The 63759-nt window shown below is 41.6% G+C and overlaps 1 protein-coding gene across 1 annotated transcript; it reads left to right on the top strand.

Annotated features, from left to right (window-relative positions):
* Nucleotides 1-5696: 5696 nt before the first annotated feature.
* On the top strand, nucleotides 5697-39683 carry LOC134302679 (CMP-N-acetylneuraminate-beta-galactosamide-alpha-2,3-sialyltransferase 1-like). The gene is made up of 6 exons (XM_062988199.1): nucleotides 5697-5966; nucleotides 21883-22076; nucleotides 29271-29453; nucleotides 30210-30255; nucleotides 30428-30547; nucleotides 38663-39683. Exons 1-6 carry the CDS (start codon nucleotides 5697-5699, stop codon nucleotides 38879-38881), a joined length of 1032 nt encoding a protein of 343 aa, XP_062844269.1. The 3' UTR covers nucleotides 38882-39683.
* The last annotated feature ends 24076 nt before the right edge of the window (nucleotides 39684-63759 follow it).

Here is a 63759-nt window from a genome sequence, read left to right as displayed (position 1 = left end):
AAAAAATATATATATATTGCATTGTGTCTAGGGGTGGGTTTATAAAATCTATTTTTCGATTTTAATCGATCTTTATTTGAACGATCTGATATCGATTCATATAAATGCGAGATCGATTTTTTAAATACGCCCCTTTTTACGGTGCACACGGAAATCTATTACTATTGTTACCCCCTTTAATTTCGCGTGACCAGCCACTGTTTTTTCATGCAACGAGATCTGACCTGCACATCAGTTTAGCATGGCAGATGCTCAAGTTATGACCACTACACAACTTTTTGCACTGATTTTCGCTCGGCTCTGGATTCGGGAGGAACTCGGTGTTCGCTCTGCGATCAAAACTCGACTCTCAATCAATGTGAGAAACAGCGAGGGGAAACACAGGGGAGAGGTTGGAAACAGGTGGTGGAGCGCAATATAGTTTCTATCAGAATACATCAGCACACGCGAGATCGTTCTCTACAAAACAAAATATTTATTAACCTCCAACTCACTACAGAACGATCCATGCTGCTCGTGTTGCCAAATCCACTCAGATTCATTTATTTCATCAGCGCACAAACTTTGATCGCTCGCTACTTGTTGATGTGCATGTTTGGACGTGGTATCATTAAACCTTTCATCACTTCTCACGTGTGTTTTCGTGACAAAACGTAGTTTTGGAGAGCAGAGAAGCTCGCCTGTGATTCCCCCTGGTGATGGATGGTGTAGTGTAAAACTCCCCATCGCCGATCAGTCGTGTAGTGTGAACATTACAGTGACCACGTGTTAATCAGAGTGTCGTGTAGTGTAAACTTGGCATAAGCTGTACAACAGCCAGGTGTATGTTTACATTACATTTACAATGTTGTAGCATGTCAGACAAGTGAAATAATAATAAAAAATGAATGTTACTGTTTTCTGTTTTGGATTAATTATTTATGTAAACAAAATACACAAATATTTTTAATAATAAATGTTCTTTGTACAATTATCACATTCGTTCTCTGAACATCTGTACATATTTAAACAAAACCTGTTAATGTAACTCAAATATGCCTAAATGTGTTGAATCGAAATTGAATCGAAGATCGAAGATCGAATCGAATCGGGACCTTGTGAATCGGAATCGAATCGATCCAGGAAATTAGTGGCGATACCCAGCCCTAATTGTGTCTATAAAGATCCATAAAGACGTGGTTTGGCGATAGTGATGGGAATTATGGCTCTTTGAAGGGAGCCGGATCTTTTGGCTCCGTTCCTTTTAAAGAGCCGTTCCGAAAAATGGCTCTTCGTTCTTTTTTTTCAGGCAGCAAGAGGCGCTACTTGGTAACTATAAGACACCCCGATATTAATATCAATGATGAACAATCATGCAAATTTTGCTACCTTGCCTTAAACATAGGCCTAATTCAAACAACACTTACATGAGAAAAAACCAGTGGTGGACTGTGAGGGCCAGCAAGGCCTTCTCTGCTGGCCTAAACACTGTCAGAATCACTTATGACTTATGTTTTAATATATTTTTCCATGAACATTTATTAATTGATTCCAAATAGTTTTCTTTCTTTCATAGATTTTCTCTTGGTTGCGCTGCTTCCAGCCGTGTATATTTATACTAGAGCTATTATCCAATCATATTTCAGTCATCATGTGTTGCCAGGGTCAAAGAAATCTGCCTTAAGGACTTCAAAATCAGTAGTGCGGGCGCCTCTAGCCTAAAATAAACGGCAATGAAATTGATACTTTAACCAATCAGATTTTGAGTTGGCGTTGCCAAGGCCATCTAGCAGGCGTGCAATTACGTTGGCGTTTTAAGTCCTCTGATTGGATGGTTAAAGAACATAAAGTGTCAGATTTAACCAACTTTATCTGTAGTGACTTGCACACGCGAAAATATATTTCTCTTGATTTAAGCTGTTTGATAAACCTACAATGGCTGAAGGGGGAGAAGAAATTGATTTGGTCCCAGATTTACTTACAGGCACATTTTCAGGATGGACTTTTCAAGGAAAGCTGGACATTATTAAGAAAGGACGGGCAACCCCGAAGTTATCATGCCTGTCACAACAGGGAAAAGGATTCGTTCACCACTTTCAATTGAGTAATTACGAGCGGTAATTGTCATTTTATGATGTTATTATTGATGCGTTTTGGTGTGTGTCGCAGCTGTGGCTGCAGTGGAAGGACACTTGTTGAATCGTGCTACGTGGGTTTGTTGCTTTAGTAATGGCATTATTCTGGCTACTTGAGTTCTCTGTAAGGTAACGACTCATTATACTACATTTCTGCATAATATTGATGGTTTCTATAGCCATAACGATGTTATTAAGAAGTGGATTTATTCAGGCAATACGCCACTGAAGGTCTAGGTGTGAAATACACGGCTCGCCACTGGAAAAAAACATGTATTTCAAAAGTATACAAATTGACAACAAGTATATTTTAATAACAATAGTTAAAAATAGTTTTAATTGCAATTGCAATTTAAATTTAATTGCAAACAACTAAAGTTTGTATCATCTGTTGTATAACTTGTAGCCAAAATGGGCTTATATAGTTGTGAAGGAATTCAACCTGACTGAACACATTTGCACATTTGTGATGAATTTAAACAGCAAACCAAATGTCAGGCCTTACATGTATTGACTGAATGAACAGAAATATTACAGAAAGCCTTTGTAAGTGGACGTTGCTGGACATTGTTATAGCCATGGGATTGGAGGGGGGGGGGGGGTCCACATACTTTCAGCTATAATGTGCATCAGTCATCATGTTTTATTTCTTTCTTATGTTATTATGACGCTGTCGACATTTCACTTAAATTGGAATCTACAGTATATACAGTGTAGAGAAAAAGTATTTGCCCCCTTCAATTTCTAATTTCTCTATTGTTTTTTTTTTTTTTTTTTTTTTTTACCATATTTGTCACTTATTTGCTCTAAATCTTTTAATCTTTATTATGAGAGTCCTCATATCTGATTTGGCTGCATTTTTACACCTGATGCGTTTTCCGAAAGCAACTCTTCATTTAATCGACACTAAGGGCTACTGTTACACTATACAGTGTATCACAAAAGTGAGTACACCCCTCACATTTCTGCAGATATTTAAGTATATCTTTTCATGGGACAACACTGACAAAATGACACTTTGACACAATGAAAAGTAGTCTGTGTGCAGCTTATATAAAAGTGTAAATTTACTCTTCCCTCAAAATAACTCAATATACAGCCATTAATGTCTAAACCACCGGCAACAAAAGTGAGTACACCCCTAAGAGACTACACCCCTAAATGTCCAAATTGAGCACTGCTTGTCATTTTCCCTCCAAAATGTCATGTGATTTGTTAGTGTTACTAGGTCTCAGGTGTGCATAGGGAGCAGGTGTGTTCAATTTAGTAGTACAGCTCTCACACTCTCTCATACTGGTCACTGAAAGTTCCAACATGGCACCTCATGGCAAAGAACTCTCTGAGGATCTTAAAAGACGAATTGTTGCGCTACATGAAGATGGCCAAGGCTACAAGAAGATTGCCAACACCCTGAAACTGAGCTGCAGCACAGTGGCCAAGATCATCCAGCGTTTTAAAAGAGCAGGGTCCACTCAGAACAGACCTCGCGTTGGTCGTCCAAAGAAGCTGAGTGCACGTGCTCAGCGTCACATCCAACTGCTGTCTTTGAAAGATAGGCGCAGGAGTGCTGTCAGCATTGCTGCAGAGATTGAAAAGGTGGGGGGTCAGCCTGTCAGTGCTCAGACCATACGCCGCACACTACATCAAATTGGTCTGCATGGCTGTCACCCCAGAAGGAAGCCTCTTCTGAAGTCTCTACACAAGAAAGCCTGCAAACAGTTTGCTGAAGACATGTCAACAAAGGACATGGATTACTGGAACCATGTCCTATGGTCTGATGAGACCAAGATTAATTTGTTTGGTTCAGATGGTCTCAAGCATGTGTGGCGGCAATCAGGTGAGGAGTACAAAGATAAGTGCGTCATGCCTACAGTCAAGCATGGTGGTGGGAATGCCATGGTCTGGGGCTGCATGAGTGCAGCAGGTGTTGGGGAGTTACATTTCATTGAGGGACACATGAACTCCAATATGTACTGTGAAATACTGAAGCAGAGCATGATCCCCTCCCTCCGGAAACTGGGTCGCAGGGCAGTGTTCCAGCATGATAATGACCCCAAACACACCTCTAAGACGACCACTGCTTTATTGAAGAGGCTGAGGGTAAATGTGATGGACTGGTCAAGCATGTCTCCAGACCTAAACCCAATAGAACATCTTTGGGGCATCCTCAAGCGGAAGGTGGAGGAGCGCAAAGTCTCGAATATCCGCCAGCTCCGTGATGTCGTCATGGAGGAGTGGAAAAGCATTCCAGTGGCAACCTGTGAAGCTCTGGTAAACTCCATGCCCAGGAGAGTTAAGGCAGTTCTGGGAAATAATGGTGGCCACACAAAATATTGACACTTCAGGAACTTTCACTAAGGGGTGTACTCACTTTTGTTGCCGGTGGTTTAGACATTAATGGCTGTATATTGAGTTATTTTGAGGGAAGAATAAATTTACACTGTTATATAAGCTGCACACAGACTACTTTTCATTGTGTCAAAGTGTCATTTTGTCAGTGTTGTCCCATGAAAAGATATACTTAAATATCTGCAGAAATGTGAGGGGTGTACTCACTTTTGTGATACACTGTATGGACAAAAGTATTGGGACGCCCCTTCTAATTACTGAATTCTTGTGTTTCAGCCAGAACAGTCCCTTATAGGTATAATAAATCACCTATATATTGGAAATTCTATGCTTCCAACTTTGCAGCAACAGTTTAGGGAAGGTCCTTTTCTGTTCCAACATGAGCGAGCTCTATAAAGACACAAATTCCCACAGACATACTTCAAAGACTTGTAACCAGCTTCTCATGAAGAGCGGCCGTTGTTCTAGATGAAAAGGTCACACAGAGGTCACTTGTCTTTGAAATGGGATGTCCAACAAGCTCACGGTTATGTGTCCAAATACTTTTGGCCTTATAGTGGTTTGTGATGACGCAAGGCAGGAACACCCTGTACAGGGCGCAAATCTGTTGTAGTGCTTCAGACTTTAGCCACGCCCCCTTACCAGTCACGTCTGAGTAGATGCCTGGTCGACAGGTAGCCAGGTTTGAATCTCAGCGGTGGTAGGCTAGCGTAAGAGACCCAATCACAATAAAGTATACTAATAAATAATTCTATTTCTAGCTACGTTATTAGACGGGTACTCGGAGTGCCGCGGCCTCCTCCTGCGTCTATTCATTGCTAATAACAGCGTTTATCGCGTCTTGTTCTTCCTTTTATTGCGTTTTCTTGTTATTCCCACATCGTCCCACGACGTACATGAAAGCAAAATGACCTTTGAAGAAGACGTCAGACTGAATTCTCTCTCTGTTTGCTCTTAGGCGGACGATGACGACCCCTTCGCCGGCGCCGCAGTCGCCTCGTTAAGGCCACACGCGATCGGGGAGTGTCTGACCCTGGTGGAACGTCTTGCTCCAGATTAACCCTGACACGTAATTATTTCTAAGACTGAAGATCGACTGACGCGATCTCAATCACCCGCCCGGAGCGTCCACGTCTTCCAGACCTTCCGCTCGGACATTAAGTGGAATATTTGTGATCAGATACAGGACTAAACGATTGTTCTGAAGTGCTTGTTGGACGCTGAAGACCGAACATGGCCTGGTTAAGGTGTAAGAAGGTTCACACCCTGATCACGCTCTTCTGCCTCGTCACGCTCTTCTGCCTCATTATGTACCTCCTCAAGCACCCGTTTTTCCTCCGAGGTCCTTCTCTGAATGCCACGACTGCGCCGTGCGGGTGCCAGCGATGCATCCTGGACCAGAAGGGCGACTCGTGGTTCGGCGAGAGGTTCAACCAGTCCATCCACCCTCTGATGTCCAGGTCCAACAGCGAGCTCAGTAATGACACGTACCGCTGGTGGCTGGTGAGTACGCGTCCATTTATCCATCCATCACGAAGGTCCTTGTTTGGGTTCCCCAGTTTAGAACCTCATCATTAAAGTTTCTACAGGAACACTACGCCACTTTATAGGAAATATCAAGAACAACTGAGATAAAAAAAAATGTGTCTGTGGCTTTAGTACTCCACCAAACCACAGTGAGAGCCACTGTGTCCAAACTAATGAATTTAAGAACCTCATCACGTCGGAGTTTAGAACCTTATTATTAAAGTTTCTACAGGACCACTACTCCACTTTTTAGGAAAGTGTCAGAACAGCTGGGGCAAAAAAAAACAGAGTCTGTGGATTTAGGACTCCACCAAACCACAGTGAGAGCCATTGTCTCCAAACTAATGAATTTTAGAACCCCATCATTAAAGTTTCTACAGGAACACTACACCACTTTTCTAGGCAAGTTCCAGAACAGCTGGGGTAAAAAGAAAACAGTGTCTGTTGCTTTAGGACTCCACCAAACCACAGTGAGAGCCATTGTCTCCAAACTAAGGCATTTTAGAACCTCATCAGCTCAGTTTAGAACCTCATCAATAAAGTTTCTACAGGAACACTACGCCACTTTCTAGGAAAGTGTCAGAACAGCTGGGGTAAAAAAACAACAACTTTGTCTGTGGATTTAGGACTCCACCAAACCACAATGAGAGCCATTGTCTCCAAACTAATGAATTTTGTCCACACAGTGGACTGGAAGGGTGACTTCTCAGTGCGCTCTTGGTGCAGTTCCCAAGCCCAAATATAAATAAGTGAGTTGGGCGCTTGGGTGATGTCTTCAACTGGCCGGTCACCTATACACCTTCATCCACAGCCACTTACAGTACGGTTACAGTATACAGTCTGAGCTATTGGGGGTTAAGGGCCTTGGTCACGGGCCCAACAGCAGCAACCTGACAGTAGTGGGGCTTGAACCAGCAACCTTCTGATCACTGGTCCAGTATCTTAACCTCTAGGCTACAGCTTGCATTTTAATGATTGGATTGTTAGGTTTTGCACAATTTAGCTGTTTGCAGTTTAGCTGTTGCCATAATTTAGCTCTTAGCAATTTGTTGTTAGCATTATTTAGCTATCAGCAATTAATTTAGCTGTGAGCAATTTAGAAGAAAAAGATCATTTTCTGTTAGCATACCTTAGCTGTTAGCAGTTGCTGTTAGGATAATTTAACTGTTAGGAATTTAGCTGTTTGCAATTTAGCTGTTAGCATAATTTAGCTCTTAGCAAGTTGTTAGAATAATTTAGCTGTTAGCAATTTAGACGAAGAAAAAAATTGCTGTTAGCGTACCTTAGCTGTTAGCAATATCCTGTTAAGATAATTTAGCTCTTAGCAATTTAGATGTTAGCATAACTTAGCTGTTAGCGATTTAGCTGTTAGCATTAAATGGGATATGTGATCTGTATATGAACCCACATGAAGCAGTCGCTATTGCACATGTGCCAGAGGGTGTGTGTGATAGTCACGGCTCTCCTCGGTCAGGACTGGAGGTCAGCAGCAGTAGATAAAACCAAATGCAGTTGGGTAACTGGATATGACTAAATTGGGGAGGAAAATTTGAGGGAAAATCTCAGTATGAAAGGTCATCTGTCCAAGAGCTGAAGCTGAGGTGAGGGTGTTGTTGCTTGTTTACGTTGAATTTAGCGATATCTTTTGGTAAATGGTTTAATCATGTAGCGTTAGCCACGTTAGCCGTGTTAGCCGTGTTAGCTACATTAGCATTGTTGTTCTGAGACTGAAGGTGAGATTATTCTGCTTGCTTTCATGATTAAACATGGCCGGTGCGTCGACTCACTTCACAGCATCAGTTACGAGCTAAATCACCATCGGCCAGCGCTCTGATTACCCAGAATGCCCCGAGCACAGAGCGGTTTAATGAAAGCTGATGTGATTGAATTCACGCCAGAGAGAAAATAGAGAATAAATGAGACGCCGTCTCTCACCGTCCCTCACCATCCCTCGCCGTCCCTTACTGTCCCTCACCGTCCGTCGCCGTCTCTTGCCGTCCTTTGGGTGCAGTTAGCAATTTAGCTGTTAGCATCATTTAGCTCTTAGAAATTTAATGTCAGCATAATTTAATTCTTAGCAATTTACTGTCAGTTAAGATTTTAGCTGTTAGCTATTTGATGTAAGTATAATTTAGCTGTTAGCAATTTAGAAAAAAATGATAATTTGCTTTTAGCATAATTAAGCTGTTAGCATTATTTAGCTGTAGGCATACTTTAGCTGTTAGCAATTTAGAAGGAGAAGAAATTTAGCTGTGAGCATAATTCTATTCTTTTAGCAATTTGCTGGCAGCATAATTTAGGTGTTAGCAATTTGCTGTTGCTAATTTCAGGTTTGGAATCAGTTTGTGATGCAGTTTCTGTTTCACTTTTCCTCTCGTACTACACGACTGATCGGTGATAGGGGGTTTCACACTACACCATCTATCACCAACTGGAATCACAGACGAGCTTCTCTGCTCTCCCGAACTATGTCTTGTCTCGAAAACACACACGAGAAGTGACGAGGGGTTAAATGATACCACGTCCAAACATGCACGTCAACAAGTAGCGAGCGATCAAAGTTTGTGCGCTGATGTGCAGCGTAAAATCAAAGAGAAAAATAAATGAATCTGAGTGGATTTGGCTACGCGACCAGCATGGGGCATCTGTTCTATAGTGAGTTGGAAGGTTAATAAATATTTTTGCAATGCAGCGTGGGTATTATGTTTTGTAGAGAACGATAAGGTCAGAAATACTGTAAAGTGTGTGTGTGCTGGTGTATTCTGATATAAACTATATTACGCCCCACATTTTTACACTCCTCCCCTGCGTTTCCCCTCACACAGTATCTTGCGTTCTCATTGGCTGATCGACACAGCACACATTGGCAGTCGGCAGAGTCATATCCAGATATTTGACATGCTAAATATCTCTCTCCAGTCGGTGAGCCGCTCGGGTCGAGTTGTTGAGGAGTTCACACATAGCGATTGAGAGCAGAGTTTTGATCACCGAGCGAACGCCGAGTTGCTCCCGAGTCAGCAAATCTCGCGCTGACCAGCCGCCGAGCGAAAATCAGGGCAAAATTCGTGTAGTGTGAACTAGCTAGAAGAACTAGGCTCACAGCAAGAAGGTTCTGGGTTGGACTGGCAACCAGTCCATGGTGTTTCCTACTTTTTGCCCAGTAAATCAGACCCTTTATACTAGTCTAAATATTAGGGATGTAATGATACCCACGATGCGATTCGATTTTTTGGGAACGAAGCTAACCCACGCCCCCTCCGACACGTGGGCAGCATGCCGTATGCATTTTGTCACCTACACTTTGACGAGTGCAATGTGGATCAGCGCTGTGTACGGAGAGACACACCTTGAGAGCACTCTTTCTCATTTCTGTGCAGGTGCCATCAATCATCCAGCAGACGTCATAATTGCACCAGTCATGAGAGAGAGGCCCCATGCGGCTTAGTCCCGCCCATATGAACAACAGGTCAATCGTTGTTCATGTGACCGCTCAGCCTCAGCCGGCAGGCAGAGCTAGGATTAGATACTCTAGATCCCTGCTCCGCGTGTTTTACCGCTGCACCACCTGAGTGAAATTATGACAAAGTTTTCTTTTATTATTTACATTTTTAGCATTTAGCATTTATCCAAAGCGACTTACACAATGAGCTGAACACACTGAGCAATTGAGGGTTAAGGGCCTTGCTCAGGGACCCAACAGTGGCAACTTGGTGGTGGAGGGGCTTGAACCGTCAACCTTCTGTTTACTAGTCCAGTACCTTAACCACTGAGCTATCACTGCCCTATTTCTCTTTTTAAAAAAACACTGTATTTGTGCTTATCTTTTATTTATCTAAATAATGAATGTCCTTTTATTTTTGAGGTAGGTACAAACTATTCCAAACAATGCTGCACATTTCCCTTTTTGTGTAAAAAAAACTGAAATAAAATAAATCCCACATTAAATAAATAAATGAATAATACAAATAAAGAAAGTATCCTCACATAAATACATTTGGACGAAAAAATTCCGAACCCTGTAGTGACGTCAACCAGGCGAGGTGAATAGCACCAGCGCCCATGGATAACCGGGCGGCACGGTGGCTAAGTGTGTAGCACTGTCGCCTTACAGCAAGAGGGGCCTGGGTTCGATCCCCAGGTGGGGCGGTCCGGGTCCTTTCTGTGTGGAGTTTGCATGTTCTCCCTGTGTCCGCGTGGGTTTCCTCCGGGCGTTTCCGGTTTCCTCCCACAGTCCAAAGACGTGCAAGTGAGGTGAATTGGAGATACTAAATTGTCCATGACTGTGTTCGATATAACCTTGAGAAGTGATGAATCTTGTGTAATGAGTAACTACTGTTCCTGTCATGAATGTAACCAAAGTGTAAAACATGACGTTAAAATCCTAATAAACAAACAAATGTTAACCGATTCGAATCGTGGCACATGTGCACTGTTTTTTAACTGTCTTGTGGTGCATTGTTACATCCCTTCTAAATATTCTTACAGAGCTGTTTCTAAGGCTCTAGGACTCCAGCAAACCACAGTGAGAGCCATAATCTCCAAAAGAAAAGAAAAAAACGACGTTCCTCCAAAAGATCATTAAGGAAGATCACAAATTCTGAAAGTCATTAAAAATCAAAGAGGTCAGCGTTTATGATGTCACCACTGTAAAGAGACTGGACCATGAAGCTAATTAAGGAAAGACTCAATAAAGCACTTTGATTACCCTGAAGTAGACATTTTGGGGTCCAGTTACGTCTCCTGATGCTGCGAGAGCTTTATATAATGAGAACTTCATGGCAGATAATTGAGGTCATGTGATAAAGATGCTTGAGGGAACCGTGAATCCTGTTCATCACAACATCCTAAAGGCGCGGTCACATAAGAAGCGACAAAACCCCGAGACTCGGCTTGAGCGTCATCAAAGTGTGAATATGAGTCGAATCTGCGTTTGTGTGGAATAATCGTCAGATTCAGATTCAGTCTGAAAGCTCCACATGTATCTGTGTTTATCTGGATTTTCCTCAGTTTCACTTTTAAACTTGTTACAGCTCGAGCTTCTGAGAAATTGTGAGAATCAGCTTTTCATAGAAACACTAAACTTCTCTTAATTTTATATATATATATATATATATATATATATATATATATATATATATATATATATATTACATTGTTTATGCATTTTCTCCCTTTTTAGCGCATCCAGTTGCCCGATTGCGTCATGCCTCCTCTCCAATCGTTGTTCATGTGGCCGCTCAGCCTTAGCCGGCAGGCAGAGCTGAGATTCGATACGATGTGTTTGAGATCCCAGCTCTGGTTCCAGCGTGTGTTTTTACCGCTGCGCCACCTGAGCGGCCCTAAACTTCTCCTAATTATTACTGCTCATAAGTTCTCTCCTCTAATGAAATTCCTCACTAGATGTTTTAGTACAATAAGTCACATTAAGTTTTGTTTTCGTCGCTTTTACTGCGTCATATCAAACAGTTCGTCTCATTGGAGGCGCTTTGAAAGCGTCAGCAAACAGCAAACTGGGTCAACGTTCATTCAGCGGCTTAGGGGGGCGCAGAGGCAAGCTAAGCTGCACCGCCACACTCCATAGGAAACAACAGCACAGCTGGCGCAAAAGCAGTTTTGCCGCTTCTCGTGTGAATGCACCCTAAGTGTAAATATCTGGTTATCAGTGTTCTGTAGCTGAAACATAATAGGACAATTCTTATGCAAGTGGGTTTTTTGGGGGGTGGGGGTGGCCGCTAAATTGCCACTAAATATGGAACGGCAATCCATTGCAGGGTTGCAGCCACACCAACAGTTAAAGTTGATCACGTCTGTGTAGACGCTCAGCTGACTGGTAGCACCGCTGAGATTGGAACCCACTCTCACAAACAGAGACGTCAAGAAACTTTAACTCTTGACCTTAAACCTACTCCAGCATGAGCCAGGAGAGGTCGTTTAGCTCTTCACAAGCAGTGTAGATACAGTCAAACCCATTAAAACATAATAAATGGTTTAACGTGTAGCATTAGCCACGTTAGCCATGTTAGCTACATTAGCATTGTTGTTCTGAGACTGAAGGTGAAATAGTTCCGCTTGCTTTCATGATTAAACATGGCCGGTCCGTCGACTCACCTCACAGCATCAGTTAAGAGCTAAATCACCATCGACCGGCACTCTGATTACCCAGAATGCCCCAAGCACAGAGCAGTTTAATGAAAGCGGATGTGATTGAATTCACGCTGTAGAGAAAAAAAAGAGAATAAATGAGAGATCAGGAAAAACAAAAAAACGTGAAGGCGGAGGGGCCACGCCAACCCCTCCTATGTATAAACTCAGACCAGAAGAGATCTGATCAGGTCCAATCTATACGAAATGGCCAAAAGTATGTGGACACCAGACCACTGTTTACTATCAAACCAACATCACATACTATTTTATTTAGGCATTTTAGTATATAAGGCCAGTCCAGCACATGGAGAGTCACTCACTGTTCTCCACATTTCTCCACTTCCGTACAGGCGCAGTCAGGCTACTAACCAGGGCCCTTTTACAGCCTTGAAGACCCCGCCCACTTTTTTAGTCCTGTCTTTTCCCACCCAGCAGACTAGTGGTACTATCCAGCCACAAGTATATGGACACCTTAATCATCGTAGGCATTAATATGCTCCCATATCCCTTGCAGCTATAACAGTCTCTACTCCTCTCAAAACATTGGTGTGTGTTGTGGGAATTTGTGCCCAGTCAGTTAAAATAGCATTAGGGTCAGTCTGGAATGTTGTACAAGATAGTGAGTCTTGGCTCCCTGTCAGTGTTCCAGTTCATCCTCACTCACTCACTCACTGTCTTAACCGCGTATCCAATCAGGGTCGAGAGGAGTGGTGCTGGAGCCTATTCCAGCTTTTCAATGGGCGCAAGGCACACAGTAACACCCTGGACAGGGCGCCAGTCCATCGCAGGGCAGACACACATAAACACACACATACACCTTTAGGGCAATTTAGTGTCTTCAATTAACCTGACTGCATGTTTTTGGACTGTGGGAGGAAACCGGAGCTCCCGGAGGAAACCCACGCAGACACGGGGAGAACATGCAAACTCCACACAGAACGAACCCAGGACCTTCTTGCTGTGAGGCGACAGTGCTACCCACTTAGCCACCGTGCCGCCCCCAGTTCATCCTAAAATGGTTAATTGGGGTCGAGTTTAGGGCCACAGGAGTTTCTAGATACCAAATGTTAAACTGTGTGTTTATGGACACAACACAGTCATGTGACCAACAGGAAAGGTCCTTTTCTAAACTGTTGCCACAACTTGGATGAATGTATTTTGGTTTATAGAATCGATATTACATTTTGTAGAAATGAAGGTGTCCACATACATTTGACCAGAATCAAAAAAAGAAAGATCAAACGTTGCATTTGCTCGCTGTTGTTCTTTTCAGTCTCTAAGCTTCCTGTGTGTAAGCTAAATCACAATGGACCGGTGCCCTGATTACACACGATGCTCTTTTTTCTGTGCCACGACTCTACAAGATTTAGAAATTAAGCTGAGCGGACAGAAATAAAGACGCTGGTGTGATTGTGAAGGAAAGTCTGAAGATTACTTGTCGTGGTTGCGGTTGGGGGGAGGTTTGGGGTCTGATTTAAGGGCTGTGTTTCAATCAGAGTGAGTGACAGGGTTAAAAGAGAAACACATTTAGAACAGTTCCTAAGGAAATGCATTTCTGTCTCAGAATGAAAAAGCCTCGAGTGACTTCTTACTCCAAAAATGCACCCATCCATTTCTTATCTGCACCCCTCCACTCTTCATCTGCACCCATCCACTCATCCTTTCATCTGCACCCATCCACTCAACCTTTCATCTGCACATCCAGCAAAGAAGAGCACACGGGGGAAGGACTGAGTAGAAGATGTACGTCTGTAAGTGCAGATAAATGGATTTACAGACATATGGATGGATTTATCACATACTGGATGGGAGGGAGACATAAAGGGATTGATCTGTGGTGGGGTGGATGAGGATGGAGGGATGGAGGGAGAGAGGGATTGATGGATGGATGAATGGATAAAAGGATGGATGGACGGATGGATGGACTGATGGAAGGATGGACGGGTGGATGGATGTACCAAGTCATATCAGGCTGAATGGTTGGTTAAAAGAAAAGAAGAATTAATTAAGGGATAGATGATTAGTGCAATATGTGGGGAGATAGGAATGATGGATGGTTGGATGGATGTATTAATGGATGGATGGGTAAATAGAAGGATGGATGGGTGGATGGATAGATAATAGATGGATGGATGGATGAATGGATGGGTGGATAGATAATAGATGGAAGGATGGATGGATGGATGTATAGATAATAGATGGATAAATGGATGGATGGATAGATAATAGATGGATGGATGGATGGATGGATAGATAATAGATGGATAAATGGATGGATGGATAGATAATAGATGGATAAATGGATGGATGGATAGATAATAGATGGATAAATGGATGGGTGGATAGATAATAGATGGATAAATGGATGGGTGGATAGATAATAGATGGATGGATGGATGGATGGATAGATAATAGATGGATGGATGGATGGATGGATAGATAATAGATGGATGGATGGATAGATAATAGGTGGATGGATGGATAGATGAATAAATAATAGATGGAAGGATGGATGGATAGATAATAGATGGATAGATGGATGGATGGGTGGATAGATAATAGATGGATGGATGGATGGGTGGATAGATAATGGATGGAAGGATAGATGGATGGGTGGATAGATAATAGATAGATGGATGGGTGGATAGATAATAGATGGATGGGTGGATAGATAATGGATGGATGGATAGATAATAGATAGATGGATGGATGGGTGGATAAATAATGGATGGATGGAAGGATGGATGGATGGGTGGATAGATAATAGATGGATGGATGGGTGGATAGATAATAGATGGATGGATGGATGGATAGATAATAGATAGATGGATGGATGGGTGGATAGATAATGGATGGATGAATAGATAATGGATGGATGGATGATAGATAATGGATGGATGGATAGATAATAGATAGATGGATGGATGGATGGATGGTCAGATGGATGGATGGATGGTCAGATGGATGGATGGATGGATGGTCAGATGGATGAATAGATAATAGATAGATGGATGGATAGATGGATGCATGGATAGATAATAGATGGATGGATGTACCAAGTCATATCAGGCTGAATGGTTGGTTAAAAGAAAATAAGAATTCATTAAGGGATAGATGATTAGTGCAATATGTGAATAGATATGAATGATGGATAGATGGATGGATAAATGGATGGATGGATAAATGGATGGATGGATGGATAGATAATAGATGGATGGATGGATGGGTGGATAGATAATGGATGGAAGGATAGATAATAAATAGATGGATGGATGGGTGGATAGATAATGGATGGAAGGATGGATGGATGGATGGATGGGTGGATAGATAATAGATAGATGGGTGGATAGATAATGGATGGATGGATAGATAATAGATAGATGGATGGATGGGTGGATAAATAATGGATGGATGGAAGGATGGATGGATGGGTGGATAGATAATAGATGGATGGATGGGTGGATAGATAATGGATGGATGGATGGATAGATAATAGATAGATGGATGGATGGGTGGATAGATAATGGATGGATGGATAGATAATAGATAGATGGATGGATGGGTGGATGGATGAATAGATAATGGATGGATGGATGATAGATAATGGATGGATGGATAGATAATAGATAGATGGATGGATGGATGGATGGTCAGATGGATGGATGGATGGTCAGATGGATGGATGGATGGATGGATGGTCAGATGGATGAATAGATAATAGATAGATGGATGGATAGATGGATGCATGGATAGATAATAGATGGATGGATGTACCAAGTCATATCAGGCTGAATGGTTGGTTAAAAGAAAATAAGAATTCATTAAGGGATAGATGATTAGTGCAATATGTGGATAGATATGAATGATGGATAGATGGATGGATGGATAAATGGATGGATGGATAAATGGATAAATGGATGGATGGATGGATTAATGGAAGGAGACAGGGAGAGACAGATGGAGTAATATTTAGGTGGATGAATAGATGGATTGATGAAATGTGGGATGGATGATGGACTGATTCAATAATGGATGGATGCAGAGGGACACAGAGATAAGAATGAGTGGATTAACAATGTCCACATATGGATTATTTAATAAAGATGAAAGAGAATGAACACATCACACACTACAGATTCTGCTTTTTACTGTGTTTTACAAATCGTCCCAACTTTTTTTTGGAGATGAGGTTTTTAAATGAAACAAATGAAATGTACAGTTATCAGGTTAACTTGTAATACTGGGGTGACAGACACCGATCGTCCTCCCATGTTACACCAACCACAGCTACACGTCCTCCATCACCACACCCATTTTCCTCTCCTCAGCAGAACTCTCATCCCTCTTCTGCACATGCTCAAACCATCTCATCCTCCAAACGTCCTCCCTGCTCCGTCCCTCTAATCCCGTCCATCCTCGTCCCTCCTGAAGAGAATCCCAGCATGTTTGTTTCCGGCACATCACAGCCAACATACAACATATTAGTGTTCCTGATACTCTACACCCCCCACACTCCCCACTCCACCCTGCCTGCGCTATTTATGTTTATCCGCTGATGTAAACAAAACCAGCGTCTCTATCAGAACGTTTCCATGGTGTGGATTTTGATGAGCGACTCTAGAGATCGTTGTACGTGAGAAGATACGAAACCCGGAATCAAGGTGTAGAAACGAACTCTGACTTTTAATTAATCCCTGAGGGTTACACAGCTAACGGCTCAGGATTGAGCTTTGGGGAACTACTTCTACTGGCTCTTTATTCCGAACGTTTCTCCCCTTCCCTTCACATTCAGTTCTTGATGGAAAACAAAGATTTAGGGATGTTTGTCCCGTCCACTTAGAAATAAGGTTTGATTCAGGATTGATCCCAGCTGTGTTTCAATCAGAGAAACAGGATTTCAGCCTTTTCTGTTTTTCATCCTATGCCGAAAATGTCTCCCCCTCCCACCCCTTCCACATGAACCTTTCATCCTTTCATCTGCCGGTCCATCACCTCCGTCCCACATCAGTCAGACGGCAGAGAAAAACATCAGATTTCAATCTTTGCTACACCGAAGGGACTCGGTAGATCGGAAGGACGGGAATAGAATCAATTAGATGTCGAGCTGATGGAATTTAGCAGATCTGATTAGCATAAAGGGTGGCAAGAAGGTCCTGGGTTCGATTCCCAGGTGGAAGTTTGTGTCTGTGTGGGTTTCCTCTGGGAGCTCTGGTTTCCTCCCACAGTACAAAGACGTGCAGTCAGGAGTGCGTGGGTGTTTGGTTGCCCTATGATGGACTGGTGTTTCCTGCCTTTCGTCCAGTGAAACTGCACCCACCACGACCCTGAATAGGATAAAGCGCTGGTAAAACAGACAGTGAATGAATGAATGAATAATCAGCATTAAGATCTGAGTGACTTCTGGCCAGACAGTTGGGTTGAAATACAGAGGAACCTTGAGAGAGAAGTGTACCAAGACCGGTAGTTCAGTAATTGTCCACTAGCGGGCGCACGTCTCTCTGTTTACATGAGTGATAGGCTTTATTTTGTCGGGAGTCTCACTTTGTTCTCGCCTTTTCTCTGTGTTTTATGATACATTTTTGCAAGTTTTAGTGCTTAGTAGAGATGTAACGATACACTCTACCCACGATGCAATACAATTCATGATACTGGGATCACGATATGATTTTTTTTAATAAAATGAAATGGTTATGTTGTTACGTTATTATTATTAAAGTTTCCTTTAATTATTTCTCTTTAAAAAAAAATATGAAATAAAAGACTGTATTTGTGTTTATCTTTTATTTATCTAAATAATGAATGTCCTATTATTTCTGAGGTTGGAACAAACTATGCAAAACAGTGCTTATTGTGTAAAATTTTAAAACACCCCACATTATATAAATAAATGAATAATACAGATGAAGAAAGTATCCTTACATAAACACATTTGGCTGGAAAATAACTTTTTTACCTGACAACTTTGTGAAGTGCCGTCAACCAGGCGAGGTGAATAGCACCAGTGCCCTCTGCTGTTTAAAGTGAATATCGATTCATCTTAAATGAATAACCGATTCAACGAGAACGGTGCTGCGAAGTCGGAGGCCAGTCAAATAACCATGCAAACTCTGTCCACTGTCAGAAGCATTTACAATGGGCACAGAGGCATCAGAACTGGACATTGGAGCAATAAAAGGAGCTGCTGGTAACATCCTGGTACCCTTCACATGTCTCGTGGAGTCAATGTCATTGTTGTCTATTAATAATGTTTGTGTGTGTATAATATACACACTATGTGACCAAAAGTATCTGGACACCTGAGCATGAGTTTGTTGTGACCTCTGTGTGATCTTTTCATCTAGAACAACAGCCGCTCTTCTGAGAAGCTTCTCACAAGACAAGACAAGTACGTCTGTGTGTGGGAATTTGTGCCCATTTAGTCAAGAAAGCCTCAGTCGATGTTCCGGTTCATTCCAGAGCTGTTCAGTAAGGGCTGAGGACACTGGAGTGTCTTTAAATCGAGCTTGCTTTGTGCTGGAACAGGAAAGGGCCTTCCCTAAGCTGTTACTGCAACGTTGGAAGCATAGAATGTCCTTAATATAATTGATTTATTACACCTGTTAGTGATTGCTGGTCCTGAAACACATGAATTCAATAGTTAGAAGGGGCGTCCCAATACTTTTTTGTCTATATGGTGTATATATTATTTATACACGTCACTGAACCATTAAACAGACGTTTAAACACGGTCACATGATAAATGTTTTTAATTTTGTTGTAGTACCATCTGGACCTCAGCAGTGCGACTATAAAAGTCAAAATGACTTTAACTTGACAAGGTCCAACCAACATACACAACAGTACTGTAAATAATTAATGGCCCAGAGTTTAGCCTTGTGGAACACCGCAGCTAGAGATATTATATACACCGATCAGCCATAACATTAAAACCACCTCCTTGTTTCTACACTCACTGTCCATTTTATCAGCTCCACTTACCATATAGAAGCACTTTGTAGTTCTACAATTACTGACTGTAGTCCATCTGTTTCTCTGCATGCTTTGTTATCCCCCTTTCATGCTGTTCTTCAAAGGTCAAGACCCCCACAGGACCACCACAGAGTAGGTATTATTTAGCTGGAGTTTTTAAACACCTCACTGTCACTGCTGGACTGAGAATAGTCCACCAACCAAAAATATCCAGCCAACAGCGCCCCGTGGGCAGCGTCCTGTGACCACTGATGAAGGTCTTGAAGATGACCAACTCAAACAGCAGCAATAGATGAGCGATCGTCTCTGACTTTACATCTACAAGATGGACCAACTAGGTAGGGGTGTCTAATAGAGTGGACAGTGAGTGAACATGGTATTTTAAAACTCCAGCAGCGCTGCTGTGTCTGATCCACTCATACCAGCACAACACACACTAACACACCACCACCATGTCAGTGTCACTGCAGTGCTGAGAATGATCCACCACCTAAATAATATCTGCTCTGTGGTGGTCCTGTGGGGGTCCTGATCATTGAAGAACAGGGTGAAAGCAGGCTAACAAAGCATGCAGAGAAACAGATGGACTACAGTCAGTAATTGTAGAACTACAAAGTGCTTCTATATGGTAAGTGGAGCTGATAAAATGGACAGTGAGTGTAGAAACAAGGAGGTGGTTTTAATGTTATGCCTGATTGGTGTAAGTGTGTGATACTTTCTTTGTGAATGTTGCTGTACATCAGTGACTCTCCTCAGTGGAGATCCTCTTGTCAGGTTTTAGCTCGGTGGGTTTGTACTAAACCTGCGTTCGTTACTTTTCTCCTCTGATTCAGTTCCTAAGAGGAGAAAGAAGGAGCAGAAAGTTTTGTCGTCTTTTTAAAACAGGGCTTTGATGTGAAGTCTCGGCTGTGTTTCATTTACAGTAGTGTAGGAAATGTAAATAAAATAGAGAGAGAGAGAGAGAGCAGGTTATACAAGTTCCCTCAACAGAAAATGTGGCTTTTTATTCACTGTGAGTGTTACTTCAAAAGTGTGTTTCTCACTCATTCACCCACTCAGTCACCCACTCATTCACCCACTCACTCAACAACTCAGTCACCCAATTATTTACCCAATGAATTACCCACTTATTCATACAATCATTCACCCACTCACTCAATTACTCATTTAGCCACTCATTCACCCACTCACTCAACAACTCAGTCACACAATTTTTTACCCACTCATTCACCCACTTTTTTACCCACTCATTCACCCACTTATTTACCCACTCATTCACCCACTTATTTACCCACTCATTCACCCACTGATTTACCCATTCACCCACTTATTCACCCACTCAGTCACCCAATTATTCGCCCACTCAGTCACCCACTGATTTACCCATTCACCCACTTATTCACCCACTCAGTCACCCAATTATTTACCCAATTATTCACCCCCTCCTTCACCCAGTTATTCACCCACTCACTCACCCACTTAATTACCCAATTATTCACCCACCCACTCAGTCACCCACTCACCCATTCAACCACTTTTTCACTCACCCAGTCACTCAATTATTCACCCACTCATTCACACACTGTCACCCAATTACTCACTCAATTATTCACTTACCCACTCACCCACCCAAATATTCAACCAATTTTTCACTCACTCAGTCACTCAATTATTCACACTCATTCACCCACTCATTCACACAGTCACCCAATTATTCACTCAATTTTTCACCCACCCATTCACCCACTCATTCACACACTCATTCACCCACCACGTCACCCAATTATTCACTCAATTATTCACCCACTTATTCACACACCACGTCACCCAATTATTCACTTAATTATTCACCCACTCATTCACACACCACATCACCCAATTATTCACTCAATCATTCACCCACTCATTCACACACTGTCACCCAATTATTCACTCAATTTTTCACCCACCCATTCACCCACTCATTCACACACTCATTCACACACCACGTCACCCAATTATTCACTTAATTATTCACCCACTCATTCACACACCACGTCACCCAATTATTCACTTAATTATTCACCCACTCATTCACACACCACATCACCCAATTATTCACTCAATCATTCACCCACTCATTCACACACTGTCACCCAATTATTCACTCAATTTTTCACCCACCCATTCACCCACTCATTCACACACTCATTCACACACCACGTCACCCAATTATTCACTCAATTATTCACCCACTCATTCACACACCACGTCACCCAATTATTCACTTAATGATTCACCCACTCATTCACACACCATGTCACCCAATTATTCACCCACTAATTCACCCACTCATTCACCCAATTATTCACTCATTCATTCACACACCACGTCACCCAATTATTCACTCAATTATTCACCCACTCATTCACACACCATGTCACCCAATTATTCACCCACTCATTCACCCAATTATTCACCCACTCATTCACACACCACGTCACCCAATTATTCACCCACTCATTCACACACCACGTCACCCAATTATTCACCCACTAATTCACCCACTCATTCACCCAATTATTCACTCATTCACCCAATTATTCACACTCTCAATCACCCACTTATTCATCATTCTTTCACCATCCATTTTTCTATTGATCCATCCATTCATCTATTGATCCATCCATGATCCATTTATTCTTCTATCAATCCATCCACCTTGCTTTGTATAATCTTATTAAAACATTAGATGAAACTCTGGTTGACGTCTTGATTTGTGTGTGTATGTTTGGTGTAGTTGTTGCAGGACGAGACCAATCCAGCCAGTCTGAGCATGGTGCTGGACAAGTTATTTAAGATCATTCCTGGAGACGAGCGCTACATGGATGCCGGACCTTCTCGATGTCGTTCATGCTCAGTCGTAGGAAACTCTGGAAATCTGCGCTCATCCAATTACGGCAGTCTCATCGACTCCAGCGAATTCGTTATCCGGTAAGAACGAACACATGAATAACACATTCATTCATTCATTAGACTATCCCAATTACTCACTCACACCTCAGCACAATTTAGTAAAAACTAGGGCTGTCGAAGTTAACGCGATAATAACGCATTAACGCGATCTTAATTTAACGCGATTAAAGAAATTAGTGCCGTTAACGCAAATTCTAGTTCATGTTGACACTTGACTGGTAGAACAAACGTTTTAATGTCGGACTTGCCACCGTTTTTCATTTGCGGTTTGTTAACATAATGTAACCGAGCGTTGTAGTGATGCAATTGCTTAATAAAGAAATAAATACACGCTATATTCACAAGTTGTCGGGAGCAGAACACTTTATTACACTTAATTAACTTCTTCTTCTGTACCGAATACCGGAAAGCTGAGTCAAGCACGTTAGTTCATGAACTATGGAAGCCCCAAAGGGTCAAAACACACTCACTTCGTGTAGAAACGTCCATCAAACCATTGTCACAATACTGATGGAGAAATTCTAACCTACAATCTGACATTTACTGCTTAGTATGTGAGTGAATAAAACTCCCTTACAGTTTTCTCTTGTCCCAGCAGTTTTTTAACATTAGTACATTTAGCATAAAATGTGTTCACCATTTTAATTGTAACATTTAACTTAAAAATCCTTGTTTTCTATAACATTTACACAGATTTTTTTAATGCGATTAATCGCGATTAACTATATGAAATTCTGAGATTAATCGCGATTAAAATTTTTAATCGTTTGACAGCCCTAGTAAAAACTATTTATCTACTGGCATGGTGACGTTTGAACTCAGGTTCCCAGCAATCTGGTGCTGTGCAGCACCCACACAACCTGCTACAATCCATTGCGGGGCCTTGGCCCACCGCCTCCCTCAGACATAGCCAATCATGTCTGTATGCAGGCACCTGACCATCCCATAGCCCCACTGGGGATTCAAACCCTGGATTCCAATAGTAGTTGCACCTGTAACATTATATTATTGTATAGGGAAACATATGGGTTCATTTTACCTGTGGTTTAAGACGTCCGGCATTTGTGATCTTAGCTCATAGATCGATTGTAAATTAACCAGAGTTTTAAGTCTTCTTTATCTTTAAATAATTGCTCTCATGGTGGTTCACTGGAGTCCCAGAACCTTAGAAGTGGCTCATTTTTCTTATTTTTTTAATTATTATTATTATTTACAGTTACAGAATGTCCTGCTTGTTAAAACCGTGTTGATGTTTACACACACCAGGGCTGCAGTAACCACACCTGGGCGTGTCTAGTCTCATTAAACCCGATTATCAGATGCAATGATGCGCCGGTGCTTTCATACAACTTCAGAAGAACTGAAGCAGACAGTAAGCTTATTTCTACAACATTTATTTTGAACGAGGTGAACGTTTTCTTTGAGATGAACAAATGTGGGCGGAGCCACAATCAATTCCAAAACATTTTGCAATGAGGAGTTTAGCTTTAAGCTCCGATGTCCACGTAGGTTGTTTCCTTCTACCCACCCCAGAATTTCACCCCAGAACCTGCACAGGTTGTTTCCTGTGCAGGGTGTTTCCAGGATGTGCAGGACCCACTGTAATTGTGACCAGGATGAAGCAGTTGGTGAGGATGAATGAATGATAAATGTGGGAACTTCTCTGAACTTTGTATAACCCAGCGCCTGGAGCACTTGGTCCGCTGTGTGTACACTCTTCATAATGAAGCGTATCTCCACTGTGGAGGACAAGCAGCTCGGATCCATTGTGGTGATTTTCTTATTAGCGGGTTGTCGCGTTCTTCCCTCGGGCCTCCAACTTCAGGTTGTGAACCAGAAATGCTTTTGTGGTATTTTTAACGTCGCTCCTTTAGTCTTGTTTACGTTTTGTTCCTCCTCCCTTTGGGCTTGATATTCACACCAGTTTTTCTCACTGATGCTTGAAATGTTTAACAGTCGAACAACGAGGCCGTCTGTGGAACCTTCTGGAAGAAACGTCACTTTGACAGTTGCGTAATGACGCGTTGTTTAAACACTGACTGCATACTCCAGATGGCATGATGGATCTTTCCTAAACTGTTGCCATAACATTAAAACCACCTCCTTGTTTCTACACTCACTGTCCATTTTATCAGCTCCACTCAGAAGCACTTTGTAGTTCTACAATTACTGACTGTAGTCCATCTGTTTCTCTACATACTTTTTTAACCTGCTTTCACCCTGTTCTTCAATGGTCAGGACCCCCACAGGACCACCACAGAGCAGGTATTATTTGTGTGGTGGATCATTCTCAGCACTGCAGTGACACTGACATGGTGGTGGTGTGTTAGTGTGTGTTGTGCTGGTATGAGTGGATCAGACACAGCAGCGCTGCTGGAGTTTTAAAATACCTTGTCCACTCACCGTCCACTCTATTAGATGCTCCTAGCTAGTTGGTCCACCTTGTAGATGTCAGAGAAGTCAGAGACGATCACTCATCTATTGTTGCTGTTTGAGTCGGTCATCTTCTAGACCTTCATCAGTGGTCACAGGACGCTGCCCACGGGGCGCTGTTGGCTGGATATTTTTGGTTGGTGGACTATTCTCAGTCCAGCAGTGACAGTGAGGTGTTTAAAAACTTTTATCCACTCATACCAGCACAACACACACTAACACACCACCACCATGTCAGTGTCACTGCAGTGCTGAGAATGATCCACCACCTAAATAATACCTGCTCTGTGGTGGTCCTGTGGGGTCCTGACCATTGAAGAACAGGGTGAAAGGGGACTAACAAAGCATATAGAGAAAGAGATGGACTACAGTCAGTAATTGTAGAACTACAAAGTGCTTCTATATGGTAAGTGGAGCTGATAAAATGGACAGTGAGTGTAGAAACAAAGAGGTGGTTTTAATGGCTGTATTACTTGTGCTAGGTATGTTTGTAGTTCTAGTGAAAATGAAAATATGTTACTCATTTATTTATTGATCATTTCCATCATCTTTTCTCATACAGTCTTTCTCCATAAATCAGTGTGAACTGTGAGCTTGTTTTTGGCTGACGAGATGGTCAACATCAGGTTTCATGATTGTTACTACCAGTCGTAACAGGTGACACAAGTGTTGATCGGTGAGTCTGGATCTGGTTGGAGATTCAAGGTGTTTTAACTTCAAAAAAGTCCCAATGGTTCGATTCATAACAGCGGCTGATGTTTTATTCCTTAAACACAGCGACTCCTGACATACAAGACAAACGGCGGTTTCCTTACACTGCACACAAAAGTAATCCAGGTCCGCTGTTGATTTAATATCCTGCACTCAGGGTCAATTTTTCTTTTCCTTAGACGTTACATCAGATATGCAGGTTTCAGACTGTGCACGAAGAGCGGCAAAGAGCATATTGTTTTTGAATGCATCTTTGAGTGCTCCTATGTTGTTATTTTAGTACGTTAAACCAGAGTAAGCTTTTTTTCTCTTTTTCTCGCAATTTTCTCCCCTAATCTATTCGTATCCAATTACTCTGACTGTGTCACGCTTCACCTCTACCGATACATTCTCCACTGCTGACTGATGAGCTTTGCAATTGACACACACACCCTCTGACACGTGTGCAGTACCGACTGCATCTTTTCACCAGCATGTGGATCAGCTTTGTGTACGGAGAGCCACACCCTGATCAACGCATTATTCCTCGACTCTGTGCACTTGCCATCAATCAGCCAGCAGAGGTCATAATTGCACAAGTTATGAGGAACCCTGGTCCGGCTCATCCCACCCTGTATAAACAACAGCCAATTGTTGTTCATGTAGCCACCCAGCCCAGCCAGACGGCAGAGCTGAGATTCGATACGGCAAGCTTTTTTTTAAACGATAGGCGTTTTAAACTCTAGGAAAAGCTGATCCTCAGAAGCTCGAGCTGTAACACAAGTTTAAAAGTGAAACAGGGAGGAAAATCCAGACAAACACAGATACATGAGGAGCTTTCAGAGTGAATCTGATGGTTATTCTACACTAATGGACATTTATGTCGTGTCACTTTGACGATGTTTTCCTTAAACAAAGCGCTCAGCACAGAAAATGCTTCTCATGTGAACACACCCTTAAAATGGCCACCCCTGTAGATTCTACAGAGACTCTTAAGTGGCCAATTGTTTGCTGTAATTTCTATAGAACTGATAGTTTGAAGATGTACGGTGGCCAGACATCATGAATTGCTGCTGTAGTCACCCATGGGTTGTTTTTTTTGACCCCTGATGTAAATTTGGACCCAAGTTCGAATTTTTTATTTGAAAATCCATTTAAATATCTTATATTAAGACGCCCAGGTGGCACAGCCAAATATTCAGCTGTTCTGAACCACCCAAGTTTAAATCTCAGCTCTGCTACCGGTTGGCTGGGCGCTCCCTAGCAGGTGTGTTTGGCTGTGCCTGTGGCAAAATCGGCCACTAGTCTGCTGGGTGGGGAAAGACCGGACTAAAAAGGGTGCGGGGTCTTCGACGCTGTGTAAGGACCCTGGTTAGTAGCCCGAGGCACCTGTACAGAAGTGTGGGAACATGGAGATCAGCGAGTGACTCTCCAAGCACTGGACTGGCATCATATGCAAGTCTATCAAAGTACCTGAAAATATGGAGGGGTTGGTGGACTGCGGACCACAACCTTTCTCGGGCATGATCTAACTGGCTAATTGGCTACGCTAAACTGGGAGAAATAGGGTGAAAATGGTTAACAATATAATACTACATTGTATTTTATGTTTTCTTCCTTTTTAGTTTCAGCCTCGTCAGTCTTATTAAATAAAAGCTTTGTGGAACTGAAACCCTGTTTGTTTACCTAAGATCCAGTTTTGTAACATTCAATTTAGCGGGAATGAAAAAGCCCTTGAGCGGCGTGCGCTCTTGTTTCCTCTGTCGCGGCTGTAACGACGTCCGAATGATTAATAACCCGGCGTTTTAGCCATCAGCTGTTTATTTTAATCACGCCGGCTCGCCTCGCCTATCGATTCTGATGGTGAAACAGCAGAGCAGCTCAGACAGATGAGAAGTGTAAGTGATGCAGGATGATTTACATCGAATCAACAGAGGAACGGGGAAACAAATATCATTCATTTATCATGTGAGGAATTCCAGCTCAGTCTGAACACGGTGAAAATCAGCGACGAATCTCCGGCTCCTTTATTATACAACCCCAAATCAGAAAAAGTTGGGACAGTATGGAAAATGCAAATAAAATAAAAACACAGTGTTCCTTACACTGACTTTTATTTGATTGCAGACGGTTTGAAGATACACTATATTGCCAAACGTTTTCACTCACCCATCCAAATGATTGAATTGAGGTGTTCCAATCTCTTCCATGGCCACAGGTGTATAAAACCAAGCACCTAGGCATGCAGACTGCTTCTACACACATTAGTGAAAGAATGGGTCGCTCTCAGGAGCTCAGTGAATTCCAGCATGGTACCGTGATGCCACCTGTGCAACAAGTCCAGTCATGAAATTTCCTCACTACTAAATATTCCACAGTCAACTGTCAGTGCTATTATAACAAAGTGGAAGCGATTGGGAACGACAGCAACTCAGCCACAAAGTGTTAGCCACGTAAAACGACAGGTCGGGGTCAGCGGATGCTGAGGCACATAGTGCACAGAGGTCACCAACTTACTGCAGAGTCGATTGCTACAGACCTCCAAACTTCATGTGGCCTTCAGATGAGCTGAAGAACAGTGTGTAGAGCTTCATGGAATGGGTTTCCATGGCCAAGCAGCTGCATCTAAGCCTTACATCACCAAGCGCAATGCAAAGCGTCGGATGCAGTGGTGTAAAGCACGCCGCCACTGGACTCTAGAGCAGTGGAGACGTGTTCTCTGGAGTGACGAATCATGCTTCTCCGTCTGGCGATCCGATGGACGAGTCTGGGTTTGGCGATTGCCAGGAGACCGGTACTTGTCTGACTGCACTGTGCCGAGTGTAAAGTTTGGTGGAGGGGGGATCATGGTGTGGGGGTGTTTTTCAGGAGTTGGGCTCGGCCCCTTAGTTCCAGTGAAAGGAACTCTTAATGCTTCAGCATACCAAGAGATTTTGGACAATTTCATGCTCCCAACTTTGTGGGAACAGTTTGGGGATGGCCCCTTCCTGTTCCAACATGACTGCGCACCAGTGCACAAAGCAAGGTCCATAAAGACGTGGATGAGCGAGTTTGGTGTGGAAGAACTGGACTGGCCTGCACCTCAACCTGATAGAACACCTTTGGGATGAATTAGAGCGGACTCTAGACTGTGAGCCAGGCCTTCTCGTCCAACATCAGTGTCTGACCTCACAAATGTGCTTCTGGAAGAATGGTCAAAAATTCCCATAAACACACTCCTAAACCTTGTGGAAAGCCTTCCCAGAAGAGTTGAAGCTGTTATAGCTGGAAAGGGTGACCGACATTATATTAAACACTATGGATTAAGAATGGGAGTCACTCAAGTTCATATGCGTGTGAAGGCAGATGAGCAATATAGTGTATGTCTGTGGGAATTTGTGCTTTTTGAGTCAAAAAAGCACTTGTGTGGCTGGGCACTGATGTCGGTCAAGAAAGGTCAGGGCTCTGTGCAGGACACTGGAGTTTCTTTAAAACGAGTGTTCTACATGTTGTTGTGCACAGTCAAGCTGGAACAGGAAAGGACCTTCCCTAAACTGTTGCTGCAAAGTTGGAAGCATATCATTTCCTTTATATAATTGATTTTTTTAGTTAGTGATTGTTGTGGCTGAAACACATGAATTCAAAAATTAGAAGTTGTTCATACCGATTAATTTCTACATTTATCTCTATTGGTCACTTTTTTCTGATCAGGGTCTCAGTGAATCCAGAGCACACTTTGAAACAATGGTGTGGCACCCACACTACCCGTGTCACCGTGAACCTTATCACTGCTTTTACTCTTGCGTAAAAAGCGTTCTGAGTTGTAAACTGACGTTCATTCATTCAGTTGTTTATTTCTACTATCCGATTCATCCTGGTCAGGGTCACAGTGGGTCATGTGCCACCCGGAAACAAGGCAAGAAGATAATGCAGGGTGGCACACACTCACTTACTAACTTACCAATGGTTTGCATGCACAAGGAGAACATGCCAGACAAGATGATCTGACCCGGGACCCTAGGTACCACAGTGTGGCACCCACTCTTCCAGCTGCACCACAGTCTGATCCAGCTGTGTGTGTGTGTGTGTGTGTGTGTGTGTGTGTTCCAGGATAAATCAGGCTCCCACGAGGGGCTTCGAGCAAGATGTGGGTTACAGGACCACGCACCATGTGATGTACCCTGAGAGCGCCATCGACCTCCCGAACCCCAAAGTTAGCCTGCTGCTCATACCCTTCAAAACACTCGACCTAGAGTGGCTCACCAGCACCTTCACCACCGCACACATCAACTAGTACGTGTCACCGGTGTTTTTAATATAAGGTGGACTTAAAAAGAAAAGAAACATAACACCTAGCACTCCATATATGCCACAATAACGAGCTGAACGTTCCATTAAATCCAAATAAAATTAATACAATTTTTTGGCACTTAGATGGTGCATTAGTAAATTGCACTTGCCCACCACCGGTGGCATCCTGCTTCTAATTTCAGCGGTGCTATCGGCCGGTCGGGCGTCTACATTCAGACCTGATTGGATGTGTCTGAGGGGAAGGGATGACTGAATCCTTGTGAGGGAGTTTCTGCCCTATGCCTAGTGTTTCCAAGTGAACTATAAACAGTGCGACCCTGAGCAGGATAAAGGAAATGAGTTTTTATGGTTTTATTTAGTTTTTAAATTGCCATATTATTATTATTATTTTTATTATTAGTCTTAAGAGTAGTAGTATATTATTATTTTATTATTATTATTATTATTTTATTATTCTATTAGTTTTAGTATTATTATTTTATTTTTATTATTGTTATTATTATTATCATTATTATTATTATTGTCATTATTATTATTATTATTATTTTTACCATTATTATTATTATCATTATTGTTATTATTGTCATTATTATTATTTTATTATTATTATTAGAAATACAACAATTGTACTATATGTAACTATATGTAATATATGTAATAATTCTTTTTTTGTGTTTTTATTTGTGTTTATTACTCCTAATTCTTCTCTCCTAAATCATTTTCCTTTTTCCCCTGCAGTACGTACATGCCGGTTCCAACACGGATCAAGGCGAACAGAAACAACGTAAGACGATTTTACTGTTTTTGTATTCTTATTGTTTATGTCTTTTTTCGTGTTAAGAGTGTGTGATGTGGTGTGTGTGATGTGGTGTGTGTGTGTGTGTGTGTGTATTTGTGTGTGTGTTTGTTTGTGTGTGTGTTTGTGTGTGTTTGTGTGTGTGTTTGTGTGTGTGCAGGTATTATTGTACAATCCTGCTTTTATGAAGTACGTTCATGAGTCGTGGATGGAAAATCACGGTCAGTATCCGTCCACCGGTTTCCTCACCATCGTCCTCGCCCTGCACATCTGTGACCAGGTAAAATTACGCTCTGTTTTTTATTTAATATATTATTAAAGCTTTTGTATCTATAGTCATAATTTTATCTTTTTTAAAGCATTTTGTTTTTGCTCTTTTTATTTTAGTTGTTTTATATTTGCATTAAGTTTTATTTATTTATGTAATTTTTTTATTGTTTGTATTATTTAAATTATTTATATATTTATTTATTATTTATATTATTTATTTATTATTTATATTATTTATTTATTTATTATTTATATTATTTATCTATGTAATTTATTTAATTATTTATGTTATTTCAATGATTTATTTATTTATTTATGTAATTCATGTTATTTAAATTGGGCACAGTGGCTCGGTGGGTAGCACTGTCGCCTCACAGCAAGAAGGTCCTGGGTTCGATCCCCAGGCAGGGCGGTCCGGGTCCTTTCTGTGTGGAGTTTGCATGTTCTCCCCGTGTCTGTGTGGGTTTCCTCCGGGAGCTCCAGTTTCTTCCCACAATCCAAAAACATCCAGTCAGGTTAATTGGAGACACTGAATTGCCCTATAAGTGAATGTGTGTGTATGTGTGTCAGCCTTGCAATGGACTGGCGCCCCGTCCAGGGTGTTACTGTGTGCCTTGCGCCCATTGAAAAGCTGGGATAGGCTCCAGCCCCCCCCCCCACCCCCCATGACCCTGATTGGATAAGAAAGTGAGTGAGTGTTATTTAAATTATTTATTTATTTATATTATTTGTTTATTAATGTCATTTATTTTTTTTTATTTTTTTTATTTGTTATATTATTTTTTGTAATTAATTTATTTATGCATTTTTTTTATTATTTTTGTTATTTATTTATGTAATTTGTTTAAATAATTTGTTTTAATTATTTATGATATTTATTTATTTATTATTTATGTAATTAATGTTATTTAAATTATTTGTTTTATTTATGATATTTATTTATTTTTGTTATTTATGTAATTTATGTTATTTAAATATTATTTATGATATTTATTTATTTATTATATTTATTTATTTGTTATTTATTTATTTATTTATTTGCGTTTTTCTCCTATTTTGTACCCAATTAATTCATAGCCAGTTTAGCTCTCGCTCTCTCTTCGATCAAGGAGGGCTGAGGCTGTCACATGCTTCCGCTTACACACATGCTGATCACTTCTTTTCCCCTGGTAGGGGCCGTGTCTTACAGAGTCACACGCAAAGCCCTCACCCCAATCCTACTGAACACGTTTGCCAGTGGCAGCGTTGCTTTGGATAAAAAGCGTCTGCTGAATGCCGCTCATGTAAATGTAAGTTTGGGAAGAATTGGAATGCTGATGGAAAGCCAGACTCTCTCGTCCAACACCAGTGCTCTTTTGAAAAACATATTCTAAAAAGATGCTTTTACTTCGGCATTCTGGGCAAAAATAAAACGGACTAAATAAATCGTGGAAATAAAAACGTCAAGGAGTCAAAGTGTGCGTTTAGTCCCACGGCATTCTGTTCTCCCTGGACCATGTGATTGAATTTCTTCGGGGGTGTCCATAAACTTTTGCACAAGACTATTGCATTACTTTATTGCACATACACACACACACACTCTCTCTTTTACACACACACACACACAAACACACACACAGTTTGTGCGCAGTCATCAAGTAAATAATTTGTTGGAGAGTATCGTGTGCACTGAAAGCATTAAAACAACACACACACACACGCACACACACACACACACACAGAGCTAATTTTAGAGGAAATTTAAGCTTTTAGTGCGGCGCCGTTTCAGATGAAAGAGCCGCGCTCCATCACCGCTCGCTTCTGCTAATGGGGCCAATTTTCACCCAAACCGCTTTGACACAACACACCTGCTGCACACCTAAACACTTTCATCTATCCACGGCCCGGGTCAGAAATCTACAGCCAGCTTAGAAACACATGAGCCAAAATATTAGGACCACCCCTCATAAATGTGCATGTGATGATCAGGGATCTGTTAGATCTTTGGCTAATGAACGTTCCTCAGAGTTCCTGTTGAACACACAACATCTGACCAGCATGAAGACCTGAATGACCTTAATATGGTCCAGGTTCTCCACAGCAGCAAAGTGTGAGTACTGACAGACCTCGGTCAGAGGAGGGACAAGCCAAATACTGCTGACAGGTTGTTGGGCAGCCAAGACTCATTACCAGAGGACATGAAGGCTATTGTGACTGGTACTAACCAACAGAAGATTTTGCCGGTCAGAGTACCCATGCTAACATCTGCCCACCATCAAAAGCACCTACAGTGAGCACACAGGTATTAGAACTGGACATTGAAGCAATGGAAGAAGGTCAGCAAAGCCCTGTGATGGACTGGTGCCCTGTCAGATGTATGTTCTATTTTTCTAAGGGAAAACCGGACCCACTGCGGCCCTGACCAAGATAAAGCGTGGTAAAAACGTGATGATGATGATGATAAATTCCTGATCTCAACCTCACCTGACACATTTGGTATAAATTGGAATGCCTACTGCAAGCCAGGCCTGCTCATTAAACATCAGTGCCCGACTTCACTGATGCTTTTGTGGCTGAATGGAGTTGAATCCCTTCAGTCATGTTCACAAATAATTGGGGTAAAAGCCTCCCAGAAGAGTACAGGCTGGTAAAACCTCAGTTGATGTTCCGGTTCATCCCAGAGCTGTTGAGTAAGGCTGAGGTCAAGGCTCTGTGCAGGAGCTTTTCTTCATGTCTTTATTGAGCTTGCTCATGCTGGAACAGGAAAAGACCTTCCCTAAACTGTTGCTGTAATGTTTGAAAAACATCATTTCTTTAATATAAGTGATTTATTACACCTGTTAGCAGGTGTTGTGAGGGGCGTCCCAATACCCATATAGCGAAACTACAGTACATGCGTGTTGTTGTAGTTTTGTATTAAATGTACAATGGCGCCACCTGGAGGCTCCAAACCCACACAGTCTCTGTATGATCACTCTGATCCATCACAACCACTCTTAATCACCGTTTTCTTTTCTGTGTTTTTGTTTTTGTTTTATTTCTCTTTCTTTTTCTGGTCTCGTGTTATTAGTTTGAGTTTCATATTCTTAAGTTACTCCTTTATAATTCGTTGTTGATTTTTGTTTATAAATATCAAATAATTATATAATAAATAATATAGATATTGATATAGTATATTTTTTCTAATGTACGTTGAGCTGCTGTAAGGCTTGACTTTTCCTTTGGGATTAATAAAGTGATCTATCTATCTATCTATCTATCTATCTATCTATCTGTCTGTTTGTCTGTCTGTCTATCATTTATCTATCTGCATGTCTATCTATCTATCTATCTATCTATCTATCTATCTATCTATCTATCTATCTATCTATCTATCTACAGTGCCTTGCAAAAGTATTCAGCCCCCTTGAACTTTTCAACCTTTTGCCACATTTCAGGCTTCAAACATAACGATATGAAATTGTAATTTTTTGTGAAGAATCAACAACAAGTGGGACACAATCGTGAAGTGGAACGAAATTTATTGGATATTTTAAACTTTTTTTAGAAATAAAAAACTGAAAAGTGGGGCGTGCAATATTATTCAGCCCCCTTGCGTTAATACTTTGTAGCGCCACCTTTTGCTGCGATTACAGCTGCAAGTCGCTTGGGGTATGTCTCTATCAGTTTTGCACATCGAGAGACAGAAATTTTTGCCCATTTTCCTTGCAAAACAGCTCGAGCTCAGTGAGGTTGGATGGAGAGCGTTTGTGAACAGCAGTTTTCAGCTCTTTCCACAGATTCTCGATGGGATTCAGGTCTGGACTTTGACTTGGCCATTCTAACACCTGGATACGTTTATTTGTGAACCATTCCATTGTAGATTTTGCATTATGTTTTGGATCATTGTCTTGTTGGAAGATAAATCTCCGTCCCAGTCTCAGGTCTTTTGCAGACTGCAACAGGTTTTCTTCCAGAATGGTCCTGTATTTGGCTCCATCCATCTTCCCATCAATTTTAACCATCTTCCCTGTCCCTGCTGAAGAAAAGCAGGCCCAAACCATGATGCTGCCACCACCATGTTTGACAGTGGGGATGGTGTGTTCAGGGTGATGAGCTGTGTTGCTTTTACGCCAAACATAACGTTTTGCATTGTGGCCAAAAAGTTCGATTTTGGTTTCATCTGACCAGAGCACCTTCTTCCACATGTTTGGTGTGTCTCCCAGGTGACTTTTTATAGATATCTTTGAGAAATGGCTTTCTTCTTGCCACTCTTCCATAAAGGCCAGATTTGTGCAGTGTACGACTGATTGTGTCCTATGGACAGAGTCTCCCACCTCAGCTGTAGATCTCTGCAGTTCATTCAGAGTGATCATGGGCCTCTTGGCTGCATCTCTGATCAGTCTTCTCCTTGTTTGAGCTGAAAGTTTAGAGGGACGGCCGGGTCTTGGTAGATTTGCAGTGGTCTGATACTCCTTCCATTTCAATATGATCGCTTGCACAGTGCTCCTTGAGATGTTTTAAGCTTGGGAAATCTTTTTGTATCCAAATCCGGCTTTAAACTTCTCCACAACAGTATCTCGGACCTGCCTGGTGTGTTCCTTGGTCTTCATGATGCTCTCTGTGCTTTAAACAGAACTCTGAGACTGTCACAGAGCAGGTGTATTTATACGGAGACTTGATTACACACAGGTGGATTCTATTTATCACCATCAGTCATTTAGGTCAACATTGGATCATTCAGAGATCCTCACTGAACTTCTGGAGTGAGTTTGCTGCACTGAAAGTAAAGGGGCTGAATAATATTGCACGCCCCACTTTTTAGTTTTTTATTTCTAAAAAAAGTTTAAAATATCCAATAAATTTCGTTCCACTTCACGATTGTGTCCCACTTGTTGTTGATTCTTCACAAAAAATTACAATTTCATATCGTTATGTTTGAAGCCTGAAATGTGGCAAAAGATTGAAAAGTTCAAGGGGGCTGAATACTTTTGCAAGGCACTGTATCTATCTATCTATCTATCTATCTATTACACTGTCTTTCTGTCTACCTATCTGTCTGTCTATCTGTCTGTATACTTGTCTATCTATCTATCTCTGTCTGTCTGTCTGTATATTTGTCTGTGTCTGTCTGTCTATGTATCTATCTATTTAACTGTCTTTCTCACTGTCTGTCTGTCCATCTGTCTATCTATCCGTATGTCTGTCTATCTATAACATATGTGTTTGTCTGTGTATCTATAACCTATCTGTCTGTCTGTCTGTCTGTCTGTCTGTCTATCTAAATCTTTATTTTTTCGGCTGCTCCCGTATTTAAGAGTCACCACAGCAGATCATTCTGGCCCGGATAACTGAGGTTTTTAACAACCCCCTCAGACACAGCCAGGCGTGTCTGTGTAGACGCCCAACCAGCTGAAAGCACAGCTGAGATTCGAACCCCTGATCTTAGCAGTAGTGGGCTAACGTACAGTGGGGCCAAAAAGTATTTAGTCAGCCACTGATTGTGCAAGTTCTCCTACTTAGAAAGATGAGAGAGGTCTGTAATTTTCATCATAGGTACACTTCAACTATGAGAGACAAAATGAGAAAAAAAAATCCAGGAAATCACATTGTAGGATTTTTAAAGAATTTATTTGTAAATTATGGTGGAAAATAAGTATTTAGTCACCCACAAACAAGCAAGATTTCTGGCTCTCACAGACCTGTAAGTTCTTCTTTAAGAAGCTCTTCTGTCCTCCACTTGTTACCTGTATTAATGGCACCTGTTTGACCTCGTTATCTGTATAAAAGACACCTGTCCACAGCCTCAAACAGTCAGACTCCAAACTCAACCATGGCCAAGACCAAAGAGCTGTCGAAGGACACCAGGTAGAAAATTGTAGACCTGCACCAGGCTGGGAAGAGTGAATCTACAATAGGCAAGCAGGTTGGTGTGAATAAATCAACTGTGGGAGCAATTGTAAGAAAATGGAAGACATACAAGACCATTGATAATCTCCCTCGATCTGGGGCCTCACGCAAGATCTCATCCCGTGGGGTCAAAATGATCATGAGCACGGTGAGCAAAAAATCCCAGAACTACACGGAGGGACCTGATGAATGACCTGCAGAGAGCTGGGACCAAAGTAACAAAGGCTACCATCAGTAACACACTACGCCGAGAGGGACTCAAATCCTGCAGTGCCAGGCGTGTCCCCCTGCTTAAGCCAGTACATGTCCAGGCCCGTCTGAAGTTTGCCAGAGAGCATATGGATGATCCAGAAGAGGATTGGGAGAATATCATGTGGTCAGATGAAACCAAAACAGAACTTTTTGGTAAAAACTCAACTCGTCGTGTTTGGAAGAAGAAGAAGAACCCAAGAACACCATACCTACTGTGAAGCATGGGGGTGGAAACATCATGCTTTGGGGCTGTTTTTCTGCAAAGGGGACAGGACGACTGATCCGTGTTAAGGGAAGAATGAACGGGGCCATGTATCGTGAGATTTTAAGCCAAAACCTCCTTCCATCAGTGAGAGCATTGAAGATGGAACGTGGCTGGGGCTTCCAGCATGACAATGATCCCAAACACACCGCTCGGGCAACGAAGGAGTGGCTCCGTAAAAAGCATTTCAAGGTCCTGGAGTGGCCTAGCCAGTCTCCAGACCTCAACCCCAGAGAAAATTTGTGGAGTCCGTGTTGCCCAGCGACAGCCCCAAAACATCACTGCTCTAGAGGAGATCTGCATGGAGGAATGGGCCAAAATACCAGCTACAGTGTGTGCAAACCTGGTGAAGACTTACAGGAAACGTTTGACCTCTGTCATTGCCAACAAAGGTTATGTTACATTGAGTTGAACTTTTGTTATTGACCAAATACTTATTTTCCACGATAATTTACAAATAAATTCTTTAAAAATCCTACAATGTGATTTCCTGGATTTTTTTTCTCATTTTGTCTCTCATAGTTGAAGTGTACCTATGATGAAAATTACAGACCTCTCTCATCTTTCTAAGTAGGAGAACCTGCACAATCATTGGCTGACTAAATACTTTTTGGCCCCAATGTATTTTACCGCTGCACCACCTATATTTCCCTTTATTAGAAAACATCATGGATGTTTATTTTTTTTATTGCTTTTAATGTTTTTTGCACTTGTTTTGTGTTTGTGTTTTTTTTCTTTTTCTTTTTTCTTCTAAGTGAGTTTTTTTCATATTTTTGTTTAAATTGTAAGAAGCTTTTCTTATCATATTTTTCTTTTTTTTTTACATTTATTTTGTATTTAAATTGTACCTATATTCCTTTTTTCTTCTATTTTATATTTGTTTTTCATTCTGTAATTTTTGTTGTTATGACTTTTTTCCATTTCATAGGTTTTGTTCGGTTATTTTGTACTTAAGTCTTCTTTTACATGTTGTTTGAACAGTTTCTTTGCCTTGTATTGTTTACTTTTTTTCTTTTAGTGAGTTTTCTTTCTGTCATTCTGTCATTTTTTCCTTTATTTTTTATTTTATTTATTTATTTTTATATTTTTTGTTTTTTTTTTATTTTAAATGAGTTTTCCTTTTGTCCTTCTGTCTTTTTTCCCTTTTTTGTTTTATTTATTTTTTATATGTTTTGGGGTTTTTTTTACTTTTGAATGAGTTTTCGTTGTCATTTTGTCTTTTATACCTTTATTTTTTATTTTATACTGTCATTCTGTTTATTTTTTCCTTTATTTTGTATTTTATATATTTATATATTTTTCTTTTTCTCTTGAATGAGTTTTCCTTTTGCCATTCTGTCTTTTTTTTCTTTATTTTTTATTTTATATATTTCTTTATAAATTTTTGTTTTCTTTTTAATGATTTTTTTTTATGTCATTCTCCTTTTTTCTCTTCATTTTTTATTTTATTTATTAATTTTTATATATATATATTTTTTTTTTTAAATGAGTTTTCCTTTTGCCATTCTGTCTTTTATTTATTTCTTTATTAATTTATTTTTATATATATTTTTTTTGTTAGTTTTTTTTCTTTTGAATGACTTTTTCTACTGTTATTCTGTCTGTTTTACCTTTATTTGTTTGTTATTTATTTTTTTTTACTCTGGATTTGTTTCTCACTTGTTGAGACATGTATAAAGTTAATTAAAAGTGAATTTTTGTTAAGAAATCTAAACATTTTTATGGGTGTGTTTTCTTTTTCAGGTGAACGTTTTTGGGTTCGGTGCTAACCAGAATGGTGACTGGCATCATTACTGGGAGGAGGAGGAGCTGAACAGCGCTTTTAAAGAGACGTTTGTTCATCACGCTGTTTATGAGCATGACCTCACTCAGAAACTTTACCAGCAGGGTAAAATCACCTTCTATAAGGGAGTCCAGGCCTCGTCTGTCAAAGCGCCGCCAGAGACACAGACTTTTGGGTAATTCTGATGCATACTGCATCTGATGCATCCAGACTGGGTCAGGATCCAGTCTCGTCTCTCAGATTCAGTACTGACCCACTGGCTGTGCTGAGCTTCTTACTGAGCCTCCTGATTACTGCGCCTCCACTCAGGATTCACGTCTCCAGTCTCGGTGCTACTTTAATCCACTGATGAACCAGGAGCAGGAGATCGGGATGTTCTCTCAGATCCTCGTTTATTCACTTTTACTTTGTTTTGGTTTGTTTTTCTCTCCTGATTCTTTAGACCACAGTTGTTCTGTAGACTTTTATTCATTCTTATTCATTTCTACATTACATTTACATTTTCAGCATTTAGCAGACGCTTTTATCCAAAGCGACTTACACAATGAGCGGAACACGATGAGCAATTGAGGGTTAAGGGCCTTGCTCAGGGACCCAACCGTGGCAACTTGGTGGTGGCGGGGCTTGAACCGGCAACCTTCTGTTTACTAGTCCAGGACCTTAACCACTGAGCTATCACTGGCCCGAATTTCTACATTTCAGACCTCCTGTTTTATTGGGTTTTAATTTTTTCATCTCTACAGACATTCTGTGGTTAAGGTACTGTCGGGCCCTTAAACGAGGCCCTAAAACATCAGGTTGAACTGTGTACGGTTATGATTGTAAGTTGCTTTGAATAAAACCTTCTGCTAAATACCATGAATGTAAATGATCAGATTTTAGTTTTATGTTTAATCACTTACAGATCACTAGATTTTTTGTTTATAATTTTTGGGACATGATCAGGTTAATCATTATTTTACTGATAATGTTTCTGAATGTTCAGATTGTTTTATTATTTATCTTACTGATATTAAAGATTCCAGCTTTATCAGGTTAGGGTTTTATTTTTATTTACCTGTTTGGATTGTTTTGTTTGTTTTTGTATTTTTTTTTTTTATTGTACAGTCTGGTTTAATTGAAATGGTTTAATTGAACTGATTTATTTCATCTGAATGAATTGAACTGATGTAATTGATCTGGTTCAATTGATCTGATGTAATTGATCTGACGTAATTGATCTGATTTAATTGAACTGATTTAATTGAACTGATTTATTTCATCTGAATGAACTGATCTGATGTATTTGATCTGGTTTAATCGAACTGATGTAATTGATCTAATTCAATTGAACTGGTTTAATTGATCTGCTGTAATTGATCTGGTTTAATTGAACTGATGTAATTGTTCTAATTCAATTGAACTGGTTTAATTGATCTGCTGTAATTGAACTGATGTAATTGATCTGATGTAATTGATCTGCTGTAATTGAACTGATGTACTTGAACTGATGTAATTGATCTGATGTAATTGAACTGTTTTAATTGATCTGATGTAATTGATCTGGTTTAACTGATCTGGTTTAATTGATCTGATGTAATTGAACTGTTTTAATTGATCTGATGTAATTGATCTGGTTTAACTGATCTGGTTTAATTGATCTGATGTAATTGATCTGATATAATTGAACTGGTGTAATTGAACTGGTTTAATTATTCTGGCTTTTTAAGCTCAAGTGCCTTTATTGACGCTGATAAAAACCTTGTTTTTAAATGTGAATGTATAATAAATAAAGGAAATAATGTTTCCATGATGTTTATGGTTCCGTTTGCACTGCAAGAACTGTAAGAATGTTTTAAAGATTTAAATTATTATTAGTTCATTAGAACATAAAGAAAAATAACAGAGGCACTTCAGCAGCACAATCACAGAAAAAGTATTTCTTTATTGTTTTCTAATGTGTGTTTGTAAATAAATGAGGAACGTTACCCAGCTCAGACTGTAGTGTGTTCTGTGGTGTTTCATACATCATTACCAGCTTTAGAGATCCTGAAGTGATATAATTCATTCTTTACATTTTATAATAATTATTCATTCACTACAGTAATTCACTGTCTGTTTTATCACCGCTTCATCCAAATTCAGGATCTGATTCAGTGGGCAAAAGGTAAGAAATCACTTCTCCAGTGACCCTGACTGAATGTCTTTGTACTGTGGGAGGACACTGGAGCTCCTGAAGGAAACCCACGCCAACATGTGGGAATCAAACCCAGGACCTTCTTGCTGTTAAGCCACAGCACCACCCTCTGAAGCAACATGCCGTTCACATTTTAATTTAATTAAAATAGTGCCATAAAAAGTATTTGCTCCACTGTGCCACTGTCAGCAACAAGAACTGCATCCAACCAAACACTTTTGATAACCTGAGATCAGTCTTTCCTGTCACTGAGGAGAAAACTGGTCCACTTTATTTCTGCTCGTTTAAGGTCCTTCCACAGCATGTTAGTGTGATTAATAACAGGACCTTCCATTTGTTTTCTTCAGTACTTGAGGTAGACTTTTTCTTGTGATTCTAACCATTGTCTTGTTCCATAACCCATTAGTGCTTAAGATTCAGAATACAAACTAATGACTTGATTTTCTCCTTCATGATTTTCTGGTAGAAAGCAGAATTCATGGTTCTATCCATCAAGGCCCTGAAAGAGTAAAGGAACAAGAAACTGCAAGTACCAGGTACACACTAAATTTCGGGTTTGTAAACATGATAACCCTTTATTATTGTAAACAAAGGATACCCATCTGCAAGGACGTACGTACATACCTGCCTGGATCTGTCTACATTACTGTGTCACACATCAGCGCAACATCGTGCTCAAGCTCTATAACTCTCATCCATCTCAATTTTGGCCTCCCTAACTTTGTCTCCAAACTATCCTACCTGCACTGTCCCGCTAATAAATCCCTTTGTAATCCTGTCCATCCTCTTCACTTCCAACGAGAATCTCAGCATATTCATCTCTGCCATTTCAACATGGACATTAACTTTGTTAGCCCCCTTTCACCCTGTTCTTCAATGGTCAGGACCCCCACAGGACCACCACAGAGCAGATATTATTTAGGTGGTGGATCATTCTCAGCACTGCAGTGACACTGACATGGTGGTGGTGTGTTAGTGTGTGTTGTGCTGGTATGAGTGGATCAGACACAGCAGCGCTGCTGGAGTTTTTAAATACCGTGTCCACTCACTGTCCACTCTATTAGACACTCCTACCTAGTTGGTCCACCTTGTAGATGTAAAGTCAGAGACGATCGCTCATCTATTGTTGCTGTTTGAGTTGGTCATCTTCTAGACCTTCATCAGTGGTCACAAGACGCTGCCCACGGTCCAGCAGTGACAGTGAGGTGTTTAAAAACTCCAGCAGGGCTGCTGTGTCTGATCCACTCATACCAGCACAACACACACTAACACACCACCACCATGTCAGTGTCACTGCAGTGCTGAGAATGATCCACCACCTAAATAACACCTGCTCTGTGGTGGTCCTGGGAGACAAGGGGGCTAACAAAGTATACAGAGAAACAGATGAACTACAGTCAGTAATTGTAGAACTATAAAGTGCTTCTATATGGTAAGTGGAGCTGATAAAATGGACAGTGAGTATAGGTAGAAACAAGGAGGTGGTTTTAATGTTATGGCTGATCGGTGTACTTCATTAACTATCTATTTAAACTCATTTTGAATTTCCTCTGATTGTGGCATATGTGGTGTTGATTTATTATTTTCAACTGAATCAATTGAAACTGTGATGACTCAAATCTTTTTAGGACGGGTCCACTGAGAGACGGATTTAGTTATGTATTTATTTATTTAATAATCCATTCAGAAATGTAAAAATAAAGTTAATATAATTAGTCAATAATTATTTCTTGATCCTTACGGCTCAGTCATAATAACATTTGATGTTATCACGAGTCGAATCCCGCTGACTGCCCCATTAAAAGAACCGATTCCCACAGCTCACCAAATACATCCTCTACAAAGGCTGTTTTCTAAATGCGTACTATTTTTCCATTAACACTTAAGTCATGGAACACTAGCTCAGTACAATATCTATGAGAACAGGAAGTGCACTAGAAGGAGAGTGCAGGTAGCAGCCAGGTGTTTAGGACACACCCACAACAAGGCTACATTCAACAAGACACATTAGTTGCATTTACCGCTGGATATTTTTTTTGAAGTTCATACATTTAACTCCGGTGTGGTTACTGTAACAGTAAAATAAAGACTAAGCATTAATACAGATTTATACTTGCAAACTGTTATTTACAAGGTTGAATGTAACCTAACTAAGTCGTGTTTGGCGGGAATTCTAACGCGGTTGGTGAAAGGAGGAAAGGAGCCGAGCAGGTTTGTCTGGATTAAAATGACAATAATGGTGTAAATACGGGATTTAAATCATTGTTTTCGTTTATATTAGTATTGCGGTTCTAACATTAGGACTGTTTAATAACAGTAATTAATGTAGTTTGCGGATTGTGTGGAACTGCCCGACCGTTTGGGTGTGTTTACATTTCAATATTAATAAAGTTCGACCTGCATGTTAATGTTCTTGTTAAACAGTTTATATTCTCATTTATAACTTTATTGAGTTTTAACTAAACGTATTTAGGAGTAATAGTCAGTGTTAATGTACTATATAGACTTTATATGCTCAAAAGTATTCGGACACCTGACCATGAGCTTGTTGGACATCTATATATCAACTAATAGTATTAAAATAAAATGACCTCTATGTGAGCTTCTCATTAAGTAAGTTAAGTCACTAGATTTTGAAGTGTGTCTGTGGGAATTTGTCCCCGTTTGGTCAAAATATGTTTATTCCGGAGCTGTTGGGTGGGGCTGAGGTCCGGTCAGGACATATACACTGATCAGCCATAACATTATGACCACCTCCTTGTTTCTACACTCACTGTCCATTTTATCAGCTCCACTTACCATATAGAAGCACTTTGTAGTTCTACAATTACTGACTGTAGTCCATCTGTTTCTCTACATACTTTTTTAACCTGCTTTCACCCTGTTCCGCAATGGTCAGGACCCCCACAGAGCAGGAATTATTTAGGTGGTGGATGATTTAAAGCGCTGCTGGAGTTTTTCAATACCGTGTCCACTCACTGTCCACTCTATTAGACACTCCTACCTAGTTGGTCCACTATGTAGATGTAAAGTCAGAGACGAGCGCTCATCTATTGCTGCTGTTTGAGTCGGTCATCTTCTAGACCTTCATCAGTGGTCACAGGACGCTGCCCACGGGGCGCTGTTGGCTGGATATTTTTGGTTGGTGGACTATTCTTAGTCCAGCAGTGACAGTGAGGTGTTTAAAAACTCCAGCAGCGCTGCTGTGTCTTATCTACTCATACCAGCACAACACACACTAACACACCACCACCATGTCAGTGTCACTGCAGTGCTGAGAATCATCCACCACCCAAATAATACCTGCTCTGTGGTGGTCCTGTGGGGGTCCAGAACGGAATGAATGAAAGGGGGTTAACAAAGCATGCAGAGAAACAGATGGACTACAGTCAGTAATTGTAGAACTACAAAGTGCTTCTATATGGTAAGTAGAAAAAGGAGGTGGTTTTAATGTTATGGCTGATTGGTCTATATAATGTTCATGTAATTAAGCAATAGAACACGAGAGGGAGTGTGTTATCGCAAATAACATCACGGCTGTGATTCGGTCGCAGGCACGAGCCGAAGGTGAGTAGATCATCACAGCCGTGATGTTATTCGCGATAACACACGACCTCAAGTGTTCTATTGCTTTTATACAACAGTTTTTACAAAATAAAGAAAGAAAATAAACCAAAGAAGCCCTGAATTTCATAATAAATATGCTTTAATATTGACAATACCTTCTGCCAAAAAGTAGTTCCACAACCAATATATAGTTTAACACTACAAAGCAGACATCCCAAGCTGCAAAAACTAATTTTAGGTAGGTAACAACAACAAGAAGAAAAAGGCAAGAACATCCGAAGAGAAAAAAGAAAAAAAAAAAAAAAGAAAAAACCTCTCGAACACACCAAAGGATTATGGGTGATAACAGAACTCTTAGGAGCTGCTAACTTGGCTATTAGGCTAACTGTTCGCATCACAAACACATTTATGTTCCCTACATAGTGCACTAGATTGTGTATCAGATCACGGATTTATGTTCCCTACATAGTGCACTAGATTGTGTATCAGATCACAGATTTTTGTTCCCTACACAGTGCACTAGATTGTGTATCAGATCACGGATTTATGTTCCCTACATAGTGCACTAGATTGTGTATCAGATCACGGATTTTTGTTCCCTACATAGTGCACTAGATTGTGTATCAGATCACGGATTTATGTTCCCTACATAGTGCATTAGATTGTGTATCAGATCACGGATTTTTGTTCCCTACATAGTGCACTAGATTGTGTATCAGATCAGGGATATATGTTCCCTACATAGTGCACTAGATAGTGAATTAGACAATTGGTTATGTTCCCTACACAGTGCGCTAGATTGTATATCAGATAACTGATTTAAAACGCGATCGGGAAAAAATGGGTGTGTCGCCTGTGTGCATTTTTGTGCATGAAGCTTGTCGTTACTGGCAACGCGTCAGCGGAGTAATACAGTTGTGGTGTTAGAATGCTTCTCAACCAATCAGATTGTAAGGTCGGAACTAACTGTTGTAAAATTATACATATTTTTATGACCAGGATTGCAGCAGTATGTAGGAACTCTTCTAATAAAGCGTGTCTGTTTGCACTTCTTATTTCTACAGAAACATGAACAACCCTCCAGTCAGCCTCCTAGTTGCTGTCATCTGTTTTTGGGGGTCTGTGGTTGTTCAGGCCCTTGCATCGTCTGCAGACAAGCTGAAGAAAACCGCAAAACCTGGTTCATGTGTTAATTTTTCCATGCCATCCCAATTCAACAACACATATTTGAAGATGTTTAATAACTTACAACATATTTGCACTTGGAATGGAACCCACATTGATTCTGATGATGACTACAAGGGAAGAGTTCATCTTTCTGGGGGCTGTTTATCTAACAAGGACTGTTTCATCAGCTTGTGTAATGTTAGTGAGAAGGACAGTGGGACGTACTACCTGTACGTGCAGCTCGACCCGAATTCACCAACATTTACTCATGTTCCACCTGTGGAGCTTTCGGTTCAAGGTACCGACAGATATTTACACATTATACACACAACCATCAGTCCACTGTAGACCCTCCCACTACTATATACAGAGGATCTTTGTATTTCTTAATCTATATTAAGTGCAATTATCAAATTACACATAATATATTTGACATTTAACCATTTCCACAGCCAACACGTGCTTTAAAATATATTAATATATTTTGATTTATAATAAACATCCATTCCTGCATTTCAGGCCTCTGCAGCACATTCCAAAAAAAGTTGGGACGGTAAAGCATTTACCACTTTGTAATGTTGCCGTTCCTTTTCACCACTTAATAGAGATTTTGGCACCGAGGAGACCAAGTGATTTAGTGTTTCAGCTTTTATTTTGTCTCGTTCTTCCTACAAACACGTCTTAAGATGTACAACAGTACGGGGCGTCATCATCATTGTCATTTTTCGTTTCAAAATTCTCTATTGGGGACAGGTCAGGACTGCAGGCAGGTCAGTCCAGTACTCGTACCCTCTTCTTCCACAGCCATGCCTTTGTAATGTGTGCAGCAGGTGGTTTTACATTGTGTTGTTGAAAAATGCTGGACATCCCTGGAAAACACGACGTCTTGAAGGCAGCACATGTTGCTCCAAGATCTCAGTGTACTTTTCTGTATTAATGCTGCATCACAGAGTGTAAATTACCTTTACCAAGGGCACTGACACACCCCCATACCATGACAGACCCTGGCACTGACACACCCCCATACCATGACACATCCTGGTACTGACACACCCCCATACCATGATACACCCTGGTACTGACACACCCCCATACCATGATACACCCTGGTACTGACACACCCCCATACCATGACAGACCCTGGTACTGACACACCCCCATACCATGATACACCCTGGTACTGACACACCCCCATACCATGACAGACCCTGGTACTGACACACCCTCATACCATGACACACCCTGGTACTGACACACACCCATACCATAACACACCCTGGTACTGACACACCTCATACCATAACAGACCCTGGTACTGACACACCCCCATACCATGACAGACCCTGGTACTGACACACCCCCATACCATGACAGACCCTGGTACTGACACACCCCCATACCATGATACACCCTGGTACTGACACACCCCCATACCATGACAGACCCTGGTACTGACACACCCTCATACCATGACACACCCTGGTACTGACACACACCCATACCATAACACACCCTGGTACTGACACACCTCATACCATGACAGACCCTGGTACTGACACACCCCCATACCATGACACACCCTGGTACTGACACACCCCCATACCATGACAGACCCTGGTACTGACACACCCCCATACCATGACAGACCCTGGTACTGACACACCCTCATACCATGACACACCCTGGTACTGACACACACCCATACCATGACACATCCTGGTACTGACACACCCCCATACCATGATACACCCTGGTACTGACACACCTCATACCATAACACACCCTGGTACTGACACACCCTCATACCATAACACACCCTGGTACTGACACACCTCATACCATAACACACCCTGGTACTGACACACCTCATACCATAACACACCCTGGTACTGACACACCCTCATACCATAACACACCCTGGTACTGACACACCTCATACCATAACACACCCTGGTACTGACACACCCCCATACCATGACAGACCCTGGTACTGACACACCCCCATACCATGACACACCCTGGTACTGACACACCCCCATACCATGACACACCCTGGTACTGACACACCCCCATACCATGACAGACCCTGGTACTGACACACCCCCATACCATGACAGACCCTGGTACTGACACACCCCCATACCATGACACACCCTGGTACTGACACACCCCCATACCATGACACACCCTGGTACTGACACACCCCCATACCATGACAGACCCTGGTACTGACACACCCCCATACCATGACAGACCCTGGCACTGACACTCCCCCATACCATGACAGACCCTGGCACTGACACTCCCCCATACCATGACAGACCCTGGCACTGACACTCCCCCATACCATGACAGATCCTGGTACTGACACACCCCCATACCATGATACACCCTGGTACTGACACACCCCCATACCATGACACACCCTGGTACTGACACACCCCCATACCATGACAGACCCTGGCACTGACACTCCCCCATACCATGACAGACCCTGGCACTGACACTCCCCCATACCATGACAGATCCTGGTACTGACACACCCCCATACCATGATACACCCTGGTACTGACACACCCCCATACCATGACACACCCTGGTACTGACACACCCCCATACCATGACACACCCTGGTACTGACACACCCCCATACCATGACACACCCTGGTACTGACACACCCCCATACCATGACACACCCTGGTACTGACACACCCCCATACCATGACACACCCTGGCACTGACACACCCCCATACCATGATACACCCTGGTACTGACACACCCCCATACCATGACAGATCCTGGTACTGACACACCCCCATACCATGACAGATCCTGGTACTGACACACCCCCATACCATGACACACCCTGGTACTGACACACCCCCATACCATGACAGACCCTGGTACTGACACACCCCCATACCATGACACACCATGGTACTGACACACCCCCATACCATGATACACTCTGGTACTGACACACCCCATACCATGACAGACCCTGGTACTGACACACCCCCATACCATGACAGACCCTGGTACTGACACACCCCCATACCATGATACACCCTGGTACTGACACACCCCCATACCATGACAGACCCTGGTACTGACACACCCTCATACCATGATACACCCTGGTACTGACACACCCCCATACCATGATACACCCTGGTACTGACACACCCCATACCATGACAGACCCTTGTACTGACACACCCCATACCATGACAGACCCTGGTACTGACACCCCCCCATACCATGACAGATCCTGGTACTGACACACCCCCATACCATGACAGACCCTGGTACTGACACACCCTCATACCATGATACACCCTGGTACTGACACACCCTCATACCATGACAGACCCTGGTACTGACACACCCTCATACCATGATACACCCTGGTACTGACACACCCCCATACCATGATACACCCTGGTACTGACACACCCCATACCATGACAGACCCTTGTACTGACACACCCCATACCATGACAGACCCTGGTACTGACACCCCCCCATACCATGACAGATCCTGGTACTGACACACCCCCATACCATGATACACCCTGGTACTGACACACCCCCATACCATGACAGACCCTGGTACTGACACACCCCTATACCATGACAGACCCTTGTACTGACACACCCCCATACCATGATACACCCAGGTACTGACACACCCCCATACCATGACAGATCCTGGTACTGACACACCCCCATACCATGATACACCCTGGTACTGACACACCCCCATACCATGACAGATCCTGGTACTGACACACCCCCATACCATGATACACCCTGGTACTGACACACCCCCATACCATGATACACCCTGGTACTGACACACCCTCATACCATGATACACCCTGGTACTGACACACCCTCATACCATGACAGACCCTGGTACTGACACACCCTCATACCATGACAGACCCTGGTACTGACACACCCCCATACCATGATACACCCTGGTACTGACACACCCCCATACCATGACACACCCTGGTACTGACACACCCTCATACCATGACAGACCCTGGTACTGACACACCCTCATACCATGACAGACCCTGGTACTGACACACCCCCATACCATGATACACCCTGGTACTGACACACCCCCATACCATGATACACCCTGGTACTGACACACCCCCATACCATGACAGATCCTGGTACTGACACACCCCCATACCATGATACACCCTGGTACTGACACACCCCCATACCATGACAGACCCTGGTACTGACACACCCCCATACCATGATACACCCTGGTACTGACACACCCCCATACCATGATACACCCTGGTACTGACACACCCCCATACCATGACAGATCCTGGTACTGACACACCCCCATACCATGATACACCCTGGTACTGACACACCCCCATACCATGATACACCCTGGTACTGACACGCCCCCATACCATGACAGACCCTGGCTTTTGGACTTGTTGCTGATAACAGTCTGGATCCTCTTCGTCTTTGGTCCGGAGCACACAGCATCCATTTTTTCCCAAAAAGACCTGGAATGCTGATTCATCTGACCACAATACACGTTTCCACTGTGTGATGGTCCATCCTAGATGCCTCCGAGTCCAGAGAAGTCGACGCCGCTTCTGAACATGGTTAACATAAGGCTTCTTTTTTGCACAGTAAAGTTTTAAGTGGCGTTTATTTAGTGCATTATTTATTTTGCTTTAATTGTTTCATTTAGAGATAGAGTGAGAGGTGAAAGGAGAGAGGGAGAGAGAGAGGAACTTTCACAGGAAGCTACTTCACAAACTGACAGTGTTCCTGAAAGAGAATTAATCTTACTGTCATTTCTGTTTTACAGAAGAGAAGTTAAAACCAACAGTCTTAAGGAATATCTCAACACTAAGGAATATCTCCCACAATGCTACCAGACCTGCTGGACTCTCAACACCACTCATGAATAACTCCCACAATTCCACCGGACATGTTGGATCCTCAACATCTTATTACATTGCAGGTTCAGGTATCTAATCTTACAGTTTGATTTCTCTTTATTATTAAGTGAACATTTGATCAATTGTACACAGTTTTCAGTATAGTATATAACAAAATTACGTGATTAAAATCAATTAATGTATCATTGAAGTATAGAAACGTGGTTCCTGGTAAAGATGCTACCTGATTTAATATAAATATGATTTTAGTTGCATGTTCAAACTCCAGATTAAAGAAAAACATAAGATATTCACTCCCTTGAATAAGTATTCATCTTTTTTACATGATTGATTGTTTTGATTTTTTTTTTTGTAGTTAAACAATAACATTGCATTTAAGTAGATCTGTGATCCTGCAAAACAAGATGGTTGCTAAAGTTTTGCTAAATATGGTGTTTCTTCTTAATGCTAGGATGTTGATAAGTGGTTGCCTTTAGAATCCATTTTGGTTGGTAGAGGGTTGCTAGGTGGTTGCTATGGTATGCTAGAATAGTACTGGAATGGTCCGGGAAATTATTCTGGTGTTGCTAGTTATTTTTTATGGTTTTCTATGTGGTTGCTATGGTGTTCCTGTGGGTTGTTGCGGATATTAGGGCGTTGCTAGTTTTGGTTGCTATGGTACCTCAAGTGATGACTAAGGTGTTGCTGAGTGGTTACTATGTGGTTCCTGGTGGCTGTTAGTTTATTGCTGGTGTTTGCTTTGGTTCACCAGGGGATACTTTGGTGTTGCTAGTCGGTTGCTATGGTACCATTGTTTGGGGACCACTGCTATAGAAAATAGCAAGCTGACTGGCTTAACACCCTAGCAAATGCATTAAAACACCTAATAATACCCGTGCAAGTACATGAGATTAGCATAGCAACCGACTAGCAACACCAAAGTAACCCCCTGGTGTATCAAAGCAAACACCAGCAACAAACTAACAACCACCAGGGACCACATAGTAACAACCTAGCAACACCTTAGTACCATAGCAACCGACTAGCAACACCAAAGTAACCCCCTGGTTACTAAGGTGTTGCTAGATTGTTACTATGTGGTTCCTGGTGGCTGTTAGTTTATTGCTGGTGTTTGCTTTGGTGCACTATCACCTTTTAGTGGTATGCAAGGGGATCCACTAAAAATAAAAGAAAATTAAAGAATGAGAATTAATTTCAGTTTAATTTAACCTTAACAGTGGTACTTGGAAAGTCAGATGTTTGCAGACCTGGTACTAGGTGTAAAAAATCCCTGGTAGTTGCTTAAAGGTTGCTAGGTGGCTGCTGTGTTCATCTAGATCAGGGGTGCACAACATACGGCCCGTGGGCCAGATCCGGCCCGGCAAAACTCTCGATCCGGCCCGCCAAATGAAGTGCTGATGCATTTTTAAATAAATGATTCTGTCACTTTAAATTCACCGGGTAATTCCATGCAATTGCGACTGAAAAGTAAATGATGTAAATACAAGTTACTTCAGCGGTACCATGTGTTTGTCCAAACCAAGTACGAGTAAAAAAAGAAAAGTGGATCTCGAGCATATAAAATTTAACCCTGAATGGACATACAGGTATTTTCTCATGTCTGCTGTGCTTGCGACCACATTAACCAGTTGGTGTCAGACCAACACATTTCTTGTAAGTACCTGATGTTATGTAACTGTATTTAGTGCTGGGCGATTTTCACGATTAATTCTGTTCATTAGAATGAACGTTTTCACATGATGTTAGAATGTGACAATCGCGATTGTTTACATACTTTATATTTTAATTAAAATACCAACATGTCACGAGGCAGAAACTGACCAGACGCTCGCGGAATATAAATCAGGGAAAGTTTAATATTAAAAGGGCAAAAACAGTGTACAAAACCCTGCAGAGTCCAAAACCAGAGGATAAACAGACAGGCAGGAAACGGAAGACAACAAGGATTATACACGGTAACGGTTATATTCAGAAATAAGGAGACAAAACTTCACAACGAGACTCAAACAGAAGAGTTTAAATAAGATTCATGGAACCGAACACAGCTGAATTGAATCAAAACTCCGGTGAGCGCGATCAGGATTGGATGACCGGGGACATGTGATAGTCACGTGACAGTCCAGGGGCTCATGGGAATTGTAGTCCATATGGTTAGACGTGCAATGCAATGTGCCCCGTCCATCCACCCCCCCCCCAGTCACAAGAAGACAAAATCAAAGCTGAGCTGAGTGATTATTCGATGTCCCCCCCCAGTGTAGATACTGATACAGACTCACTTATATGGTGGAAACAGTAAACAGGCTCGAGTTCCTTTTAAAAAACCTGTAAAGAACTGTTTGTGGTTTTGCACTTTTCTTATGCTGCACATTATTTAAAGTGAGTTGTTTGTGAGTTTTTTATATGAAGGATATAGCTAATTAAGATGTCTATTTTGTTCAAATTATTGTTAATTATTGTTATAAAGTTTGAATTCCTTGAAAGGATAATTAGGTGGTGCTGTTACTATTTTTGCATTTCTGCAGTCTTTTAAATAAAAATTTTTCAATTGAATTATACAAAAAAAAAGAAATAATTGCAATCGCAATCGAGAATCAATAATACATTTGAAAATAATCGATTTTTTTTTCAATATCACCCAGCCCTAACAGTATTACAAATTCATGTGGACAGGTCTGTAAAAATGAAATGTGTGGCCCTCTGGTTTAGGTGTTTATGTGAAATCGGCCCTTGGTAAAAAGAAGTTGTGCACCCCTGGTCTAGATAGTCGACAGTGTTATTGAGCAGTTGCTAGGGTTTTCTAGGTGATTGTAATGGTGTTGTTTAGCTGTTGCTGTGGTATTCCATATTGCTGTGTGCCTTATATGTTCACCTTATATGTTCACTGAGGTGAATACTAGGTGGTTGCTTAGGATTTGCGTATTTGCCAGGGTTTTGTTAGCTGATTGCTGTGTAATGCTAGTTGCTTTCTCGGGTGTTTCGGGTGGTTGTTAGGGTCCTGGGTTCGATCCCCAGGTTGGACGGTCCGGGTCCTTTCTGTGTGGAGTTTGCATGTTCTCCCCGTGTCTGTGTGGGTTTCTTCCGGCTGCTCCGGTTTCCTCCCACAGTCCAAAGACGTGCAAGTGAGGTAAATTGGAGATACAAAATTGTCCATGACTGTGTTTGATATATAACCTTGTGAACTGATGAATCTTGTGTAATGAGTAACTACCGTTCCTGTCATGAATGTAACCAAAGTGTAAAACATGACGTTAGAATCCTAATAAACAACCAAAGTGTTTTTATGATCGTATTCCAAGTGATTGATGTGGTTTCGTATTCCATGAGGTTGCTAAAATGTTGTAGGTGGTTGCTGTGGTGTTACTAGCTGGTTAGTTTGTTAAGGTTAAAGATGCAGCCTGACATAGACAGTATGGTTGTAGTTTCGTATTTTCTAAACTTGTGTTTGGGGTGGGCTGAACTTAGCTCTGTGGTATGTTTCTGAAATTTTGACAGATCAGATCTGATTTTTCCTGTGAACAGTCTCTATTGTACTGATAGACCTCACAAAGATGGAAGCTATTTCACTGTGTGAAGTCACTGAAAACAGCTGATCATTACACATTAGGACGTTGAAGGAGTTGCAGATGCTGTGTAAAATTGAAGCTACTTTTTTAAATTACATCATAATTCTTGGATTGGGGTTGAATACTTTTAAAATCCCAGTACTCTGGTAAAGTGTTAAAAGCTTTTGATCTTTTTCTTTTGATCTGATGTAATGAACCCTGTTTATGTTCAGTGTTCTATTAAAAAACATGACTGTGTTGTAGTTGAAATGTGCAGCCTGAGCCAGTGAAATAGGAATCCATAACATTAAAACCACCTCCTTGTTTCTACACTCACTGTCCATTTTATCAGCTCCACTTACCATATAGAAGCACTTTGTAGTTCTACAATTACTGACTGTAGTCCATCTGTTTCTCTGCATGCTTTGTTAGCCCCCTTTCATGCTGTTCTTCAATGGTCAGGACTACAGTCAGTAATTGACTAATAAGACAGACATTGATGAATCAGGTTCAGGCTGTTTGAGGTGTAAAGTTTTGCTGTTTTGTTGATAATTCTGAACATTTTGTTTGTTTTTTTACTTCTGTAGTCTTTCTGGGTATCGTCATCTGTGTGATTATTTTGGGACTGGTCGGATATTGCGTTTACCGGAAGAGAAACAGTGAGTAGAACTTTTCTAAATGTGAGCTATAAACCTACAGAGATCATCCAAGTGTTAACAAACCATAAACAATTTCCACAGCAACTATTGATGTAAATAATAACAGTTCATCAACAAAGTATTAGCACAGGTCGTTAATAAAATCCTCACCAAATATGTGAAAATCGCCACTGTCCCTCCACCTACAGACACGGTCAGTCGTGCGTCTGTGTAGGCGCCCGGCCGGCTGGTAGCAGAGCTGAGACTTAAACTGGAAATCTCAGCACTAAAAGGCTGGTGTCTTTTACTGCTGCTCTGGTGGCACAGTGGTTAAGTGTGTAGCACTGTCGCCTCACAACAAGAAGGTCCTGGGTTCGATCCCCAGGTGGAGTGATCCGGGTCCTTTCTGTGTGGAGTTTGCATGTTCTCTCCGTGGCTGCATGGGTTTCCTCCTGGAGCTCCGGTTTCCTCCCACAGTCCAAAGAAGTGCAAGTGAGGTCAATTGGAGACTCTAAATTGTCCATGACTGTGTTCGATATAACCTTGTGAAGTGATGAATCTTGTGTAATGAGTAACTACCGTTTGTAGAACATGACGTTAAAATCCTAATAAACATTTTACTGCTGCTTCACACTTACTTTGTGTGTGCATGCTGGACTGGCCTGCCTGCAGTCCAGAAGTCTCATATTAAGCAAGAATGGACAAAAATTTCACTTACAAAACCGTAACGATTAGTGTCTTCAGTTCCCAAAGCATTAAAAACTTTTATTAATAGGAACGCTGATGGAACACAGGGGAAACACGCCTCTGTCCCAGCTATTTTGGAGTGTATTGTAGACCTTAAATTGTAAATGTGTTTATATTTAAAATACAATATTAGCACAAAGATCAGTGAAAACACTGGAAATCATTTCTACTTTTTATCAGCTGAATAAAGACACAATATAATTAACACATCACAGATTCTTCTTTTTACTGCGTACTACAAAACGTCCCAACTTAATAATATACAGGAGGTCCTCGACTTACGTCGGAGATCCGTTCCTACGGACGCCGTGAGTCGGAACCCACCTACATAAGCATCTACGTCACTCACATGGAGCACATACACAGTACAGTAATGAAGTGAAACAGTAGAAATACTGTAAATACTGTAAAAATACCGCTCCGCTTGCCAACTAGTTCTCGTACGTACTTTGTTTTTACATCTCAAACGACATACTGTACATCAGAATGACGGAACAAGACTTTCTTAATACATTTATATGAGATGGCGACGTAACCACGAAACGCCGTATGTCGAGTCCGCCGTAACCCGAGGACTTACTGTAGTAGACTCTCGGATGGCACAGCGGTAAATTAAGCCAGCCCTTTACTGCTGGGATCCAGGGTTCGAATCCCAACCTGTGCAAATGGCTGGTCGGATGTCTTCATACAGTATGGCCGAGGCCGAGCGTGAAATGACGAAATATTAAAACTAACACTACAATGTTTCTTACAGAGAACAAAGCTGGTAAAGGCAGCAGTTCCTCAGTGGAAGAGCAGAGTTATCAGAATTTACTAAAAAAGGCTGGGGAGGGAAATACTGGTGAGTTTTTTGTTACTACATTACATTAAACGTGTAATAAAGAGTAATGTAAACTGTTCCTCATAAATTCTACTGTCCTACTAAATTCACAGGAAAATGTGCTTAATTTCACAGACCTTGTTAAAGATCATTAAATTACACTCATAAATGGAAGAGACGATACACAGCACAGCTACTGTACCTTAATACCCCTGTCTGCATCCACAGAATTATATAATAAATTACTGTATTTGTGCATTAAGTACATCAGGAGTAACAGACAAGAACGTGGGTGCTGGTGTCTTTACCACCAGGCGGAGTAAGTGCACCAAGAAGTTTAATTTAGGCACAAACCATGATGACTGATAAATAAAAATAAATAAATACTGTGTTCTACTATAAAACGTCCTAACTTATTAATATAGTAGGCTCTCAGATGGCACAGCAGTAAAATAAGCTGGGATCCACCTGGGCCTCTGTGGAATTCCAGGAAATGAGAAAGCAGATCAGTTGGCAAGAAGAGAAACAGGTGAACAGATGATCAACCTCAAACTTACAACAACAGACACCATACATCTAGTGAAACAATATATATATACAGTGTATCACAAAAGTGAGTACACCCCTCACATTTCTGCAGATATTTAAGTATATCTTTTCATGGGACAACACTGACAAAATGACACTTTGACACAATGAAAAGTAGTCTGTGTGCAGCTTATATAACAGTGTAAATTTATTCTTCCCTCAAAATAACTCAATATACAGCCATTAATGTCTAAACCACCGGCAACAAAAGTGAGTACACCCCTAAGAGACTACACCCCTAAATGTCCAAATTGAGCACTGCTTGTCATTTTCCCTCCAAAATGTCATGTGATTTGTTAGTGTTACTAGGTCTCAGGTGTGCATAGGGAGCAGGTGTGTTCAATTTAGTAGTACAGCTCTCACACTCTCTCATACTGGTCACTGAAAGTTCCAACATGGCACCTCATGGCAAAGAACTCTCTGAGGATCTTAAAAGACGAATTGTTGCGCTACATGAAGATGGCCAAGGCTACAAGAAGATTGCCAACACCCTGAAACTGAGCTGCAGCACAGTGGCCAAGATCATCCAGCGTTTTAAAAGAGCAGGGTCCACTCAGAACAGACCTTGCGTTGGTCGTCCAAAGAAGCTGAGTGCACGTGCTCAGCGTCACATCCAACTTCTGTCTTTGAAAGATAGGCGCAGGAGTGCTGTCAGCATTGCTGCAGAGATTGAAAAGGTGGGGGGTCAGCCTGTCAGTGCTCAGACCATACGCCGCACACTACATCAAATTGGTCTGCATGGCTGTCACCCCAGAAGGAAGCCTCTTCTGAAGTATCTACACAAGAAAGCCCGCAAACAGTTTGCTGAAGACATGTCAACAAAGGACATGGATTACTGGAACTATGTCCTATGGTCTGATGAGACCAAGATTAATTTCTTTGGTTCAGATGGTCTCAAGCATGTGTGGCGGCAATCAGGTGAGGAGTACAAAGATAAGTGTGTCATGCCTACAGTCAAGCATGGTGGTGGGAATGCCATGGTCTGGGGCTGCATGAGTGCAGCAGGTGTTGGGGAGTTACATTTCATTGAGGGACACATGAACTCCAATATGTACTGTGAAATACTGAAGCAGAGCATGATCCCCTCCCTCCGGAAACTGGGTCGCAGGGCAGTGTTCCAGCATGATAATGACCCCAAACACACCTCTAAGACGACCACTGCTTTATTGAAGAGGCTGAGGGTAAAGGTGATGGACTGGCCAAGCATGTCTCCAGACCTAAACCCAATAGAACATCTTTGGGGCATCATCAAGCGGAAGGTGGAGGAGCGCAAAGTCTCGAATATCCGCCAGCTCCGTGATGTCGTCATGGAGGAGTGGAAAAGCATTCCAGTGGCAACCTGTGAAGCTCTGGTAAACTCCATGCCCAGGAGAGTTAAGGCAGTTCTGGGAAATAATGGTGGCCACACAAAATATTGACACTTCAGGAACTTTCACTAAGGGGTGTACTCACTTTTGTTGCCGGTGGTTTAGACATTAATGGCTGTATATTGAGTTATTTTGAGGGAAGAATAAATTTACACTGTTATATAAGCTGCACACAGACTACTTTTCATTGTGTCAAAGTGTCATTTTGTCAGTGTTGTCCCATGAAAAGATATACTTAAATATCTGCAGAAATGTGAGGGGTGTACTCACTTTTGTGATACACTGTATATAGCGCAAATGGCAGACAGAATGGGACACATTAGCACAAAACAAGAGTAATGAAATATGCCCTGACTTCAAAACCCGCCAGAAATCATACCCAGGAAAACATAAAGACCAAGTCATCTACTCTAGATGTCGCATTGGACACACCAGACTTACACACTCCTACTGGGGCAGCACGGTGGCTAAGTGGGTAGCACTGTCGCCTCACAGCAAGAAGGTCCTGGGTTCGATCCCCCAGGTGGGGCGGTCCGGGTTCTTTCTGTGTGTAGTTTGCATGTTCTCCCTGTGTCTGCGTGGGTTTACTCCGGGTGCTCCAGTTTCCTCCCGCAGTCCAAAGACATGCAAGTGAGGTGAACTGGAGATAAGGCAGATACTAAACTGTCCATGACTGTGTTTGATATTAAACTTGTGAACTGATGAATCTTGTGTAATGAGTAACTACCGTTCCTGTCATGAATGTAACCAAAGTGTAAAACATGACGTTAAAATCCTAATAAACTAACAAACACACTCCTACTGATAAAGGGGGATGATACCCCGCAATGCGAGTCCTGCCAATTACTCATCACGATTAAACACATACTAACTGAGTGCCCTAAATACCAAAGGGAAAGACAAAAATTCTCAATAGCTGGAACAATGAAAGACATTTTTAACCTTGAAAAAACAAAAAAACCTTTGAATTTAATTACAATTACTAAATTAGGAATATACATATAATATCAGAGACTACGTAATGGATACAAAGCTCCCACATAAACCTTTCCTGCCGTGAATGTAACTCACAAGAGTAAACACGGTGTTAAAAGATAGATAGGTAGGTAGATAGACAGACAGACAGACAGGTAGGGTAGGTGGGTAGATGGGTAGAAGATAGATAGATAGATAGATAGATAGATAGATAGATAGATAGATAGATAGATAGATAGATAGATAGATAGGCAGACAGACAGATACCGCTGGGATACCGCTGGGACCCAGGCAGGTGAAGGCAGCAGTTCCTCAGTGGAAGAGCAGAATAATGTGAATTTACTACATAATGCTGGGGAGGGAAATACTGGTGAGTATTTTGTTTACTACGTTACATTAAACGTGTAGTAGAGAGAAACTTAAAACTAGAGCGGAGACACGGGGACGTCTAAGTGGGAACACTGTTGAGAATCAGCACTTTAATGCACAATCATGGACTGCTCGATTACTATAAACGACACATCTTTATTTTTATTTAAATAGGATTATTACACTCTGTCGTTCAAGCAACTTTCCAGACAGATTAAACATACCCACTTCCCTCTTAAATCGGTGTCAAATCTTTTTCTTTTGAGCCACCACGAAGTTCAGGAACATTACTGCAGGTGTAACGTCGTTACCGTTTTGATTTATGACAAAATGAGATGTGGAGCATTTTAGCACTTTAGACATTTTAGATTTGGTTATATGTGATAGCGACACCCAGTGTTCAAACCTAGACCTACGGGCCTCACGGGCCGTTTCAGAAAGGGTAACGGGCCACAAACGGCTTGTGAGTTGTAGTTTGGACACCCCTGCTATATGCAAGGATGTGAGAGTTCCACAGTAATAGAATATTCCAGGAAATGTAAAATGACTGCTCTTCTGTTCTGGTCATCTCGTACAGTTGCTTCAATGCAGCGACTATATACATCAGTTCCATCCAAAAGACGAATCATTTAATGATCAGCCATAACATTAAAACCACCTCCTTGTTTCTACACTCACTGTCTATTTTATCAGCTTCACTTACCAGATAGAAACACTTTGTAGTTCTACAATTACTGACTGTAGTCCATCTGTTTCTCTACATACATTGTTATCCCCCTTTCACCCTGTTCTTCAATGGTCAAGACCACCACAGAGTAGGTATTATTTAGGTGGTGAATCATTCTCAGCACTGCAGTGACACTGACATGGTGGTGGTATGTTAGTGTGTGTTGTGCTGGTATGAGTGGATCAGACACAGCAGCGCTGCTGGAGTTTTTAAATACCGTGTCCACTCACTGTCCACTCTATTAGATGCTCCTAGCTAGTTGGTCCACCTTGTAGATGTCAGAGAAGTCAGAGACGATCGCTCATCTATTGTTGCTGTTTGAGTCGGTCATCTTCTAGACCTTCATCAGTGGTCACAGGACGCTGCCCACGGGGCGCTGTTGGCTGGATATTTTTGGTTGGTGGACTATTCTCAGTCCAGCAGTGACCGAACAGCATGAAAGGGCTAAATAACAAAGCATGCAGAGAAACAGATGGACTACAGTCAGTAATTGTAGAACTACAAAGTGCTTCTATATGGTAAGTGGAGCTGATCAAATGGACAGTGAGTGTAGAAACAAGGAGGTGGTTTTAATTTTAATGTTATGGCTGATCAGTGTATATTTATAATATGAGAATGAGGGGGTGATGTGTGGGGGGGGTCATATTCACACAGTCACTTTTATAATAAAATGACTGGTTGGTGTCACTGTTTTTCCTGTTTCAGATTCTGTGGTTTGAAGACCAGTGATGCTCACTACATACCTGTTACGCTGCTGTGGAGGCTGTGCCAATAGTGACTTTGAATTCTTGTGCAATTTATTATGAAGAACAATCCAGAGTACGGTCCCCGCCACAAATATTGGCACCCCTGTTACACATCAACACCTCATGAGATATCTCGCTATGGATGTCTGATCATCATCTAAAACTCAATCCCAGCAAGACAGAGCTGTTACTTATTCCTGGAGATCAATCTCCAACCCAGGACCCAGTCATCTCTCTTGATGACTCCCAGATCAGACCATCTGATCATATAAGAAGCCTTGGTGTCGTCCTGGATAACCAGCTGACCTTCTCTCCTCATGTAGCCAACATGACAAGATGGTGCCGCTTCCTCCTCTACAACATCAGGAAGATTCGACCATTTCTCTCCATGGAAGCTACTCAGATTCTTGTGCAGTCACTTGTAATCTCACGATTGGACTACTGCAACTCCCTCCTGGCAGATCAAATCAAGCCAAATTTATTTATATAGCACTTTTTACAATAGACATCGTCTCAAAGCAACTTTACAGAATCCAGGACCAACAGATCCTCCACCCAGAGTTTTAGGATCTTCTCTGGACTTGGGCCCTATTGGTGGAACGAACTTCCCCTGTCTCTCCGAACATCGAAGTCACTTACCATCTTCAAAAGACGATTAAAAACCTTCATCACCTCTTTACTAAGCACTTAAGCTGAGCAATAACATGCACTTACAAACGCTCTTATTTATTTATTTTAAAAAAGCCAGCAGATTTGTGCTCTTGAACTGTTGTTTACTTGAACTAGAGTAAGGAAATGTTTACTGTGAAAGTCGCTCAGGATAAAAGCGTCTGCTAAATGCCAAAGATGTAAATGAACCGAACAGGCTTATCCTCTTAATATTTTATTCAGAGAGGAAGAAAAACAACATCTTGTCATGACTGATGATATAATGGTGCTATTTAGTGCCTTGCAGCCTTTTCAGATCCTTTAGATTCTAAGGTCCATGCTTTTAGACTGTGTTCCTCAGCTCATCCCACACATTTTCCCCAGGGTTTAAGTCTGGGGGCTGGAAAGACCCTATCAGAACCTTCATTCTGTCATCGGTGAATCGTTTTCGTGTTGATTTGTGTGCTTTGGATCAACCATGACCTGGTTTATGCTTCTGGCTGAGAAAGTATCTGCTGGTACTTCATGGAGTCCATCAGGCCAATTATACCATCATATTTTAAAATTGCCCCACAGTATCAGTACCCCACATTGCTTTAAGACAGTGTCTGTTGTAAAAAGCGCTATGCCAATACATTTGATTTGAAATTTTTGAATTTTTTATTCCTCATTAATGTCTGGCAAACTTTAAGTGCTTACAGTTGTTGGTCCTCGACAGAAGAGGTTTTCCTGGGGCACACTGTCGCCTCACAGCAAGAAGGTCCTGGGTTCGATCCCCAGGTGGGGCGGTCCGGGTCCTTTCTGTGTGGAGTTTGCATGTTTTCCCCGTGTCTCCGTGGGTTTACTCCGGGTGCTCCGGTTTCCTCCCACGGTCCAAAGACATGCAAGTGAGGTGAATTGGAGACACTAAATTGTCCATGACTGTGTTTGATAGGGATGTCCCGATCCGATCTCAAAAATCGGAATTGGGGCCGATCAAGGCATTTTTTTAACTGATCGGTGTTGGCTTTACTGAGGCCGATCCTTTGTTTTACGTCAGCATGTCCGCTGTGTGGAAATACTTAATTTGGAAAGTAAAACAAGTCCAACAGTGAAGTGTAACGTCTGCGATGCGAGCGCTTCACGAGGCGGTGGGAGCAGAGCTGCGTTCATTACTGTAGAATTTTACTGTTTATATGGTGTGTGAGTCGAGGGTCACTCCGGTTTACAAAACAATCACTTTTAATCCGAGTATGAAAACTTCAGGGAGCATAACATACAGCGTTACGAGTTTACGTGTTACAAGACTGAACGACATCTCAGTATCAAGCACTCCGATTGGCTTAGTTATGTAACCGAGAGTCGTAGTGATGCACTCGTTTAATAAAGAAATAAATACACGCTATATTCACTAATTGTCAGGAGCATTTAACACTTTATTAACTTCTTCTGTTACGGTACCGAATAGCGGACAGCTAGAGTCATCGCGCTAGCCAAGCACGCTATTCCATACACTATGGAAACCCTAAAGGGTCAAAACACACTCACTTCGCGTAGAAACGTCCATCAACCCATTGTCACAATACAAGCACTTTTAAGAACTGGCTTTCCTTCATAACAAAAGAGTGACTTTCCATTTTATTTTGGTATTCAGGTTTTACTGTAATGCTGTTAAGTAACTTATTTGTTTTTTTATATTTAAGTTAAGCTGCTACACCACTTGTGAGTGGAGATTTCTGTTCATATTTAGTGTATCACTGCATTAAACAGAATTGTGTTCTTTGAATGTAAAGTTCAAAGTGAAACTGTAATTATCTCACTTTATTTTGAGTGTTCTAGTTTTACTGCTACAATGCTGCACTAAGTTTGTTTACTTTTATTTTGTAAAAATAAAAGAACATTAAGCAATAGCTTGGATGCAGGCATTTTTTTTCCTACAGCACTGCAGAGCTATTCAGTTGTTAAACATATACACTGGATTAACTTGAATAACTGTTATGTACTTGAAGTGTGCACTGTGTGAACAGTATTATCCAGTTCTTATCTA

Source organism: Trichomycterus rosablanca, chromosome 1 (genome assembly GCF_030014385.1).
Source record: "Trichomycterus rosablanca isolate fTriRos1 chromosome 1, fTriRos1.hap1, whole genome shotgun sequence".
Classification (NCBI taxonomy): Eukaryota; Metazoa; Chordata; class Actinopteri; order Siluriformes; family Trichomycteridae; genus Trichomycterus; species Trichomycterus rosablanca.
The sequence above is the reverse complement of the archived record's forward strand: the minus strand, read 5'-3'. Positions and strand labels throughout refer to the sequence as shown.

Bases quoted from the DNA above. Each gene is read 5' to 3' on its own strand.
- LOC134302679 (XM_062988199.1), top strand. From the start codon at position 5,697: ATGGCCTGGTTAAGGTGTAAGAAGGTTCACACCCTGATCACGCTCTTC. The intron at 5,967-21,882 runs GTGAGTACGCGT...TGTTTGGTGTAG, and splicing joins ACACGTACCGCTGGTGGCTG to TTGTTGCAGGACGAGACCAA. The intron at 30,548-38,662 runs GTAAAATTACGC...TTTCTTTTTCAG, and splicing joins CCCTGCACATCTGTGACCAG to GTGAACGTTTTTGGGTTCGG.